Consider the following 62,448-nt stretch of genomic DNA (forward strand, 5'->3'; position numbering starts at 1 on the left):
AGGTCGGACACAGGCGAGAGCGTATCGGGAGATGGAGACGGAGACCAACAAGACCTCCCTCATCCTTGACCCTATCTCAAAGAATTTTTCAAAATAGTTAAAAAGTTTAGCTTTCAGTTCATATAGTGGCATCTGGCTGTTTTTATAAAGGTTACTTTTTACTTTTATACTTTAAGTAGTTTTTGGAGCACATACTTTTTCACTTTTACTTCAATAAAGAGGTCAAGTCGATACTTCAACTTTTACCAGAGTGTTTTTAAACTGCAGTATCTATACTTCTACTTAAGTAACAAATGTGTGAACGTTTGACACTACTGATTTTAACATACACATAAAGTCAAAGACTGCTGATTTGGCAGTTGTCCAAAATACAAACAGGGACATCTTCCTAAAGAGACATCTTCTGACTTAATAAAGAAGAGTGCATTTTGGCATATTGGTGGAAAGTTAAGTGGAAGGGAAAATGTGATAGGCAGATAGAGCGTAAAACCAAATTGAAACTTTTTCTTATAATAGACCACACATGAAGTATAGTTCATAGTCCAAAGTTCTCTTATTTAGATGAAACTAAATTCTGCATTTAGCTTAGTAATCAAGGCCATAGGTTCTGGAGTGAAGAGACACAGAATGATTGTTGTTTAATATCACTTTTTCACAAGTACCCTGTTTGTAGATTTCCATCAGAATTTTTCCACAGTGTTTAATCCAAAGCAAAGTTGGTGTTCTGGTATTTTTCAGGTCACTTCATATCCTTCACTGCCAAAAAGTATAGAAATGCAAAATTCACTACCAATCACTGCTGTAAATGCTGTGATTTGCTTGACTAGTCATCTAACCGGCCTGACCTAATCATACCAAGAATCTATGTGGTAATTAGGCCAACAATTTTGAAAAATAGGTCGCTAAAGCAAGCTGGGCTCCTTCAAACATCAGTATAGCCACAGGCTAATCACCTCCATGTCAAGAGGCCACTGACCAAGAGCACCCAAGGACAGAAGGTTGTTTGATTTATTTAACGCAGTTCTTTTCTATTGGTCTTATTTAATAATGAAACTTTCTTTTTTTATTGCAAAGACTGTAAGATAATTTAAAGGGGTAATAACAGTGGATTGTATGAATTTAACTATACTTAGTGAAATAAATTACATACAGCTGCAGTGACACAGCCAGGCATAAACTTAATATCCTGTAGCACAAACAAATACAGTGCGCAAACTTGAGCTTCACAGTAGGAGGTCCACAACTCACCATTTCGCAGAGCAATTAATGTCTTAAAAAAAAAAAAAACATATGCTGAGGCTGGAGGTGAAAAACATCAGCAGCATCCTCCTCGTCCTGAAGTTCCACGCCCCCTTTTCCAAATGACTCAGGTGCAGCAGGAGAGCAGAGGAAAGCCCCCGTTTGCGTAATTTTCACACTCGCCTGCTGATTTACTGCTTCTGTTTCATGTAAGACAGCCGCACATTTACAACATACGCAGACACACACACACACCTGTGCAAACGGCATCACTTGACTGTCAATCCCTCATTGATCTTTCCATTATGCTTTGAACAGGGGAGAAGCCCATATATGTATTTATATATATGCCTATCGTTAATTGTGGTCTTAAAAAAAATCAAAGCCGCAGGTTCAAAGCTCATCTTGTAAGGGGATCAACAACCAGAGTACCTGTGTGTTTGAACTCCAAACTCACAAAATACCCAGATACTTGACACTTGAAGGTCTTGGGGGTTAAAAAAGAAAGGTACCTGTGATGCTGATTCTTCAGTAAATAAGCTGAGTTTTATAGGCTTATGCATATTGGACTCTGTTATTGAACATTAAACAGAGGAATAATACAGGCATTACATTAGACATTTAGTCATCAAACCAGTTTCGTTTTTGAAACCAATTACCAAATGCACATTTTATGGGTGTACCACATTTATTTAAACATGCTTATAAAATAACAATACTTATAATAGATGGTGGATGCCTGCCTATTTTGATGCTTGATTTTATGCTTGAGGTTTAGCATTTGATAAATGATTATGTTTCTTGTTGTGGGTCATCATTTGTATATATCTTTGAAGGTTTTGTGAATAAATTATATAATTGTATTATTTAGCTCAACAACAATTTATACATGTTTTTACGATACATTACATGTAGTTTCTTGCAAAAGTACTGATGCATCTTTAAACCTTTTGTTAAGCCATAAACATCAAAGCATTTTTGGGGCTTTGTGTGATAAAAGAGAAGTGTCATTGTGAAGAAGGAGTAAAGTTATAGTTTTATGCATATATATTGTATTAAAGCTCTGGTTTAACATAGGTATTGTCCAACAGGTAAACTTATAGCCTTTTGAAGCCTCCCTTTGTTTTCCTTTATTTTTGTCCTGCATGTGGTACAATCTATCTATAAACTATCTATAAACTATAAAAATTCCCACAGCATGATGCTGCCAAATCCATAATTCTGCAATGAGGATGGTTAATTCCGCGTGCCAGTGTTCAGTGTCCCAAATCAATGAACTGTTTTTGCAAATATTATCTGTTAAAGGTTCTGTAAAGGCATTACTTTGCATGTTTGCAAAGTAATTATATTTTCGCAACTAACCACAGCCCTTTCACTCGTTTTCCCGTCCCCCTATGGATGTTGCAAACTTCTTCAGAACAGCAACTGCTTTGCAGAGATGAAACTGCTCATGGGACTCCAATTAACTGTACCCCATTATTAAAATCGTTCAACGTATCTGGCTGGGATCAACTTAAAATTGCTGCAAATCGTTAAACATTGTATTGTTTTTTCTTCTTCTTCTTCACATTGATGGATTGCTATCTGTTGATGAATCACACAATTCCCACAAAATATGTCAAGATTTGTATGTCCTACAGTTCCTGATAAGCCAACATTTAACTTTAGGCAGAAATAGCTCCTGGTTAAAGGATTTCTTTCTAATTTCCCTCCTTATATGTTTGTTAGATCCCATGAAGTGTCTAGTAAAACTACATTTGAAAGGTTACATTTAAATTAAAACTATGTGTCTATGTGGCTGTTTACAAGATCCTATATGTAGAATATATTTTGGCAGTAACACAGACACAGTCATGCTCTCAAATGCATGTGCCCCCACAGCCCCCATAGTCCCTGCAGCCCCTGCTGGCCCCGCCTCTCCTGAGACTCAAATTGATAAATGAGGTTCAGATGCAGACTTGTGCATTGTGTGGTCCTCTCATGTACCTATACCTCTGCTTCTTCCGCTTGACACAAAGATATGTATTGGTTCACATATTCAATACAGCGGAACATGAGTGACTGTATGTCCTCTTGTATGCAACACCATACTGAGGGGGGTCTAAATGTGTGTGGTGTGTGATCCTCTTTCCCCTGATTCATTAGTATTTATGACCAACACAAAAGACCTTTTTTTTTTTAAAGGAGGTTGGATCAATCAGAATCGCCTGGGGCTGATCAGATGTATTGGTTATCGACCTGGCCTCAATGAAGACATCAACTTGACATCCTCATGCTCGCTCACAGGAGAGCAGTTCCCAGGGTCACGTGATTTGTTTTTAATTATAATATCCATGTTTCGTTTTCTATGGATGTGACTGTGTAGAAAAATCAAGCATGAAGCTGTAGAAATAAAGCTGAAGCAGCTGCAGTATGATGAAGAGGAGGAAGAGGACGAGGTGTGTTAAAACCCTATACCCTACCTCCCCCCACCCCCTACACACAAAGAGATCACAGCCTTTAATGGAAAAGCTGTTTAATGGAATAACTGAAAAAAGTAGCCTGGGGGTTATTAATGCAAGTGATCTCTAAACCGCTGTCTGGGGAACTCCTGGGGTCCTCAAAGGCAGAAATTAAAAAGTGAAATGAAAAATTAGACCTACTCTTTATAAAGACATATAACACATATAAAAACTTCTATTACATTACTTTCAGATTTGCAATTATTCTGAAAGAATGTGAAATCGCATATATAGATTTTTTTTTTTCATCTCTTCATGTTACAACCACATACCTAAATGATTTTATTGGTTTAAAATGTGTTGGATCAATGCAAGATGGAGGATAAGATTACTTTTTTTTAAAGACCTTGTCTAATTTTGTTAAAACCGATTATAGACTGAAAAAGTGTGCCATCTATTTGCATCGAGTATTCATCTCTCTGATAATCCTTAGTATCATTCAGTACAAATGTTTGCAACAAAAGGTCATTGAGGTACAGTCCCCTTGTCAATGGTTTATCCTCAGCATAAATCCAGTTGTTCTGTAAAAACAAACAACAAACAGCTTATTTAGAACAACAAACACACCAAGATGGTCTGGGTAAAAGTTGTAGTTCATGATACAACACCCCAATCTTGCAACACTTTAAAGTGCATTGTACAGAGTAAGACACAGAACGTTCGCCTAAAATGACAGATCGGACAAGGAGAGTAGTATCCAAAGGCATGTGCAAAAGGTCCACAAGTGAGGCATAGCTATTGGTCAGTCCAAGTCAGAACACACCATCCTTCTGCTAAGACATGTAGATGGCAGCACTATGCTGTGGGAGTTATTATTTGTCAAAACAATAGAATAGCTGGGGTGAAGTCCTGGTGCAATGGTGGGATCTAAATAGAAGGTAGTGGCCTATTGTGCAGACTGTAGTATGAGACACTGGGTTAGTTCACGTTCCTGCAGAACAACAACTCTAAACATTCAACCAAAGTATTCTAGGCAAAATGTCAAGTACACCTAGTGCCATACTGCAGCCATAAGGCCCCACACACGTGCAGACATGTGTCCACGGATGTCTGTCGACTCCGCTCACTAAGCAAAATTTTTACTACCGTGTGCACAGTGTACGTATCACTACACTGTTGGGTCAGAAAGTTCTATTCAAAAGCAGGACCGAACTGTTTTAAATGTGACACCGGAAATAACTGGCAGGATTGCACTGCTCAGAACAGCCAGATGATGTATCATTTCAGCGAATCCGTCTGCCTCCCTGACAAGACATGGGTCAAGAAACTGCACAAGGATGTAATTTCTTTTGTTTTGTGAAGCTAGAAGGCAAAACCTCCCTGAGACACCATGGCAGTGTGGGAAGTGAAGGCATTAGTCATGAGAAATATAAGAATAGGTACCAGAGGTTGGACCAGGTCACTGTTTGGCAAGTCTCGAGTCTTAATCCTTCAGTACAAAGTCAAGTCTCAAGCAAAGACAGTCAAGTCTGACACTTAAAATTTCATGTTTTTTTGAGTCTTTCTTTTGTTTTATATATATATTCAGCTTTGCTATACATACTTTTAATATACATATGTATATCAAAGTTGAATTGTATGTTACAGTAAATGCTTATATTGACTATATGGCTTTTTTTATGTATTTGTGTAAAAAAAAGTGATGAAACGAGTACATCTGAACATTTCTTAATAAAATTTGTTTTACTAAAGTCGCTATCTCATTGTAGCAGAAGAAAAGAACCACCTACTGTTCATTATACAACTTCAACTGTGGGACAAAGTAGGAAGGTCTTTACTTTCTTTCGCCCTTTGACTTTCTTCTTGATTTGGATATTGCATTTTGCATTTTTGCTTTTTTTTTTGGAGTATCTTGAAGTTAATGTGCCCCAAAGGAATTATTCTTGGGGGTGTATTTGTATTTATTTATTATTTTTAAATCTGGTTAACTTGAACACAGGGAGTCTCCTTCCCCCATGTATAATGGTTTTCATTGGGATCATCAATAAATATCTGAACTAAACACTGTTGAAAAACAGACTGTCATGTGTCATGTGACCCACTGACACAACGTTAATGCTGAATCATTAAGTTAGACTAGAAAGATAAGGCACACATTTCATTCTATTTTAATGTATATGTATATTATTTTTCTTTAATTTGTTTTCTTTAAATTAATCATTTTTAAATTGGACTCTAATTTAGAAAAGAAAATTATTAGAAAAATATATTTTAATTTAGAAATTCAATTATTATTCAAATAAAAAAATTTTTTAAGATTAAAAAAATTAAATCCTTTTTTAATGACTGCGTTAAACATTTTTTTCCCCCATTTGATAATTAAGTAGTAATGCCAAAGATATAAAATAAATGTCAAATAAATTTACAATACTGGAAAGATGATGGCAACCTGTTTGAATCTAATCATAAGGCTATTTTTTTTTTTTATTTGAATAAGAAAAAAAAACTGATAATTGATTTATTTCCATTTTCCAAAATAAACCAATCAGAAGCATTAAAATTACTCAATTGTTTTTACTGAAATAAAAGTAGAGATACCTGTATAATAAAACTATTATACAGGTTATATGTTTATATGCTAAACATATAAGCACAGATTGAACTCTTTCAAAAGTAAAAAAGAAAAAAGTAAAACATTAAATGCTACAATAATTCTACTAAAAAATTCCACTTCAAGAAATAGTACTGTGTTTCTATGTATATCTATCTATAGTTCTATTTAAAGTAAAGTAGTTATTTTTCATTTTTGCCCATTGTGTTGGTAAAGAGAACATTAAATACTGACTTGGTCTAGTTTTGGTCTAAATAAAAAAATCGGGCAGGGCAATATAGATTTAAGTGAACAGTTGACTAGCATACTGTACAGTAAGCAAATTAATACATTTAGCATGCTCATTTTCATAGGATCAAAGTTAGAAATAGCCTTAAATAATGTAGAACTAGAAAACATAATAGTAAAAGATAAAGGTCCTTGATTAAAAATAATTACAAGGTTAAGTACTTATAGCAAAAAAGCTATAGGCTAAGCATCTGTACTTAATAGCTGAAAATCAGTTGCAGTAACCTGGTTTAAACCTGAGGAGGTTGATTGGTTGAGCTATGAATGAGGAGCCGTCATTCCGGTTGATCCAATGTGGAAAACACAGTTTTACGCTCACAACATATATTTAGGATAAACAGCCAGGTTTTATTATAATTCCTGGGAAATTAAGGCAGCACTTATATAGTTTATATAGTTTTTTTAGCAAAAAAATAAAATTGGTTTGAGGTTGAGTGGTCCCTTTAAAATTATATTAAATATTTAAAACCAGTGTTCGTCCGTTGACTGAGCTTGAGCTTTTTTGCAATTGTCACTATCTCTGACATATATCTGTAGGTCTCCAAAGCTGCTTGACACATCCCATTGAGGACTCAAAGCTGTTATTGCTGTGAAACATGATTTCACAAAATATTGACTGTTTCGTAGATCTGCTCATTAGTTCAGATGGGGGTGCATGAACAAACATTTGTGTGTGCACATACACACACACACACATTTCAGCATGCCACTCTGCAGCACTTCTCAGCAGGTGAAAGAAATCTGGCCCAATCACCAGCACCCTCAACTCAGGTAATAAGGAATCCACAAACAGCTTTACTGGTTTTGCAACAGAGCTGAGGAAGGCAAACACAGCCTCCAAAGCTGCATTTCATGGAAAAGGACTTATAAGGACTACCGGTAAGCCATTAACTGGGCTCAATTGATTGCAATTTAACTGTTGTTTCAGATTAGAGAAATGAAATGCAGAATTTATTGAAGTAAAAGTTTGCACTGCTAGTTTTACAGTTTGGTTCCACTAAATGTATGTTAAGATATCTAATGTAAAAACCTATGTCCTAAGAAAAAGAAAAAATATATAATTCTAAAATGTTTGCTTTTGTTTGGTTCAAATTCAACCAGATATGGAATTTAATTTAACACTTGAATTTATGGTTAAAATCGTAAAAGAAATGTATGTTTAAGGTTAAAAATGGAATTAGTCATTAAGATAATTATTAACTTTGAACCAAATGTCTAAAATATATGTTAAAATATTTCATATGTGTTTTGTAGGTTTTTCACCTGTTTTGTTCTGTTTATTGGTTTTCACTCATTGGTGAAAATAAAAAGATTGAGTGAATTCCTGAAGTCTTCAAGTCCTCCTTTTCAAGTTTAGGAAGCCATGAAATCTTAGGACACTTGACATTGACTCAGGAGGTAAAATATAAACACATGCAGCAATCTTTAGATTTCAAAAAAGAAAAAAAAAACTTAAGCTCTACTGTATATTCAAGCACTGCTTTGTTTTGATGAATTACATATCATCCTAATGCATCACAACTAAATTTGTCGATTAGATTATGTAAATGCCACATAATTCAAGGCCTATGGATACATTTTCACCCTAACTCCAGTATTTAAAGGGCTGTGGTCTTCATTTTGTTAGCAATAATGTTAGTACAGCAAACATTTTACTATGGGATGTGAGATCTAGTAATCATGGAACAGATTAACGACTTAAAGCCACACTCAACCTTTGTGTTTATTTCAACCAAGGCATTTTGATATTTTCTGTTTGATCTGTTTTTAGCTAAGCACTGGAGTGATCCGCTGTGCTTCATGTGTGAACAGGTGACAGGCTCCTCTATTAGACTTCTACCCTTTATTCTCCAGCATCAAAGCCTTACGAAAAGCCCCATCAGGTTAACATCAGTGCTGCATGTGGAGACTTAAATGAAGAAGCCATCTTTGATATTTGTTTGATATCTGGTTCCCACTGGCTGCTTTGATTCTCCACTTACCCTTGAAAATTTGACACCACACTGACCCTCAATGAAAAGTGATGATTGACACATGTTGATATGATTGGTCATTCATAATTTTCCCACTATGTAAAGTGAGACATCTTTTATTTTAGTTCCAGGAAGTATTCATAGGCAACTCTTTAACGATGACGAGATGTTATCAGCATACAAATCTTTGCCCTCAGCATTTTGAACTTAATTAAAACCTGCTCACCAGGTGATCTGTAAATGATGTTGACATTTTTCACAAGAAAACCTACATAATTTTCTAAAAATTTACGTTTTGTAAAATGTCCCATACAATACATAAAATACTCTTTAAACAACACCTATAAACAAAGATATACATTTTAACAAAGAAAAAGGTTATAGCAACCTGTAGGCTTAACCCATTTGGAAAAAAAAATATTTCAATAAATATGACTTTCCTTTCATTTCCTTTTCTTTTAGCCTGTCTTTGGTGGATTCATTGGTATGTTTTAAGTTATTTTCATGTTATTAACATTCGGGTACTCTCTGATGGAGTTCATGGTGCAGGTCATTACACTTCAACCTCCATGCTTTACTGTTGATATGATGTTCTATTTCTGGAATGCTTTATTTGTCTTATTTGCTTCAGTCTGGTCCTCATATATATTTAAGAAAGTAATCAAAAAAAATTACACAGCTCTCATGAAAATTAATCCCATGCAGCACCATTCGTTTAAATGGTAACAGGAAGCTGTTGTAGATCCTGTGATGACATTTTAGGGTTTTGAAGACTTCCTTTAGCATCATGCATGCTGCTCTTTGGGGGAACTTGCTTGGACCTGCCTCACCTTGGCATTTTATATATTGTTATCCATTTTTATTTCAGTGCTGGACTATTATCCAGCAGTGGGATGGTTTCTAATTGATTTGAAAAATCATTAGCTGTCTATGTATTTTACTTAAACCCAGATATGGTTTTCCATCTACTTTAGGAGTCACCAACAAGGTGCCTGCTGGCACCATGTAGCCCCCAAGGATCAAATCAGTGAACCCCATGACCCCTTGCAAAAAAATAGAACAATCTACCAGTAAAAAATAATAATTGAATTGAGTTTTTTTCTTATTTTAAAAGTAAATCATCTTACTTCATTGCCAAATTCTCTAACTTAACAGCTTTAATCCGAAGAAAATAGACTTATATTAAGAAACATGTACTTAATTATATTTCAAACTTTGTAGTGTACATACAGAGGCCATTTCAGTGGCCAGGAAACGTTCCACTGGCCCCTGTTGCCCCCTGTCTGGAATTACCAATGAGTAAAGCTTTAAATCTAAAACTGATATAAAAAAGGTAAATATTTTTTTGTAAACTGAATTCTCATGACAGAAATAAACTCATTTTAAACACATAAAAACAATGATCACAGTATATTAGAGTTGCAGGCATGTCTTATTTATAAAAAGTGTAGCTGAAAACACATGCAGTCATATTATATTACTTGAATTGACTTCAGTGTTAACCCAGTTTGTTCTTTTCAGAACCAGTTGAGCCATTCTCAAATGGCTCAACTGGTTAACTTACAGTGCATATGTGTAATTATTCACAGTGGCTCCGATTTATAATTTAATCTTACACAGCCAGACATCAAATAACTTTTTGGGGCAACTTAAGTCTCGGCCTCGCCATCCTCTCGCGATGACACCGCTCGAAACGCGACAGTCTCGAGCTTCCCCTCACAACAGTACTGACGGCAGCAATGGCCGCTTTCCGCAGAGCGGCAGCGCTGGCCGGCAAGCTAAGCCTTTGGTCTGCGGGGAGAAGCGAGCTTCTCGGGGCTGCGACCATGAATGGACGAAGGTCTCTGAGGTGTCTGACAGCCGGGCTGTGTGCCGCAGCGGGAGGTGTCCTGGCTCTGTACTTTTATAACGAAATGTGGAGCGGCAGAAAGAGGCACAGCATCAAAGGCTTACCGCTGCCGTCCATCCCGACCATTGAAGCCAAAGAAAAGGTAAGTGGATACTAAAGGATGGCAACCAGAATACCGTTTGGCTGTTGTGTCGCGAGGGTATACTTCACGGTTCATAAATCCTTCACTGTTGACATAAAATTGTGAAAAAAGAGTGTTTTGAATGTTTCTTTCATGTTTTCTTCTTTATAAGCTTACATAAGTCCTTCCCTCAGCTCCTGCTTTCTGCTTTCCAGCAGTTTCCATCATTTCTCTCTCTCCTTTTTTCCTATTTTTGGGTGGGTGAAATGTGTCACTTGTTTCCTACTCGCCCAGTGGAAACAGTTTGCTCACTGTTTGCTTGCAATGGAAGGAATGGCGCTCTCCGCTCACACTGGTGCTGAAATGACAACACGCTGAGGACTGACTGGCTCACAGACACTGGGCACACTGCGCAGCTGCACACATGATATAAAAAAAAAACTACATAACAGACCTGTTAACTTCATGTTGTTCCAAATCAAGAAGCCAGGAATTTTAGCCAAACGGTCTGAATTATTTACACTTTGTTTTTTGGGGGGAGATTGGAGGAGATTTCCTGATAATATAAAAACAAAAAACTGAGTAACATTCTCAATTTTTATCTGTCAGAATAAATTTATTGGATTCATTGGTGTAACTTTGTGTTGAAAATTGGTGGGGACACTCTAAGGGTGGGGGCTGACGGACTTACAGTTACTCAACCCAAACACTTTGATTAGGTTTTTGTGTTTTCCAAAAATGAGCTCAAACATATGTATTTATTGAATCCTTTCCTATTGTTGAGAACACAAGAGAACTATAATACACTGATACTTATATTTATAGATAGTTAGAGAGATGCCTTTTAGTGCATTACATCTATAGGGCCCAAAAACATTAATGTATAAAGAAATAATGAATAACAGCCGATTATGATGCTAAAATCGATATATCATGCATCCCTAGAAGTACAACTTCAATTCCATCCATCCAGAAAAAAATAGACATGCTGCATTTTAAATATAGCATAGCATAGTTTTTTCTCGTAAACTTTCTGGAAAAACTGAAGATATATTTTATTGCATGTTGCATATCCCAGTAAATCTGTTTCACCTTTAAATCTGCAGCTCTTCCTACTTCTCTCTGTCCTCTGTTTAAAAAAGATTTATGAACCTATTTACTAATATAATGATGCCAGAAACAAAATTTTAAGATATGTAGAAGCTCTGCAGTCTGATTCTATCTGATCAATAATAAGTATGTTAATTTTAACCTGTAACTGGGAGTCATGGTCCTCTGAGAAGCCAAGCTTTTTTAACTTGTAAAGAAGAACAAACTCTGTTCTCTCAAGCTTCTTGCATTGTAATACTAATTTGTATCAACTTGTAATTTGTTGCCATTTTAACTGAAAAGCTCTGGATATCAAACAGATTTTTCAGTGGTATGATCTCTAATTTTTTTAACCAACCGGTCTCCTTACTTTTACTTAAACATTGACGTTGAAGCTGCCGATTAATAATCACTGAGTGCTGCTGAGAGTCTCTCCTCCAACCACATAGCTACTTTGTACGCAGTTAAATGCGACCGCAAATCAGATGTCTCAAAGCAACAGATCTGATGATGTTACTCCGAGAGGCGGGACAAGAGAACAGCGGGAGAGACGAAAAAAATAACACTGACTCGAAATGCTCTGAACACAGATAGCTGCACCCAACTCTGTTACCTTTGGCTAAAGGAAATGAGCGGAAAACGGAAAAAAGCGGAAATTATTGGTGGGGACATGTCCACACCACTCCTTCAGAAAGTTACACCTGTGATTGGATTTATAATCATTCCATGTAAGATTCATTACTGTTTAATGGTGGTGTTGCAGGAATTGCACAAGAACAAAGCTTCCTCTGCTAATTACCGCTTTTTTCTTTATATGGTATTAAGATACATGCATACCTTAAAAAACTCCTCATCTTGACTTGACTTAGACTTGTTATCTGTAATTTCAATTGTATTTACAATTACATCATGTAATCATTTGAAAAAAACAAACAAGGTAGTATATTTTGCAAGGGATCTTCAGTATCCATGTTATTTAGTGTAAAGGATTCACATTGATAAGCATTTCACTTTCTCTAACATTAGGCTATTAATAGTTTATAAAAAATCACTATCTTTTGCTCCATTATTTTGATATTTCTCTGACTCTACCTTCAACATTCTTCAACATGTTCTTGCTGTCAAGCCTATATTAAGACTAATTTATACTTCAAAACTAGGTCGTCTGCATAGGTGTCGCAGTGAGCGCAAAGACGTCCCTGCCCCCTCCGCTGACATTCTGCTGCACCTCTCCCAAATTGTAGGTGACCGCAGACAGTGCCGCAGACAGGAGGCCTCTGATTGGTCAAATCTACATCAGCTTGCCGGCTTGTTTTGTTTTTATGACCACCATTGTGGAAAACGACTCGTGAAGATGGACCAGCTAGAAGAGCGAGTGCGTGAGAACACTGGGACCCTTTTTCCACCTGGATCCGCTCTCTTTTTCGCAGTCATGTCCCCCCGTTGACAGACAAACTTGCCCGCACTTCGTTACCGCCTTGGCCGTATCTAGACCCACTGCTAGTTCATGATTGTACCTCTTGCGTTGTGGGGTGGAATAACATAGCGCAGACCACGCTTCGAAATTGAGCATAAATCAAAAATGTCTGTGTCAAGCTCACTGCGACACACTGTAGCGGGGAGTATAACCAGCCCCTTTAGACCAAGAACTTCTTCAAACCACAACTCATTACCAGACTGGTGGCATCTGTTTTCCAAAAGTCCCTTGCCCTGACAGGCTCAGAGGCAGGGTACTGAACTTGGACTAACATAATTGTAATTTTGTAAACACAGAGTGTATGCAGAACATAATTTAGTTTAAAAAGCTTTCCGACAGTATTTATTTTTTTTTTAAGCAGCAGCTTAGCAGTGAAAAAGAACAATTAAGTACATTTGATGCAGTGATCAAATGTAAACGTGTGGGAGAGACATTGTGAAAGAAAACGCATTGATGTGGAAGGTTCAGAGCAGTGCAAAATAAATAAAAATATATGGTATGTATTAGGGGTGTAAATCACATCCATCATGGCGATTCGATTCAGTATCGATTTCCTGACCCAACGATTCGATTATTTTCGATACTCAAGAATACACCACGATTCAATTCGATTAATCGGTTAAATTTTATTTTAATTATTATTATTTTTTTTTTTTACACTAAACAAAGTTTCAAGTTTGAAATAAATCAATGAAAGCTGTAATATCTTTATGCATTTTTTTTTTTTTAGAAACAACAGCAAATAACAGAAGTAGAAAAGTTGCATCAAAAAATACTGCAAAAATACTGCACAGAATCATTGCAATGAGTTCAATTCAATACCTTGGCTCCAGAGTGTCGACGTCCCCGCCCCCTTGAGAGACGCTCCGCCGCTCCTCTCCCAAATTGTAGCTGACCGCAAACAGTGCCGCAGACAGGAGGCCAGCTTGTTTTGTTTTTATGACTGAAATTGCGGAAAACAACTCGTGAAGTATGACCCGCTAGAAGAGCGAGGTGCGCAAGAACGCTGGGACCCTTTTTCCACTTGGATCTCCGCTCTTTTTGGCCCTCATGTCCCTCCGTCGTCGGACTAAACTCGCCCCCACTTCCTCGCTGCCTCTGCCGTATCTAGACCCACAGTGTGTAGCTCAGACCACGCTTCAATATTGAGCATAATTTAAAAATGTCTGTGTCAAGCTTGCTGCAACACACTGCTGTAAGTGTATAACCAGGAAGCGAGGTAGGAGGGCAAAATAGGTTTAGTGCCACCGCAGCATGGGAGGGAGAATTACGCCCAGGAGCAAATGGATAAAAATAGACCGGAGGAAAAAAAACAAACATGAATCGATTATCTTGCGGACGTGTCGATGCATCGGATCTTCGGCTTTTGGATCGATGCATCGATACAAAACGATTATTATTTACACCCCTAGTATGTATGCAAAATACAGTTAAAACATTTGAGTTGAGTCGAGTTTCGAAGATTCACCATGAAGTACTAGTATGATTTTATCAGTGTGATGCATAGTCTTAATTTGTGACTTGATTTAGAGCTTTTGAACAGTTCAACAGTCTGATGGCAGCAGGGAAAAAGCTGTTGCAGAACCTGCTGGTCTGCAGCGGATGCTGTGATCCCCTTTCCAAAAGGCAGCAGAGAGTGCAGTCCATGGTGGGGGTGTGAGGGGTCATGGATGATGTTACGGGCTCGGGACACACAGCGCTGAGATGAAATATCTTTAATGGAGGGAGGAGGAGCCCCAATGATCTTCTCTGCTGTTCTCACCACACTTCTCACCTTCTTCCAGTCTGAGACGCTGCAGCCTCCACACCACACAGTGACACAGCTGGTCAGAATGCTGTCAATGGTGCTTCTGTAGAAGGCGGTTAGGATGGGTGGGGGCAGGTATCCTCCTCCTCCTCCTCAGGTATCAGCTTCAACCATTTGAAGGAATCAGTGTTGAACCAATTCTGAGAATGACTGACTTAAGACTTGAAAGGTTACACACAAGTAACTCTGACTTCAGTTTGTATGCATGTGTTTTGAGAACTCTCTGTTGTACCCCAGATGGATGAAGGTTTAAATTCTCTCTGGCTCAGAAAGCGATTTAAAACATTAATGTCATCTATCAGCCTTTGTCATTTTAAAACTGGTTTATTGTTGTTGGAGCCCTGTCTAAAACACAATTCTGTCACCATCGGGAAATATCCTACTCTGTTCTATTCGATTCGATTCTACTCTATTCTAGATGACACTTCAACATTGTAATTCAATTTCCTTGTACTATGCTATCTTACTGTGTGTTCTGCTCACCAACAGACTTTAAACTGAATCAGAGCAGTTTAACTGTGTTTCTATTCTAAATGAAGCCACTAAAGGATCTACTACCACTATCTTCTATCTGATTTTCCTTGAACATAGACACTACTACTCCTGGATCGCTGTGCTTTCTGTGCCCTGTCTCTTAAACCCCCCCAGTCAGTTGAGGCAGATGGCTGCTCACACTGGGCCAAATTCTGCTGGAGGTTACTTCCTGTTAAAGGGGAGTTCTCTTTTCCGTGTCACCACATGCACACTCAGTGTGAGGGATTGCTGCAATGTTGGAAACTCGATGCAGTAAATGCAACATGCTTGTTCAGGAGTGAGTTAATCAGTGCAGTTGACTGGGTTTCCTTGGATATAATACAAATTTTTTTTCAATTTGAGGTAATAGACTCAACTTGACTGCAATATATCATACCTATCGGGAAAGCCACATTTATCTGCATTATCTTATTTAATAATAACATAATTTATAATACTTTAGAAGATGAAAACAAAAAAGAGCATTGCAGTTGCATAATAAAGGCGAATAAAGAAAAGATGGATTACTGACTTGAATAAAGGAAGTTTCAGTTAATAGTTTAAATACAACACTTAAAAGCCATTCTAAAAATTTGTGTTTCACCTCGATTTAATGGTAATTAAGGTTTCAGCATTGTTTGGGTCAAATTGTAATATATTAAAGGGGTCATAGAATGTAAAACGGAGTTTACATTGTCATAGATGAATAGGGATAGTTCAGTAGGTGAAATGGACGTACAGAGAAGTTCAAACCCCATCAACACCTCCTTTCTCTGCAAATCTCATAATTCTAAACTTCCACCATAAAACAGGCAAATTCAAACTAAGCCCCGAATTGACATAAACTCAGGAATGGTGCCTTATTTGGTTCGGAGCGACCAAACCCGACCTGAAGCACAGGGTCACCGTTGTCCAGGCTACCGTCCACATCCCCCGCTGGCTCCCTGTTTCGACTATGTGCTGCACTCTAGTCGACCAAATCAAACATTTTTTAGGTTTTAGAAGTAGGACAAGTCTGGGAAAACGGGACGTCTGGCCTACCATATCAACAATTTCGATGTTTCAGTGAGTGAGTGCTTGTTGCTATGATGCGTCTTTGCTCAGCAGCTTTGCTCATTGTAAACCAACCAATCAGCGCACAGCTCATCTAAATATTCATGAGCATACCATAAAAGGAAGAAAGACTTGTTTCATTCTAGGGCATTTTCAGCCCAACCAATGTTACACACCCTATTCAGAGACTTTAAGGACCAGCACCAAATACCTTATATAATCATGCTATGGCCCTTTTAATCTTTGATCCTTTCTATACAGTTGGAATGAAGTGACTCTGCTTTTGAACTTTCTTAAGACCACATTAGCTGAGAATTCCTGCTGATGTGATCGCATTAAAAACTTAACAGATTTTTGCTATACACTAATTTGGGAAATCATTTTGTTAATTTTTTTTACATTCAAAGTCTCTGGGGAATGCCGTCAACAGGTCCAGCGGCATGTCCGAGCATCGGGAGCGGCACATCTGGGCATTCTGGTGTCTGAGCTTCTAAGAATCTGAATGTTAGTGTTTAGAAAACTGAACTTTTGTCTTTGGGCACGGAGTATCTACCAAAAGGAAAAGCTGATCTAGTAGTTTTTTGGGGGAGATAGTAACTGCATGCAAGCTGTTATCGTTTCTGCAGAGCTGTCTGCATATAAAAAATAAATAAATATGAAGGAGTGCTACTGAGAGATTTTGCATGAAATTACCACTGTATTGCTGCATAGTCCAACTTAAATGGACCTGGGTTTGAAGCCCCCTTGCAGAAAATTGGAAGCAAAATAGGATTTGACTTGTTATGGGCTTTAAACACGGCAGTTTGGCAAAAGCCATCTAAGGGTACAAAAAATGTGGAAGATGGAACTCTGGTTGCATCAGGCTAAAATGGAACCAGACTGAGCTTGGATCAGTTAACCGTGCCGAGCTTGGTTCCTTATGACAGTTTACATACCACTCTAGCACAGTTCCTCACCTCCTAGTTCGATCTATGGTAACAGCAAACCAACATGGTGGCGCCCGTAACATTCAGGAAGTTTGCAGAGAGTCATGCGAAGAAGGCAGCCTTTGGTGAATTTACTTGATAGAGTTGGCTTTTGGAATGTGAATACGACAAACGATGGTCTAATCAAGGCTTACAGATGCTGGAAACAACAACAGACGTTAAGGCTCATTACACTGCTAAGGCGAATCATCCCTGGAAATCTTGTGGCGTGGTAAGGAAGCTAGTATTTTTATTAATGTCTGAAATTTCCTGTTTACGGAGGCTGACTGTAAAGAGATGATGTGGTCTGCTCATGCGCTATTTGTTGTCTGAGAACAGAGTCTGAACTGAACTGCGCCAAGCCCTACTGATAAACTAGTACCAGTTTTGCACGGTTCAGTTCAGATTGAGTACTATTTACACTCAACAGTTATCTCGGTTACCGTGCTCGGACCTATCTTGGCACGGTTTCAAAAGGGTAGTATAAATAGGGCATATGCTTTTCAGGAAATGACCGCTACAAATGAACATAGCACCGTGAATTGCTTTGCATTTTTCAAACTATTAAGAGCAATCACTTAAACTTAAAGTAGGGAAATCATATTTAAATGTTAAATCATTCTGTCTTAAACATGTATATAAATGTACTCTTTATCAGAGGATATTGTCCAAAATTTTGAAAATTTCTAATAAAAAAAAAAATCCTCTTAAAATCTGAGTTGTTTTTTTTGTTATCTCATGCAGGCCAGTTCGTTGAACGTCAGCTTGTACACCTAAATTCGGCCAATCATATATCAACGGTCATCTGAATCAATTATTCTTTATTACTTTACCATTGAGTTACATCCCAGTGTTCACTGGGATGGACGTCTCTGTCTTCAGCAGGTGTAGAGCTAACAGAACTGGCAGCGTTGTGAGGCAAGGGCTCAAACATGTACAGCTGTAAGCCTTCTACACCAAACCAAGCTTCTGCCGCCCTGGCGTCCTCTACCACAACAACTTCGTCCCCGCTTTCCTCCTCTAAATAAAAAATGTATGACAGAGGAGATTCATCCACGACCTCCAACACAAAACTCTCCTCTTGCATGTTTCCGCTGTTCATAGCGTTCCTTGACAGTGACGTTTCTAAGTCACCAATTTAGTGCTACTTGGTCCCAATGGAATTTACTGTTGGGAATCTACTAGCACTAAGTTGCTAACTGGTTAGCAAGATGCTTCCAAGAAACCGGCCACAATCAAACATGCTTGCGAACCTTTTGCCACAACAATCCCGCCCTCTTTATAAACGACCAGGCCAGGCCCTTTCTATACAATCTGTCTGAGTTTGACCTTTTTTGTAAAGAAGTTGGATCACACTTTTTTTTTTTTCCAAAATCAAACAATTATTCACTACTTTGTGTTGCTTTGTCATAAAATCGCAGTAAAATACAATTTGCTGTAGTGGAAAGGTTTGTTACTTCTGCACTACTTTTACTTCTGTCTAAAAATTGGTTTAGTTTGCCTGGATTACAGGATTTTTAAATTGAACTTAAACAACTGAAGTAACCACAGGTTAGTTTATAGGAAAAACTGAGAACACAGGTTGATTTTTAAGACATACTGAAAACATCATGCAGAGAAAATAAAAAGCTGCAGCTGTGAAGTGAAAACACCCAGATGCCAAAGGGGAAAACACCTGGAGCATCTGTTGGGCAGTTTTAAGATGCAGGCCGAGACATCAGAAACAGCTTTAGTTGTGGATCCATCATAACTACGCCAGAACAGAATGTACCATATGAATTCCACTCGATCCTCCCTACAACTGAATAATTCTGTTTTTTAGAGAACATACAGTGCAGTGTGGGATATAACCCTGGTTGCCTTTGCAAAAATTTTACAACTTTAATCATTAGTGAAATTGAAACCTATGGGAAAAGATCCTCCTAATATTATTTACATTAAATACCCCAAATGTCAGGTATTCATCTCTTACTCAGCTCTTCTAGATCCCCTTGGTAAAAGAAGCATCAAAGCTTTATCAGTGAACATTCATGCTCATTAGCATGTTCACTGAGCTGAGCAGGAAATGGGCCTGCAGCCAAGCAGGTTTAAATTTGGAAACCTTTTTGCTAATTGCACTGTTTCTTGCTGTACAATCTCTTGGTGTACCACTGCAGCTAATCAAGCCGGAGATCCAAGACCTTTCTGAAACCGAGGGAGAGAGAAACTAATCATGCAGAAAGTAGTAGTTTTCTGTTTTCTGTGCCTGTATTCTTTTGTTTAGCTGTGGCAGAAAAGTCAATACTATTTATAATCTCTGAGAGCTAAATTAGGACATGGTGCCAGGAATAAATGGATATGCTCATTATTATAGTTCAGCTGCAATGAAGATGGAGTTTTAGCTAGGATTGTGTTGTCCATGAGATAGAAGAGGGCTTTTGTTAGCACTGGAAGCTTTACAGTCTTTAGAGATTTTAATAACGCTATTTAGCTACAATTTTACATGGAACGATCGTTAAAACCCACCAGTGAAATCCATTTTGCTTATTGCATTACTCCATCACTGCATAAACACAGGAAAATTCCTAAGGATGCTAGTAAAGTTGATTAACCCTTTATAGGGCAAGTTAACGTTTTTGATACTGCTACATCGCTGTACATCTTATTTTGGCATTTGACCAATTAGATGAGCCCTTGAATAATACATTACATACTCTAAATTAAGTTGAAGAAACGGTAAGTCAAGAAAAAAAAGGTAAAAAAGTTAAAAGGTGAAAAAGTCAGTGTTTTTCATGAATTTCTTACAGAAGCACTTCTGTTATTTTTCTTAATATATTCAGGCAATTTGGAGTTTCTTGACATTATTTTTTGCCATAAAATATTCATATTTTTTCAATGTTACAAAGGTAATAAAGTCTTGTCCTGGATTCCAATATAACTATTGGTTTGACATTTTTATTTAAAAAGTATTTCACTGAGTGCCCTATAAAGGGTTAATGCTCAATCCCGAGTTGCAGGTTTACCACCTCTCTTGGGTGATCAAATTGATCAAGTAAAATAAAACTGAAGAGGAGAGCAGTGGGGTTTGTACAGCTGACATATCGAAGCAGTGTTGTATCTGAGGTGCTGCTAGACTCCTTCAAATCCTGTCATTTGTGGAAAAAAGTGCCCTGAAATCTTTACATCCTGGTTATGATCTAAGTAAGAACCTAAGCTGTTGTGCAAACTAAATATTGCAATTTTGCAGCAATTTACCAAACCTTTCCTACATGGGCCCTAAATGTTTGCAAATGTTAAACAAAGAAAACTCGACGGCAATAAATGATACGGACACACTGCAAAAAAAAAGATGTACACAAAGCTACTACAAACTGTAAAACTATACTTAAACGTACAGATGTACTTAAAGTATTTTAAGTTTAGCCTTTTATTTAACTGTGTAACAAACGCATTTTTGTATACGTTTTTAAACCTGTCTTTCCGCTTGTTTAATTTAGACACATAAACTGCACTCACAATCTGCTTCAGGTTTGATTAATCACACAGAGTGGGATCTATTTATGCCATAGCAAGCGTGTATTACAGCATATATGCAGCACTAAAACATCCCAAGTTTTAGTTTTTCCTTTTATTCTTCATAACATCAGAGTAAATATTTAAAAGTTAATCAGAATAAAAGTCCTTCTGTACAGCCTCAGTCTTTCTTCACTGCACTCTCAGTGATGTAACCAACTCTCTCTGCAGATGAGTCCACATAATGAACGGGTTTGTGCTAGGATGAGGGGATACGCTTTCCTTCAGGTCTTTGTGACATTTAGTAGTTCAGATGGAATAACAGCCACATCCTTTTATCTCCATCCACTGCTCTGCTGCTTTAAACATAAAATCCTAAATGATCTCACACAGGAGAGGGAAATGATGATGCTGGCTCCTAACCTTCCATCTCTAACTCTTGTCTTTATCTCTTACCATTCCTCACTGACCTGGCTGCAGCTCTCTCTTCACTGACTTGTACACACTTGTCCAAAGCAAGCAAACTCAATACCAATTTTGGTGATACTGTGACGGAGGTATTTTGTAACCAGTACTAATAATGATAGTTTCATTATTAACATTACAGTTATTTACTGTATAATGCTATGAATGCAAACAAAAATTTTATTTGTTGTAATTACTTGCACACTGATCAAACTACACTTGTAAATCTGATCCTATCGGTATGATCTGTGTAAAGTTTCTGTTTTCTGGTTTGCAGACCCGTCCATTTGACTTTGAGGATGGAGATGTTTACATGTCGTCCCACGAGCATCGCTTCCGGATGTTCAGCTCTGTGGAATACGAAGGACAACTTTACATGACTCCACAGAACTTTATCGAATCTGTGACCATGAGTGAACCTAGAAGTACGTATTGAAAAGTTCAACGTTGAATATTTTCCCAAAATGGAGTTTAGAATTTGTGTTTTTAGGTTTTTTTTGTGTCACGTATTTTTTGTCTTTTTTGGGAGGGGTGGATTTCATTTCAACAAACTTATAATAGGCAGACTCAATTCAATCACCCATGTAATCCTTGTTGTAAAAAAGCTTTTATTTTTCTGCTCAGAAGTTTTTTTTGTTTTTTTTTTACTTATCACTGGGTTTTATTTATAAAGTTGAGTAATTCTTCTTCTAAACATTAATCCCAATGTTGCCTTTGATATGAATTCTGTAACCAGCTTTGGCTTGTTTTGGGATAACTGTCCTGCTGTGTCCGACGTTCTGATACATGATCTAAATTTCAGAGTAGAGGAAATCCATAAGGTTATTTAAGAACAACCCAGGAACTACTGAGGTTCAAACCAGTTAGAAATGACCAGAACAGCAGTCTTACTATTCACAGTCGGACAACTTTGTCTACATGGACAATTCAAGTACCTCATAATAATAATAAATAAATAAATAAACAGACAAGGCGACGATTGAATCGTTTAGCCTCTGCCCATTTTGTGCAATGCACCAATACCAGATGCTGTAAAAAACACAATATTGTGATCCTTTGGTACAGTTCTTCTAGTTTAAAAAGCCTCATCTTTATGTTTTCAAACATACTTCTTGTCACTAAGGGTAAATAGATTTACAGGGTTTCCACAGGTCATTAAAAACCATTAAAAGTCATTCAATTATTATTATTATTATTATTTTTTTTTTTATTAAGGCCTTAATTGGCATTAAAATTCTGATTTCATGTAACCATCAGATAAATTCATCCCTCAATCATCTGAGTTATTTGCCTTAATTTGAATTATAGTCTAACTTATTGAAGTTTGCTGAAGTGAAATGACTTGTTTGAAGATTTAAATCTCCATTATTGTTTATTTGTTTCTATCGGCATCTGGCTTTGTCCGAGGCTTTTATTTTGCCATGTGTTGAGGCTGTCTGAGATTTAAGGTTTATGGCATCGTTGCAGAATCTGTCGGCCTGCTGCTAGTTGTAACAGATCAGGTCTGGGCAGCCAGCCTCAAAGCAGATGGTTTTACAGCTTTTGTTTAGTCTGAGGTTAATGTTAGTCAGACTTACATTCCATTTGCTCTCATGTTCTCTCTCACTTAACTGGTAAATATCGAAATTAGTGGGATAAGCTTTAGTTTTCCTCTTCTAGAAATGTGATTGCACACTGATGCTATCATAGGCTGTTTCTTTTTTTTTTCAGTGGTCGTATGATTTGAATAGCGTGCAGACTGTGCACCTGTATGTGTGTGTTTACATCTCCCCCTGGCTCGCTGTCATGCGATACAGCCGCTCGTAGCCCGTCGGCAGCCGCCATCCTCCTCTGCCTTCTTTGAAGTTGAATTAGATGAACTTTGTTGTATAAAACAGAACAAAAGTAGTATGTGCTTTTACAGGGACATTCCACACACTACAAAGAGAGGCGAGGGCCACTTCAGACAGTACAAATGGGTCTGCTATGATGAGTGTATATACGGCGTGTGTGTCTGTAGATGTGTGTGTTGTGACTGTACCCTGCACATTAGGACCCTTTTCTAGATCATACAGATGCTATCTGACCAAGCCCACCCAAGCTCTCTTCTCGTCTTTCTCTTTCTCCTCTTTGTCTTGTTCTCTGGCAGACAAGAGGCCATGGAGGTCCCTGACCAAACAGGTGGGAAACACGCTCTATATCCCTCCTTCTTCTGCTTCTCCTCACACACAGTCAATTTTTGCATGCTTGTTTTTCCCTCTTAGCATGCTCTTTAAGTACCTGCATAAAACAAAAAAGCTGCAGAGTTGCAAAGGACCTTTGTAATCTGTGAACACAGTTTTTAAAGTACTCTCTTATTTTACAGTAGTGGCTTTACTTTTCTTCTTTCTTGCATCATCATTGTGGCTCTTTTCTGTTTTCATTTTCATAACTTTGGAAAATAGAAAAGAAAATCAATAGTCCTTTAATATAGAAAGATCTCAATTTGGGGCATGATCTTCAACAATGAAATTATCTTTCATTGTTGAAGATCATGCCCCAAATTGAGATCTGAAATTGAGGGCTGAATTGTATGGGCAAAAAAAGTTGTGAAATAAACACGTATGTTGCAGGTAATCTACAAAGATACTGCCATGGTTGATATGTGCAAAACCAGTTTGGTTTCACCCCATTTGAATAAAAACTGTGATACTGATAAAGGGAAGCACACTTTAAAGTACATGTGTTTAAATTAACATAAGTAATCAGAATAAACAGATGTGTCATGAAACATGGCAGTATTCTGGTCGGATCCAGCAGGATTGGAATTAAGTCAGAATCATAGTGATAGTGGTGGTTTATGCCGATCGACAATCTGATCGATTTCCATGTGGCTGAATGACAGGATCGCGAGATTCTGTGCACCACGTTAAGGTGACATATTTCTGCCTTTAGTGACATGTTTTCATGATATATAATATTTTTTTTGCCCATTTAAACATATCTAATGACTTTATTGTTGCCACAATGACTGCAGAAACTGTTGCATGTTTATTTCAAACATGCTAAATATATATATAAAAATGCAGCCGTCAGTTTAATTACATTTAGTTTAAAAAAATGCTTGATTGAATATGATTTCATAAATTGCTTAGTGGTCAGTATTTAAATTTGCATGATCCCCCCACCCCTCATACATTTGCATGGTTTGGCCAGTAGAAAATGATCTGCATAAAAAGTTTGCATCCTCTGCTCCTTCTTAAAAAAAAAACAATTTGCACCTTGTTTAGAGATCAGCTTTGCATTTTCATGTCCTTTTATACACATAAATCTTTTAAAGATGAGGCCCCTTACCACACTATAATGCTCTTGAACCATAGTTTTCCTGCAAGAACAGAATTACCTGTAAAATGTTTCCCAGTGCATGGGACCTTACCTTTCCAACTGTTTAGCTATTTCTTCTTTAAGTTCACAAATTAGTTTGCCAGCCTATGTCTTTACTGTGTCTTGTGTCATCATGGTTTCATTTTTTGTGTGTGTTTATATAAGGAGATGGAGAAAATTTTGTCAGATACTCCTCCTGTATGGAGAGGATCCTCCAAACTGTTCCGTAATCTGAGAGAAAGAGGTCAGTGGAGACACACACTCGCACCATTAGACACAAACAATTTATCACTTCTCTATATATGTTGCCTTCTTTATTGCAACAAGAAGAGCCTCTTATTGTCATCTATTATCAACTTCTTTCTAATTAAAAAACATATTAATATATGTTTACACCACAATGTGCCTTCAAAATCAGATACTAAGAGCAAATAATAAACACTTAAATATTTGTATCAACAATATTTATATCAACAAATAACTTGCAGATAGTTGTTTTGCTATTTACACATATTTCCTTTGGATTTGGAGGATATTGTAAAATAATCCTGACACTTTCTGAACTGGCAAAATATTAATGTATGAATCCCATTTCCAGTACCTTTAAAAAGCGTAAGTATTTGTGAAAACAAGTATATAAAAATAAAAGTCAGTCTTTCTAAATTTTGAAGCCAAAATGTGTTATTTTTAATTAATGTTTTCTTGATAAAGTGAGGGCATTGTTTGTGTTTGCCATCTTGCAAGAGTTTGAATTTTATATTTCTGATTTATTGCTTCCTGAAAAAAACAAATTACTGTTTCAGTGTGACATTTTAGAGCCTGTCTTGTTGGGCTCATAAAATAAATATAAAAAGATCATGAATTGTAATGGTTGCATATTTTAAAACAATGTTGGTTGAAATCTGTTGCTTGAAAAAAATCAATCTGAAAAGCTCTGGAGAAAATTTGGGGGTAATCTGAGGAATCTTCTGGTCTTCTGCTAAATTTTGTGCACAATGCCTTCCTTTCAGTATCTGCTTAAATCGATGCTTGCTAGTTTTTGTTGCACTGTAGGTGTCACTAATCCAGGTTGTTGCCATGCTGTTCCTCAGGGCTAAACAGCCTGCTGAAATAATCCACCCCCTTTTCTTTCCTCTCCTCTGGTGAAAGATGAGAAATAAGCTTGCCCTAATTAAGCATTTGCTACAGAAGCACATAACAGAGAAATTGCACAGTCAGGGACTGATTCCCTATAGTGATAATTACACTGAAACACACACATGCACTTGGGGAGAGGCTAAATATAGCACGTGTGATTCACTCCCTCTCTAATGATACCAAAATTATGCTCAGGTTGTATCTCATGTTAGGGTTTGGCTTGGTCTACAGGGACACATGTGTAGGAGGACTTCTATCGTTCCCTTTTCGTTTGGAAGTGTAGAAACAAAACAGAAAACAGCAAGTGGGTAAGAAGTTCATGAAATGATCATAGCAATGAATAAGAGGAAGTAGAGAAGCTAAGGAATGCTGGGAAATATAAAAAAATAGGAGTAAAGTAATGATGAATATTGTATCTGGTGCACTTTATTTATATAAAAAATGATCTCACACAAAAAGGATTTAACTTTAATTACCTTTAAAACTTTAGTCTCTGCTTTTAGTGTATTGCGTTTATGATGGTCAGAAGACACTCATTTCGAAACCACAGTGTACCCTAAAATTATGAAACTGACTTTTGTGATCACCACTTGTTATTTCAGTGAGATTATTGACAATATATAAAAGTTGAAGATAATGAAATTCAATGTTGTGAGCGGTCTGATATTTCAGGTTGATTGGCTGAGGGTAAATTGAGAAGGCGGGGATAACAGTATATAGGTGGACTGCTGGCTGTAGTAAGGGGTCTGATGGGAAAGCTGCCATTTTGATCTAAGTATAACTACGTTCTGATGAAGGAGACCTAATAAATCACCTTTTGTTTTTGCTCCAACCAACTTTGCTGAATTTTTCCTTCCATACCACACCTCTCAGCACAACAAGAGGAACAATCAAGGGAGGTCAGGGATTAAATAAAGTTAGGATACGTTCACACTACAGGCCTTAATGCTCGATTCCGATTTTTTTTTGTGAAATCCGATTTTTTTGCGTTGCCGTCCACATTTCCAAATATATGTGACTTGTATGTGATCTCCTGTTTAAACTGCATTCATCCAGCTTATGTGTCCTGCATGCTCAGTAGAGGACGCAATGACATAAGCCAGCATGCTCTGTATTTACAGAAGTAAACATGGATATACAGGACTGTCTCAGAAAATTAGAATATTGTGATAAAGTTCTTTATTTTATGTAATGCAATTAAAAGTCATGAAATGTCAACCATTCTGGATTCATTACAAATAAACTGAAATATCGCAAGCCTTTTATTGTTTTAATATAGTTGTTTATGGCGTACAGCTGAAGAAACCCGAATATCCTATCTCAAAATATTAGAATACTGTGAAAAAGTATACTAGTAGGCTATTCAACTAATCACTTGAATCGTCTAATTAACTCGAAACACCTGCAAGGGTTTCCTGAGCCTTGAAAAACACTCAGCTTTGTTCAGTAAACTAAATCACAAGTATGGGGAAGACTGCTGATCTGACTGCTGTCCAGAAGACCATCATTGACACCCTCCATCAGGAGGGTAAGACACAAAAAGAAATTTCTCAAAGAGCAGGCTGTTCACAGAGTGCAGTTTCAAAGCACATTCACAAAAAGTGTGTTGGAAGGGGGAAATGTGGCAGGAAACGCTGCACAACCAAGAGAGGTGACCGCAGCCTTAACAGCATTGTAAAGAAGAGCCGCTTCCAGAATTTGGGGGAGCTTCAAAGACAGTGGACTGAAGCTGGAGTCCAGGTATCAAAAGCCACTGTTCACAGACGTGTCCGGGAAATGGGCTACAATAGCCGTATTCCCATGGTCAAGCCACTTCTGAACTCAAGACAACGGAAGAAGCGTCTGACTTGGGCTATGGAAAAGAAGCACTGGACAGTTGGAGAGTGGTCCAAAGTCCTCTTTTCAGACGAAAGCAAGTTTTGTATGTCATTTGGTAGTCAAGGCGCCAGAGTCTGGAGAAAGGCTGGAGAGGCGCAAAATCCAAGTTGCTTGAAATCCAGTGTGAAGTTCCCACAGTCAGCGATGGTTTGGGGAGCCATGTCAGCTGCTGGTGTTGGTCCACTGTGTTTCATCAAGTCCAGAGTAAATGCAGCTGTTTACCAAGAGATTTTAGAGCACTACATGCTTCCATCTGCTGAAAAGCTCTATGGAGATGATGATTTCATTTTCCAGCATGATCTGGCACCTGCCCACAGTGCCAAAACCACCAGTAACTGGTGTACTGACCATGGCATTACTGTCCTTGATTGGCCTGCCAATTCCCCTGACCTGAACCCCATAGAGAATTTGTGGGGTATTGTGAAGAAGAAGCTGAAAGACACCAGACCCAACAATGCAAATGAGCTAAAGGCCGCTATTGAAGCATCCTGGGCATAACACCTCAGCAATGCCACAGGCTGATTGCCTCCATGCCACGCCGCATTGATGCAGTAATCTGTGCAAAAGGATTCCCAACCAAGTACTGAGTGCATTAATGGACATTTTCAAATGTTTGATTTTGTTTTGCTGTTATATTTTTTTTTTACTTGGTCTGAGGAAATATTCTAATATTTTGAGATAGGATTTTTGAGTTTTCTTCAGCTGTACGCCATAATCAGCTACATTAAAACAATAAAAGGCTTGCGATATTTCAGTTGATTTGTAATGAATCCAGAATGTATGACATTTCATGATTTTTAATTGCATTACAGAAAATAAAGAACTTTATCACAATATTCTAATTTTCTGAGACAGTCCTGTAGTGCTGGAGCACATCTAGTGATCTTTCCTAACCTTAAAACCTCAATCTTTTTACGATGGTTAAACATAAATACTGCTCTCCGCATCATCGTCCGCCATCGTGTTTGTTTGTTTTTTTTTTGCCGCTTCTGTGTAGCAAGAAGCAGAATAGTGACCTATGTTGGTTACTAATGGCGTTCAGGTCGGATGAATGCACCGTGGCGTTCAGACACAAGTAATATTTAGTCTGTATTCTAAAAAACTCAAAGACTATAGGACACCTTTCAAACTACAGCAACATGGCTGTAAACCTTAAGCATATGATAAGCAAATGCAAAAAAAACGTCCTTAAGGGACACTGAAACACTACACCAAAACATGTAAAAGAAGGTTACCACATTCGATCAGTTTAAAAAAAAAAAAAAAAAAAACTTTAGCTTAGCTGCAAGATGCTGTGCTCAATTTCCAGGGCTAAATACCTGTTTAAAACTTATTCAACTCACAGGAGGATCAACCTAAACATATAGCTAGAGCTGTAATAGAAAGGTTTATCTCAAGGAATATTCATGCTTAAGAAGGGCTCAGTAGTAGGACTTGAAAACAAGAACACGGCTATTCTGTTTTTTCTGGGTTTAAGCTATAGAGCAAATAAGACTGACAAACAATTTTATTCTCTTGATTAACAAAGACGGTAGGAATATAATATAAACCTAAAAATGCTTTAATTTGTTAATTGCAACCAAACCAAATTCTAAAAACCCTGCATCATTTACCTTTTACTTCAATACTCTACACTACTTTCTGTCTCTACTTTACCAAATCCCAATAAAATACTTCAAAGATAGTAAAAAATCACAAATAGTTCACTTTAGCATGGCACCATAGCAGAAAGGAAGTACATTACCAAATGAATTGTTGGATATCTTCAGTGCTAATAGCTGTATATTGTAATTTCTTAAATGTTATACTTAATTTTTTTAAGCTATGTTGAAATGCTATGAAACATTGAACTAATGTGTTTAAATAGAACAGGATGAATATGTAGCTTTGTGAATGGGATGCGGGCTGTGATAACTGTTACTGAACTTGCTTATTTACTCAGTCATTTATTACGTCATCTGGCGTCTCTCTTATGCCGCCATTGTATTTGAATTTTTATTGTGACTTTTCTTTCCTTTTTGTATTTCTGAGAGTTTAGTTTTTGCCCCTCACAGGAGAAATACGGCGCTCTCACTTCTTATGGTTATGATTGGTCTGTTACCTTGAGCCCGCCCCTTTATTTATTGCCCGTTGCCAGATCAGTTCAAGCTGGATTGAGCTAGTGAGTTGATAACCAGCTTCATGGTACCACTGAATGTGACTGGATCAATGGGAGTAATCCCACTACATTGAGCTTGCTTTGTGGTACGGGCCTCTGGTTTGTTTACATATAGCTCTGCTCCTGTCATCATTATTACTCATTGTTCCCTCCTGGGATGCCCCCCCCCCCCCCCCCCCCCCACCACCTTCTCATCAGTACTAATGCTTACCAGCTGCTCACCTGCCAATTTAACTAGCCCTCAAACCAGTAACTGTTGCAGGATTATCTAAATCCTTAGCCTTAACTCGGGCATACACTGCATGATTTTTTTCAGTCATAAGAATTGTTTTGGATCTGGCTGTGGTGCAAGTGTACCAGAAGATTTTGAGTATATTAAATAACTACAACTGGGAGTTATAGTTAATAAATAGGTCATTCAAATCGAGGGTAAAACCAATTAATGATTATTAGCTTAATCATTATACCTGTAATGTTATGATGATATATATTATCATTATAACTCACCAGGGTTTATAGACTTTCACATAAATTTTGGACCCCTGGAATGGCTGTTAGAATTCAAGTTTAGTAATTTGGCTATCAGCAGAGTTATTCATCACCAACTAAAGAAATTGTCTTTTTTCATTTATATGTCAATCAAAGAAGGATAGCTCTGACCTGAGTAATAAATCAATCAGTCAATCGATTTTCTTTATTGTTATATTTCATATTGACATATTTCACACTTTATTCTTGACAGGATACAGTTTGAGATATAAAAAAAAACCTCACCACAAGAAAAGCACATCTAATATTGAGACATTTCAGCAGAGCGTCACATCAAAGGATGGAGCCACATTAAAATTCAATCAGACATTTTGAGCATCAGATGTGTAAATATGATGAAATGCGTTAAATTTGTCTATGAAAGCTGTCCACAGGCCATTATCCTTCCGCAATAACATCCAGGGGAGGTTTGATAATGGGGAGGCTGAATCCAAAATAACACTTATTGATTTGAGAGCAGGCTGCACAGGAATTTTCCATCAGCCTTCGAGTCTTTTCTTGCTGGCCACACATGGCGAAACCAATATTCTGAATTTGTTGGGCTTTTCTGACTTGAAGTAACCACCACAGCCAACAGTGTTCAATCGCACCCAGCATACAGCTCGTTCACAGCCTTCTTGAGTGCTGCCAGCAGCCTGATCAATGCCCATATTTCCGCTGACATCTTCTGTAATTGTCTTCCAAATTGAAACAGGAGAAATCCAAGTATTGTAAATCCGAAAAACCATAAATACATCATCGATATCCTCCACTAACAACATTGTAAAACACACCATCCTCCAAGCCTTCCAGGAGTCAATGGTGTATCCCACGAAATATGTCCCAGTAGGACAGGAAGGGTCCCGTTTTCCCCGTCTTCAAGTGGACAAAATTTTATAAATTTCATTGAGACACCAGCTGACGAGATCTAAATTTGGGTGATATGAAGAGAGGGCCCAGAAAAGAAAAGACACAGCAAAGCAGGGACAGAGCAGGGAGTTGCAGAGCAGCAGAAAAATGAGATTTAAAATTCCACCTGACATGTGTGACTCTGCGTAATGCAACAGCAGGTATTCATTTTTAGCCACACCCCTAAAGGCCAGCAGCATTGGAAACTAGAGGCTAAGACCTTTCTAAAGAGTGGCTGGAGGAAATTCTGCAACATTTCAGGTAATGTAACCGGTATGCGTTATAAAATAACTGATAAATCTCAGGAGCAAAAGCTTTTTCTTATGCAGAAGGTCTCCAATAATGTAAATCAGCATATTTCTCTCTCCAGATTCCCTTTTATGACTGGAAAAACGCATTTTTGCACTTTTGGCAATGTGCCAAAATCACATTTCCCCTTACCATATTGCCAATTCAGTCCAACTTTGCTTGAGTTATAGTCAAGCTGTGGATCTATAAACTCTGATGGTTCATCCAGAGTTTATAGATCCAGGGTTTCATGTTATTTTGCAGTTTTTTGTTGTGTTTTTTTTTTTTTTTTTTTTTTTCAAAATTTGGCAAAGCTAAATATTTTAGATATTTTCTTTGTTTATTCTTTTATAAATCAGACATGGTGACATTTAAAATAGTGGTTCCACCTGGAAAATATTCCTCCATGCCTTTCTGTCATACAAATACAAATTTGTATTTTCAATATGTAGTTTGGGAGCTATACCGTCCTCAATTCACATATGTAATTTTAGGCAGAATTTGCTCCTAAGACCCTCAGGGCTGAATGGTTTAAGATTTAGAACAGCTAGTCTAAATCATTCACTGCACAAAATAACCACAAAAGACCACGGATTAAAATACAATGGTACTTTATTAGCTGATAATCAGACAGTATTATTGTCACAACTGACTGTGTAATGACTACTAATGACTACTAAAAATAAGCACAAGTAAATAAAAACAAAGAAAATGGGTAAAAGGAGCTATGATATAAACTAAATAGTTCGGATATAAGACATGTATCACGATGTACACCTGTTTAGTACAAATAGAAAAAAAATTTCCAATATTATGTACTATAATTTGGCCGAACTCTAACCCTGAACTATCAGCTATCTTGATGAAATATAGCATCTCAGGTTGGTGGTTGGTAGGGCTGATCTTTTTTTTAAAGGTAATGTAAAAATAGGGTTATATTTGCAATTTAAATGTGGCTGATTTTTCACCTTGCCTTCATTTCAAATGGATAAAAAACAAAAAATAAAATCTAATCAATGATTATCATTATCATTTTTCAGCTGTATCCCACATTCCATGTGTCTAGTCTTGTGCTGCTCACCTAATTCTGTTGAAGTTTCTTGCTTTTAAATGGGAGTTCTGTTTTCCACTATTGTACGGATGGACGCTTCGATATTTGCTCAAACATAAATAACACAACTGACACTATATGCTCATTTACAGGGAGAGTCTTTGACTTAATACATACAGTTTGGTCTACTTGAATAGAAAGCCGGATGAATAGTAAACTAAACTTTACTGTTTTATAGCTGGGATCAACTGGAATTTATAAACTTGATTTTGTATTTTTCTTACTATTTAGTTTGAATTCATTTTTGTTTGTTTTTTCTCTAAAACGCATTGGGACTACGACTACATGATATAAATAAACATGAGTATTTTTTATATTGATTATTTGCATCCATCACAATTCCTCAAGTTTTATTTTTAGTCATATTTGTGGTATTGCCTTCCTTCACTTTTATCTAGTGGTTCACTGACCCTTTCATTCATTAGTATACCTCTGAAAGCATGGGAGCATAAACATACAGACTGTATGCAGAAACCCGAGTAGCTCCGGAGTGTATTTTGTTTTGTTTCAGAGCTGGAGGTGCACCAGTTAAAGTGAGTCCAGTTCCAAACCAGCTGCTCTACACAAAGCAGTCAGGATTGAGCTAAACACAAGACCCACTCTGACTCCAACCGGTGTCATGTTCACCATCACACGCACTAATGAATACATGCACAGCGGTGGGAGTCAGTTGAGCGAGTCACCCTGAACTATCTAAGCGATCAGAGAGAAAGTGAGAGAGAAAAAAAAAGAGCATAGTGCGCAGTTAGAGATTGTAAATGTGTCTGAGGAAGGAAAAAAATATCTCCCTAAAACTTGTTTCACATGCTTATCCAAACACACATATACATAAACACAAACGTGTCTTCCTCTGGACACTTTAGTCAACACTGTGTGGGGCCAAATGACTGTTGGTGGCTGAGATGGAAGAAGACACATTTTAAGATTGTATCGTTGTAGCCCAGAGGAGTATGTTTGTGTCAGTGTGTACGGCTGCGTGTGACACAAGCAACTTCTATAAACATAGTGCAAAAATGCCTTAAATGTGACTTCTAACTCTGTCTTGATCTCATTACTAGGAATCATCTCCTACACAGAGTACCTGTTCCTGCTCTGCATACTGACAAGTGAGTCATTTTCATGAAGGTTCGTCGTCTTTGTTTCTTTTTATTTCTGAAGCCAGTAGTTGGTTCAGTTCAGTTCTGCTAATACGCTAACTTTCCATCTATCCACCTTCTCCCGCTTATTCGGTTAGGGTTGTTGTGGGGCTGGTCCACATCTGCGTTCTATGTGCGAGTCAGTCAGGGTACACCCTGGACAGGTCACCAGTCTGTGGCAGGGCAAGGAAAGACAGTATTGTTTTTAAAACAATTGAATAAAAAAAAAAAATCAGCGGAAGAAGAAAGTCTTACTGCAAAAATAGCAGCAATATTTGTTGCTTCCAGTTTGCACATTATGTGTTTGTTACAAATTAAACAAGGCACTGTTACGGTGCATTTACGTCAAATACTTTCCTAAACCTTAGGATGTCTGGTTTAAGCAGAACATACACTGTGCAAAATTTTGATTCATTGCACGCAGCTACTGCTCAAACTGTACGACAAAACCGCAGGGTTGAAAAGTTCACAGATCACGATGTATGTTCTCACACTGTGCGGCCCAACGCTCTGATGCGATCTTATGACGGCCGACTGAATTTCAAGCAGGATTTATTTTTATTAGGGCTGCAACTAAAGATTATTTTAAAAATCAATGAATCGGCCGATTATTTTTTCGATTAATCGATGAATCAGACAAAAAATATTTTTTTATTTTAACCTCTTTATTCCAAAATAAACATTGTAGACAGAACAAACAAGCACACAAGTACAGGTTGCTCATTAACTGTACTGGTGCGATATGAAAAATAAATGTTTGTGTTAAAACTACGCAAGCTTACATGAGAAATGTAGCTGTACATCCACAAAATATAGGGTACTTTGTTTCATAAAGTGCAAAAAAAGACAGGCATTTTTGTTTTTAAAAGCCCCTAAGGGGTTCAAACAATAGGTCCCCCCATTTCAACAAATGAGTTTTTTTTTAGACTAGAAGAGTTACAGCTGGACGTTGAGGATCAACCAATCAGAGAAGCTGATCCAGGAGCTGTTTGGTAGACAGCATAAAACTATGAAAAATGACTACCGGTATATATAAAGGGTTATTCTCCACGGGTCTTAACGAAAAAACCAGAAGAACATATTTTTTTATGCAGAGAGGAAAGTGGGAGTTCTGTGATCATTATAAGTACACCAAAGTATTTTCTCACTGAACTGTGCCGATACAGTGCATTACACCTTTGTTGACTGAAAACGTCGATACCTGCTTGCGAGAAATATTCAATTTCATACTCTGAAATCTACTATCAAGTTGTATTCCTTATTTTTGTCTTTCATCAGTTTTGCCAAGGTTCTTTAGTTTCCTAACACAACCACAGAATATTTACTCAGCTCTATGAATGTCTCAAAATCAGTATTAAACTTTAATCTAATAAAGTCAGATCAATATTACTGGCCAGGCTCTCCCGTTTATGGTGAGAGAAAGGTTTTAGTTACAATTTTACAATATGTAAATGGTTGGATTACAAGAGAGAACTAATGTCAAATATATCAGTAAAGCCTAGATATAAGGCTGTAATTGGTGTTTTCTAAAAATCTCAGTACTCTGGCTAGTGGGCTGTGCCCCCAAACAGTGCAGCCTATTCAGTCATAGGCGATTCATTCCTCCCAGCCAATCCAACCTATGGATTTAAAAACACTAGTTTTATGATTCTAAAATGTACCTTTTTATCTTATTGATTTTATATCTAACAACACAAACCTAAAAATATCTTTCTATTAACTTTCAGCCTCTGCAAATGGCAACGGGAAATCTCTGACAGCCTGGTGCCTTCAGGGAACTTTCACTAATGACTCCCAGCACTATCTGTCGTTCTGCAGTGCAGTATGAACAGAACATTTAAATAGAATCATAGTCCTGATGAATTGATGACATTTTAAGGTTTACTTTCTCTCTTAAAAACATGTTGAATCCCCTCTCTACTGCAAGGGAATAGAGCAGAGCAGCTCAATGTCAGGAGCGTCGAGCATCCAGAGCTTCTTATTTCAAAATGTAAAAGCGTTCAAAGTTGAGGCATTTTGATGCTTAAAATGTGTTTTGTTAAAACGTACCATGAGAACAGTTGTTTTAATTTTTTTTTTTTTAAGAGGCGTCACCCCCCTTTTTTATGTGTGTAAATTTGAGTTTAATTCTTTGTCTGTGTAGTTTTAAAACCAGATGCTTAAAAACCCAATCCAGCTGTAGAGAAAAAGCCCTGTTGGACTTTAGACAATGAGCCAAGATTAGATTTTAGCAAAAGTTTTTGGACAACTATGAAACAAATTTTTTCATAATGAACAGAATAAAGATTTTTCAAATCACAAACTGCTTTTTAAAAAGTATGTATTCAATTTTAAATTATGCTCTCCAGTTTTGACAAGTCCTGATCTTGAAGGTCTTAGAACTTTGTATTTTCACGGTGGCCCTAATTACAGTAAAGTATTAAGTGTTTTGTTCCCTATAAATTTTTCATTGATTTAACAGTCTTTTAAGGAATTTAAGTTTAGCGTGGAATCATCCTTTGTACGTTTGATTAGCTAAAGCATTTCCAATGCTGTCATGACTTGATAAAACAAAAAGATAGTCCTTGAACTTAGTCCCTATTTGCCTTTAAGCCAATGAAACTGAACCTTAAGTTAACATTGTATAAAAGAATAAAAGATCCAGTTATTCTAAAAGACTATGGTACTTCTGTGAGAAACTTAATTAATTGAAATGACACAGTGTTTTGTTTTCTGGCTTTAAAACTACCTTCACTAAACACATACATGCTCTCACACTGTGTGTGTTTTCCTATCTGTTCTCCAGAACCACATGCTGGCTTTAAGATTGCTTTCAATATGTTTGATGCAGACGGCAACCAGATGGTGGACAAGAGGGAGTTCCTGGTGGTGAGTTCCTAGTACAAAGAACATGTACAATCTGTGTTATTTTTGCTATTAAATATCTTGTTAGCCAATGTTTGAAAATTATCTTTGAATAATATTTAATAACAAGTCAAAACTTGGATCAGTTTATGAAGTGAACATTTAGGTTTTGTAATTCTAGTTGATTATTGCTCTAACTTATAAGTGGCAGCAAAATATGACGGATATTTAAAGTTAAAATAGGAAACCATACAAAATATTGTACACAAATTTGTTTATACAATAAAATGTGGTAAATGTGAAACACACTTTATGCATGTTAACCTTTTCATTTAAATAATCTATATCATGCAGATGTGCCTTTTTTAATTCAACCTCTTGTTCTTTATTTTTAAAGCACTTGAAAAAGGCTGATTAGAAGTGCACCTTATTGAACAGCTAAGCAGAGTGATTGTAGCATTTCTGGAAGGGCTTCATGCGTGTTATTTTCCCAGCAGGATGCCAGTTTTTAAACTGAAAACGCTGCAGGCAGCGAGGGATTGGAGTGAGTGAGGAGGTGGGTGGGAGTGGGGTGGTACTACAGCAGCAGGGGGTGGTAATGGTTTAAAATCCTGTGGGAGCAGCCAGGTGCTGTTTCCCACATTGAAACTTGTAGCAATAGATCATGATTTCTGTTATTTCCAAGCATGAATAGTCATAGGAAGAAAATGATTTCTTTTTACATCACCTGAAAATGAAAGAAGAGAATGGCGATGTGGAAATAAATTGCCATCACAGTATCTTTTATATCAGTAGATATCGTCATATATCATGATGTGAGACAAATCCTATTTTTGTATAACTTTAATGTTCTCTGGTAATAATAAGTGAGAGCAAAAGGTTGATTTTGATTCAAAGATTTATTTTTAATAGTTGAAATGTCATCAAATGTTTATGCCCAAGGAGTTGGTAACTAGGGTGCTGCATTAATTAATATAATTCTTAGTTTAGTCTTGCATCTTATTAAAAATAGATGCTTCTCTTGGGGTGCACATGCCTTGCAAACGCAAAAGTTCACAGAAAATTCAAAGTACTACACAGTACTACAAATACAAAAACGAGACTAGCAAACCCAAAAATTAGGCTAACACACAAACATAAAAACACATGCAAAGGGAAGATGCTGGAAGGTTAAAAGCTGCAAACTAACAAGCAGTTATACTTTTATATATTTTTTCCTCTTCTGTGTTTGTGGTATGTTTTAAATTTGCAATGATCTTATGCACAAACGTTTGCACCCCTCCACTACTGTACTTCTGTCACTGTGAAGGATAATGCTAGGGTTTTAACTGCTCTTCCTGATCTGGTATAAACCAGTCATGTTTGTCTGATGCTTAAAATTTCAACAGAAATTGGGTGCTGCAACAATATAAGGATACAGAACATAAACACAGCTTGGCGTTCATGTGATAAAGTAAGCCGACATTGAGATTGTGTAGCAGCCTTGGTCTCATTCATTGTCATCATTTGAAATGAGTGGACTGAGAGTAAAGCTGAGGACCAAGAAACCAAACGACTGAAATGAGCTTGATCTTTTCTGTACAAAAAAGTTTGAATATCCTGATTAAAAAAAGCCAGAAGACTTTTGATGTCTATAAAAAAAAGCATCTCTATACTTTGCTAAGGGCGATAATTCCAAATATTTATAGAGTTTTATGTGTCTGTTTCAGCCTATGGTGTAAATAAAAAAAAGTACTCAAACAACTGCTCTTGAAATTGAAATTGAAGTCGTTTCTTAATCATACTAGTACGTAAAGTTCAGACTGGAAAAGTAAAAGTTTTCACCTGATTATGCTAATTAAAAAGCTTCCTCCTATTACAGCTCCAGGAAATCTTCCGTAAGAAAAATGAGAAGAAAGGAAGGAGAGGCGATGCTGAAAAGTCAGCTCAGTTGGTAAGAACACTGTCAGACATGTATATAAGAGGGTGGCACACAAACACCTTTCCAGCCTTTACAGACATTGGCTGCTCCTTACATCTAGTTAGTGAATTGGAGATTTCAAAATCTCTAAACAGAATTGATGAAGTTTGCTGTAAAAGTTGCAAGTCAAAATATGTTTTATAGGACTTTCTAATAAGTTGGAACATCTGTTAGTACAAACAGCCTATGTCAATTTTCAGCCTCACTGTAAATTAAATGTGTTAAAGCGTATAAAGAACATGATCTTACTAGTTCATGATCTATAGAAATGAAAACAAACTAGACCGTCATGTGTATATACTGCAGAGTGCATGCTATGTCATTAAGCTAATTGTGTGGTATCACCTCTGCTATTATTGTCTATTGTCTGCTTAATATATTTGATATGTTTTCAAACTGTGTCTTACCCACCTCTGTACAGATGGAAGCTCAGAAACAACCAGCAACCCTGCATTACAACACAGCCTGCATTTATATGCATTTCCATATCAAGGACCACTTACCTGCAGTTGTAGGCTATTTAATATCACTCCAAATGTTATTCACATTGGATCACATTGTAAAAGAATTTTTTTGATTGACATAACTGTTGATCACTGGTTGCATGTAAAGCGTTTACAGCAATCTACAGTGTTGGTTTAACGTGCCTCAATAACTTCTTCAAAACCACTTGATTACTCAAAACTAAAGAGGCAGAGTTTAGATGGTGCTAACCTCAGCAGGGATTGATCCTGGATAACTAAGGGAGTCTGTTTATGCTGTGAGCTATCAGGGTAGGACAATACAGGGAAGACCTAGAGAAAACAAAAAAACAGCCATTTCAAATTTATCATTTAAATCATGCAGTTTAAAATCCAATTTAAAAGGAGTTTGTAATTGAATATTTTATATTTGAATGATTAAATTATTATATATTTAATTTTTTTATTATTCAATGATTAAATACTGGGATTTGAAAATATTTTTTTTCAAAATCAATTTCTAAATTGAGATTTAAATAACATTATTCATAAATCTGATTATAAATGTATTTCCTAATCACACATTTTAAAAGGTAATTCCTTAATCCATTTCCTTTTTCAACTAGCATTTTCAAATCAAAGCACTTGCTTGTCTTTGTCGTCCGCTCTATTCAGCTGGCTTTTGAAACATACGGCGAGAAGGTGGGGGCCAGGTGGTGAGGGTTACAGGGGCGAGAAATGCAAAAGTAACATAAGAGTTACTTTTACTAGTAACTAGTTAGTTTTATTGTGGAGTAACTCAGTTAGTAACTCGGGTACCTTTTGGAAGAAGTAACTAGTAACCATAACTAATTACTTTTTCAAAGTAACATGCCCAACACTGCCTATACGTAGGATTGTCTAAGCAAACAGTAAAAATTTAAAGAATTGATTCAACAAAATCTCTCTTAGTTTTTGTAAATTATTAAGTTATGCTTCGTGTTTCATCCTAGAATCTATTTACCTTGTTTCTTAAAATTTTGTTTGCACAGAATTAGTTTTTTTGACATACCATTGGACATAAATAAAGTGTTAAACCCATTTTCTTCTATAGCAATGAGAGCACCATGTGTAGAATATACAGGGTTCCTACAGCGTAAGGCAAGTTAAATTCAAGACTTTTTAAGACTTTTTAATGGAGGTGTTGCAGATACAAGGGTGGAACTAAACCGAGAAATACCGGCTGTTTCTCGGTAACTCTATTTCGACGCTTTGTGTTTTGTGCTTCGCATGTGCGACTCCACTGCCTTAATGCCCATCGTTCCGAGCTTGAATGACTTCTTGCACAAAATACACTGAGCCTCATGTATGTTCCCTGGTTTTAGCCATGGAGAAAACTCTTGGCTGAATAGCCAATTTTAGTTATATTTACACTTGCTCATATTTTCCATACAAAAAGTAAATGGTGCATCTCCCAAATGTCCCGGCCACAACAACGCTTTTATTGGTTCCACTATCGGGATGGAACCAATAATGGCGAGCCGTTATTTTTTTAATATAAAAAAAATAAAAATTGTCAATTTTAACGTTTTATTTAGATTACAAAATAAATCGTAATAAAAATAATCCTATTTATGTTTTAAAAATTAAGACCTATGAAAGACTGATTTAAGACATTTTAATACCAATTAAGGCCTTAGTTTTATTTTAAGAATTCAATGCCTTTTAAGACTTTTTAAGGACCCGCGGGAACCCTGATATACATTAGTTTATGCAAAACCTTAATTTCAATATCTTTGAAGCAGAAATATGGCTTATATCTGTGGTCAATGCATTGAATTTTTTATTGTTTCACCTATAGTTCAATCCTGCTGAGGCTTATTATCACAAAAAACAGCGATGACAGTTATGTTTCACTTCAAAGAGATGAAAAGAAAAACATTTCGTTTGTCTTACATACATCACGTCACACAGATGATCAGAGTCAAGCAGTGCTTACTGTTGTAATGCAAGGTATGTTTTCAGAAATTGTAATCTCAGCTGTGTAGTAAATGACACATCCTCCTTCCTTGCATGTACTAACATGTATTTTCCCTCTTTTCCTCCTCCTTCGTCTTTCTGACTGCATGCTCTGTCCTCTTCTGTCTCTCGCTCATGTCTCTCTCTGTGTGTTAGACTATGCAGCTGTATGGATATCAGGTTGCCCCCATGAGCAGCGTATGTATCCCCAGTTATAATTTCTTAGTTTCCTTTGGTTCTATTTTGACATGTAAAGAAATATAGATGTTAATGAGGGAACAGAGCACAACAACATGTTTTTTTAGGTTAGGTGAGATAAAAATTCCAACTCGAAACTTGGTTTTAGTATTGAAAAAAAAGGAGTATTCCTACAATACAGTCCTCCATTTAGATTAGAAATATTGCTTTTATAAAATGGCACTGAATAAAAAGTTTAAAGCTTAACTTATAGAGGTTTTCTTTTGTTTTAGTAAGGTGTGTAGTGAGAGCAGCACACCACAACAATCTTTAGGGAAACAGCAGCTGTAAAATACAAACAACTTTATGAATAACAATATTCATCAGTATCTGTATTGACTCCAATGTTGAGAGGGGAAATATCATTTCATTTTGCAATAAAAAAAACCCAGAAAAGTAGCTATGTTTACATGGTGATAAGGAATTGGAATAACATTTGTAATCTGAGTAAGGGCGGTGGTTTATGCCAATTGAAAATGTGATCTATGTGAGTGTAAACGTTTGTCAAGATGAAGTTATTCCGAGTGCTTTTATGTCCCCCACATCAATGTGACTCATTTCCACTTTGAGAGGCTACGCCTTCTGGATAAATGCTGACACAATATTCCGATTAGCATTTTATTCTGATGACTTATGATTATTTAAACAATCCAATTATTATTTGTTTTTTTTACACATTTCATTTCCATCCTAAGGTTTTGTGCAGGTTAACATAAGTAGTGACAAATCAGACATCTTTTCGAGTAGAACATGATATAGAAAAACTAGAATTTCAGTTAGAAAAACAACTTAGGCTCTTTTGGTTAAATTGCTTGAACTGTTTAGCATCTCTTTATCCAGGTCTTTAGTAAAGTAGATGGTTATGCTGGGATCTTACTGCTGTTTGAATCATTTTAACAGCCCCTTAGGTCCTGTGCAGCTAATTCTAACAGCATCCGACATTTCTATACCTGGAAAAAACACAGCTAGATCTAATTTATCTGCGTGGTCTAATTAATCATAGAGGTGAAACTGAACGAGCCGTTTTTTATATAGTAGAATCACATTACTCCTCCCCTACAAACTTTTATGGTTCTCAAGGCGAACAGGTCATCTTCATTTTAAAGACGATTTAAATGAACAGAAAAAGATGCTTAAGTAATTTGGGGTGAACAGGGTGCATAAAAAGGGTGCTATGGACAATTTGGAAATTCTCTGGGCGTATCTGGGCATGCATCGTGTTATTCATTTAACTATTGTCAGTTTAGGATTATATGACCACTGGGCTTGCCATTAATTCAACATTTGCTCTCCAACACCACTAAATAACCAATCTGGAAACCATTCTGCAGTCCTTTGATTAAAGACAGGCTGGCAGGTTTCTAAGCTAAAGCATTTTTAATAGCTCTAGCGAAATCTTTATTAAGTATTTTCATTTACAGAATTTCTGCCACAACTTTAAAAAAAGTCTATCCTGGATGAGAATGGCGATTATCTTTTATATCTCCATGTGTTTCAAGTGCACTGATAGTGATTTTGATTATTTGTTCTTAGGATTTGTTGTAAATAATAGTTTGGGAATGAGATAAAGGTTTGTTAATACCAAATAAAACTGTTTGGAGAAATATATAAGGCTTATGATTTAGAATCAGTCAAATAGATAAATAACAGTTGGCATTAGGTCATTTATCTTAGGTTTAAAATACGTCACTCATGGCCGAAATATGAATTGATTTGGCCCAGTTCATCTGATCCTACGATTCCAGGAAAATCCCCAATCCTGAGGTCTTTAGTGGCTTGGTAAAAGAATATATGCAATTGGAGGTTGGGTGTCCATCTGTCAGGCCAGCTGATTGATTTCACCCTCTAACCGTGGAGGCAGTGGGATGAATAGACACAAGAATAACAGAAACAGAGTAATACATTTAAGAGGTCAGGTGAAATGAACTCTTACTACAAGTGGGATGTGGTTTAAAAAGGCATGATGCTCTAAAGCTCCAAACACAATCAGCCTTTTTTTCATTTGAGAGCATGTTTAGGTGCTATCTGGTCTGTGTGTGTTTGGGGGAGGTTCGTTATTACAAAGAGAACAGCTGATTTCATTATTGGTGAAGGCCTCTCAGACTGCTGTTTGCATTGTCTGTGCACATCAGCAGTATTTCTAATGTATAATGATACATCAAGAGTGTGGCCTTTTTATTAATTTGCAAATAAATACACACAAAGGGTTTATAATTTAAGCCCTTAATAGTTGACTGAAAATAGGTGGTAAATTAAATTAAGCGTATTGAAAGATGATGCTTCGACAACTTAGAGCAAATCACCTTTATTAGTAACCAATGTTTACTTCTGGCAGCCTCACATCTGTCTGAACAGTTTTCCTTTAACTTTTTCTTTCCACTAGTCTATCTAGCTCTCTGTTGCACACTAACACACACTTCTAGTGCTGTCACTGTTGTGATGGATAGCTCTATTGTCACATCGAAGTTAAGAGTGGTGCAGGGTCATGTTAAAATGGCTGCAGTGGCTTTCTCCCCAGAGAGAAACGCCGAGGTGGGTGGTCAGAAGCCTTTCGCTGTGCCTGTGTCTATTTAACTAAGAACACACTCTGCTCTTAATGCTGTTATAGTGGAATTTTACTAGAGTAGTCTCTTTGTATAACCTTAAAAAAGTGACTGAGCATGTAGGGTAACAGTTAAATAGAATGATCGCCCTTTAAATTACTTATAAATCATCCCACACTGCTCCTATTAATGCCAGTATTCACTGTAGTCCACCTTAAGAAAGTCGTTTTAGGTTTTAACTCCTTGATGCTAGGTTTGAGTTTTTAAATCTCTTCCTCTCCTTTTGTTTAAGGGATAAAGAACAAGGTGGATTTTTAACCATTTTAATTTTTAATATATGGGGATGGGGATGGAGCTTGTTTATCTAAAAACATTTACAGCAACATTGATTAAGATAGTTTATTATTTTGTTGATTCACTTTTCAAAAAGTTGCTCCACTCTGGTTTATTTTCACACACTAAAATATCTGTAGAAATGACATTTTCAATTCATGCAACATATTCATTTTTGTTTTTAATAATTGAACCACTGAAACTACAGTTTTTGCAATACCCATAAATAATAAAACATGCAGATTTTTTTTGTTCTGTATGGGATTCCATTTGAAAAAATACCATAAATGCAGGGCAACAATAAATGTGATCAATTACTATTTTATTGTTTTTTAGAAGCATATCAAATAGCAGATTTATTTCCATTGAGTATTTACAAAGTGATTCTACATTGCATAGAAACGTATTTGTAGTAAAAAATTATCAAAGAAAAAGCTTTTGAAAAAAATGTAACTTGCAGAGATAGTTTTTTTGTACTGTAATGCATTCTAAAAAGGCAGGTGAGAGCTCAGTAAGGCTGAAAGGACATATATCCCTACAAACAATGTAAAAAAAACTAACATTAAAACTGATTATAAATAACCATGGCAAAAAATTACACAATTTTTATTCACAAAACCATGATACCAAAAAAAAAAAAAGATCAGCAGGGATGTCCTGATTCTTGTCGTGTAATAGTTGAAAACATGAAAAACTGTATTTCAGTTGTCTTAGAACTGATTTCTCATTTATTGCTGTTGCCTGTTTAAAAAGCCTTTACAACAATGTATTTTTTAGAGTTTTTTTCATCTACGGTTTTTGTACATGTGCAAGGGTAAAGCAAAGGTTTTTGTTCTGAGAAAAAGGCATTGCTTTTCATACGTAATCATGGTTTTTGAAATCCATTATAAGTTACTTAAAGTCCTTAAATTAATTAGGAGTTCAGTTAGTTTATCATTTACATTTTTAGTCTTGCCTAATTGTTAGGAATTCATTGTCTTTCTTTTTTTTTTTTTTTTTTTTTTTAAATAACCTCAGTTAATAAAGTTTCCGATATGAGGAATATTTCTCAGACTTTACCAGATGAAAATAAAAATATGAATAAATTTAAATGAATTATGTCAAGGAATATTTACTACCTCTTAATTCCATATTGTGTTAAGTCATATTCTTCTTTAAAATGTAGAATGTATAAAAAATGTTTGAGCATATTGACAGTAAACAGCATAGATATTTCTTGTTTGTGCTGAATTAGGCGTGAACTGATCCTCGCCCTGCTTGAACACTCCTACAGGTGCTAAAAAAAGACAGTCAAGAGTTTGTGGCGCGGAGTTACTGGGACGTTTTGAGGCGAGGCGCCAGTCAAGTCCTCTTTTCTGACCTGGCAGAGGTATACAGACCCAGTTGTCCCTTCATCCCCCCCATATGTCATCCTTCATTTTATCAACCCTTCTTTAATACTCCCATTGTTTAAAAGAAAAAAATCTGCATCAGATTTAACTAGAATACAAAGAAACAATCGTTCCTCCTCAATTTCCAAACCACTGTGTTCCCATCTGGTCCCTTCATTCTGCTTTTCTGTGTTTCTGTGCCGTCTTGTGGCTTCGGTGTCACATAATAGGTAAACCTTTAGACTTTGAATGACAAGTTTGTTCTCTTTAAAAAAAAAAAAAAAAAAAAGTTTAAGAAATATATAAACAATATTTCAGAATCTAGAAATTGATTTTTACCTAAATTATACAAGAAGTAATGTGTAAAGGAATACTGGGGTCTCTTTAAGAATTATCAGCACAATTATAAAGTTTAATTATTCAGTTTGAAGGATTTTATTGAAAGGGGTACGTGATTCAAGGCCGTAAAGAGGTATAAAGTTATTCATACCTCAGCAGGTTAGCGTTTCCATGTATTTTATCAAACATTCTAGTGAATTTAGATAAAGAAAAAGAATCTCAAGATGTTAATGACGCTAAAAATGCTGGAAAACACAAATACTCATCAAAGCAGTTGACCCATAATTGAGGGAAATATATTCCAAAAGAAATCTATTAAAACGGCAAATCCAAATATGCCTGCTAACGGCAATTCTCTAACGCAGTTATTCTCTAATGGAAATTCCCTTTTTCTTTCAGTTGCCCAGCATGTGTATGCACTGATCCTGTTTAAAACTTTCTAATAGAAACTAAAACTGCAAGTGGAATTATAATCTGGAAATCTAATCAGAAGATTCACATTTTTAAAGGTATTGGTAAAGCTGTGTAGAAATATTTCTGAATATAGAAGGAATTACCTTATTTAAAGACTATCTATCCATGCCTAGCTTACTATGATGGCAAGTACCAAACACTCTGCTCTGTGGAATAAATAAAAATACCTAATTAGTAACTAGAAGAATTGTAAGAGGTGTCTCTAAATTTAGTAAAACAATCTAAAAAGTAAAGATGGTGTCTCTAAATTTAGTAAAACAATCTAAAAAGTAAAGATGAATCTGTTAATGAATTGCATTGCCTTTAGGATGTAGTTCACTTTTTAGTTAACAGGACTGATGATAGCAATTGTTTATATTATGTAAATACAAACAAAAGTTCTGCCTAATTGAAAGTATTAGCAGAGAAAGCTTTTATTAAACAGCAATTTTCACATTTAACCTTAATCTTATAGTTTCAGGTTTGAGTTCAACTTCCAAGAATAAAAGGACAGTGCAATGATTTGTAATGATTAATAAGAGCTAGCTCAGTGCTAACAGGTTAGCTGACTAATGACAGACTGAGTGCTGTGGTTAGCAGCGGAAGCTACTGTTGAGCTAATGACAGTGCAGCTCCTCAGGGCCGACCTTGTATTTACATGGAGCAGTCTTTCATCTCCTGGGATGCAGGGGGGACAGGACAGGCGAATCAGACAGAGTCAGGAGCTGATAGCAGTAGCAGAGAAATCCGCTGAATTATTCAAATCATGCAAATCTGTACCGTCTACTTGTTATTATAGCTATCAACCCAGTTGTTGGCCAAATTGAAAGAGGGATTTACATTGAGTAGCATAACTCTACATTTTGGCCCCTAAAATTGATTGATGAGCCATTTTTTTTATTGATACACATGAGAAAGCTTAGCTAAAAACCAGCAGTGATTTTCGGGAACTTTTTTCTTGTTTTTTTTTCTGGTTAATGTTGTCATCTACTTAGATAAATTATTTTAAAAAATCACTAAAAAAAACAATAAGAAAGTCTGCAGGACTAATTATTCTTTGATTAATAATATTTTAAAGGATTTTAAGTTGGTAATACCTTGATATTCAAGGCTAGTTGAACATTTTTGCACTGCACTTTGGAGTCATAGTAAAAACCAACAACAGCCTCTGTCAGTTCTATCTTTTTTATAAAGCTTTGAAAGAAATCTAATCAATTCACCAGAGATTCTAAAATTAAAATAAAACTAAGAACACCTTCAAATGAAAAGGATGCACTTTCTTTTTCCCCATCAAAAAGTTTGAAATGTAAAACAACAAAAGTCAGTCACAACAAAAAGTGTGAATTGAAACAAATCTAGAGGAATCTGATCTGATTCCTGAGGGTAAAGAAAAGCAGAAAGAGATCTAATCAGAGAGTCAAACAAAACAAGGTGAGAGAGGCCAACAGCAGATGACACAGGTCAACAGACAGAACTAATCTCAAGGAACAAAGTGGGTGAGAAGAAAAGCGTTTCGGGAAGTACATTTAGAGGAAAAGAAAGAAACAAGGTTGTATTTAGAGAAAGATGTGTTTACTCAACGGATCAGTCACTATTATACCCATCTGCCTTTGTCTGTAGAAGGAGGAATTGACTGACAGGCAAAGAAGGAGGGAGGATAAGAAAAAGAGCAAAGTGCTTTGGTGTTTGTCAGGTGAAGAAGGCAGTGACAGGTTTTATGAAGAGAAAGGAAATCAGAGTATTTAGAGCAACAGAGGAAAGAGAGAGTACATCGAATTAAGAAAGGTAAGATTAAATAGATCGCAGAGTAAAAAGCATTAAATGAACAGATGTGAGTTGGAAGAGGGGAACATTCTTCTATTTTCATGGCACACAGACAGGACAAAAATAATTTTTTACACACTTTATAGCATAGAAGGTTATGCACAGCCCTTTACTTAAAAAGGAAAAAGATAAAAGCTATTTCAATTCTATTTTTCATTTTAATAAAAAATATTGACATTTCAGCTAGTGATGGTCACTGCCCTCCTTTACACACAGATACAGATCTGCTCTATGAAAGTTTGCAGAAATCATTAAAAGAACATCAGTCAGCCAACACTGACGTTTTTGCTCCGTATGAGAAAATAATAACTCTGGTTGAACCTAATGCTCAACATCATACTGAACATACACTAGCAATGCATGGGGGTGGAAGTATCATACTGTGGGGTTAGTTTTATCTGCAGGCATCAGGAAGAGGTATATACAGGGCAGTCCTGGAGAAGAACACTGCCGCTTCAGTAAAAATCCAGCCAGATTTACATCTTAGTAGTTTTACTGAAAGGTTTTTCAAGTATTTTAATGGCTAAGTCAAATTCCAGTCCTAAATCTGTCTGAGAAGCCATGGAAATCCTTGTAAATTACTATTTATTGCTGCTCTCCATACAGGCTATCTGATCGCGCACTATTCTGCAGCTAAAAATAGGAAAAAAATAAATGCATCAATAGGATTAATTCAATGGGGATAAATGCAAATGTATATCAAACTTTCTAAGGTTTTTATTTGTAAAACAATTTCTAAAACTTCTAAAACTTTTTTTTTTTGCTTTGCAATTATCACATGAAATTCTATTAAAATGCATTATAGTTGTAACCTAACAAAATGTGGAAAGGTTCTATAGATGTTTTCACGGCCAGAAGATGTCACTGACTGATGTGACTAACGACCAGCAATGAGCTCTTCCTCATGAGTCTTACTCACAGGTCGGGAGGGTGAGGAGGAACGTTTAGCGTTTACATCAGTAATTACTGTTTTTTTACACTCGGCGTCCCGATCAAAGGCTCACTAAGCTCGCAAACCAACCACAGGTGGACAAATAGACACATGCATTGGCCAGGTGTTGGCTCGTGCCTTATAGGCGTGGTAACCATTACGTTGTCAGGAGGATGATGAGCTCACACTGCTCCTGACACTCTTCCAGGAAAGATAAGCTTGTTGTGATCAGTCTTAGTCAATGGAAGAAAACATACCTACTAAATGTGTGCAAGAACAAGAGCTTTTTGTGCTGATCAACAAATTTAGACATCTGAGAATAATATTTAATTCCACCCAGGGATCTTGTTCTACGTAACTCATTGAAACAGTTTCTCTCGTCTGCTGCCATTTATCAGTTTTTGTTTCCTATTTAAACCTGTTGTTGCAATAAAGAATAAATTATTAGATGATAAGCTGCTCGAAAGGTAAAGCAGAGCCAAGTTAATAAGAAATCGGTTTGTCAAAGTTAATTTCTTATTTAGATTTTACAGCAGGTTGCCAATAGTTTCCTCTTTTTAAGAGAAAAGCAAAATAGTTGGGAGGGGATTCCAGTTGATAGAGAAGAGAGGCAGAGACGCGCCATCTGGATGCAGTCTAGCAGTCTGCAAAGTCTGTGTGTCATAAAGACTTTGGTAATGTGTCAGTCCAATGATAAAAGAGCATAAGTATGTTTATGCAGTTTGTCAGTAATAACAGGTTAAATAAAAAAACATCCAGTAAAGTGACACAAGAAAAGAAAAACACAATTAAATCACCTGAATTTCATTTGGCGGTAACACAAATACAGTTTTCCATAAGATAAATACAAATAAAGAAATGTAATAAAGTTTTGAAACACAGAACTTGTCACAGAGGAGCAGCAGGTGCAGATTCTTCCCAGGTCCATGAATACATCAGTTTGTCATTTCCTCGATTGTCTGGATTCTGATGAGAGAACATTTGATGTTACCAATAACCTGAGAAACTTAAACAAAATCTATTAGGTGGAAAAAAAGATGAAACGCTTACATAATATGTTTGCTGAAGTGGACACAGCCTTTGGAAACCATCACATTCAATCTAATAAGAAAGTAGTCAGAAGGCATCAGCTTTTCTACTGAAGTCTTTCCACATTTTTTGTATTTAAAGAGTTACAGTCATGTTCTATATTACTTTTTAAATGTACACACCAGCAGCTCACTTTGGTTGCATACAATTCTTTTGAAAATGTTCTCCCCCTGCTGGCGTATGATTTGCTCTTTTGTTTTTTGCTTTGTTTTTGCAGTTTTTTTGATAAAAAAAAATCCCTTCATGTAGATTTATAATAACAACTGAGGTACAAAACTGCACGTGTCTGCAGGTGGTAAAAAAAGGGAATTATAAGCTAAGCCATTTAGCACCTAAATGGGTATTTGTAAAAATAATGAAGAAAAGACCAAGGTCTAGTGTGAAAAAAGTGAAAATCAACTAAACGTGTGCTCCATTTTGTACAGACAAATTAAGTGATTATGCATATTTAAGCAACAACTGAAGATGCAGACCTTCTAATACATCAGAGGGATTTCACTGTTGAAAGTATGAAAAGGTACAGAATGATCTCCAAGGGTTTATATTAACCATGGATCACCTTAAGGATGTCTGTCATCTGCAAGAGAAAATATGGTGCAACAGTGACTTTATCAACCTTTACAAATCCATAGATAAATGAGAAGAAAATGATCTCACAATCTCATTGAAGTATCCACATGCATGTGACATCAGACTGCTGTATACTTCATAAGTCTCTGTTATTGGGCAGGGTGAGAAATGGTAGCCTTTTCTACTGAAGGAAAACATCCAAATCAAGCTACATATTTCCAAAACCCATTTGAAATCTTCTAAAAACTTGTAGGTAAATGTGTCATGGTCCCATCAAACCAAGGTTAATCTATTTGGCCTAAATAAAAAAGGTATGTTTTGTCCAAAGATGAAACTAAACATCACAGAAAGAACAGCATATGCAGAGTGAAGCATGGTGGGGGGAAACTAGGGAACTATAGGGAAATCTGAGCTGTCACATCACCAGTCAATGATAGAAAAATTAAGATAAGGAGGAGAAATTGAATTTAAAACCTTTGCTAAAGAGAGTTGGCACAGAAGAACAAAGTCCTAAAATCCAAAGGTACATCCACTAAGTATTGTTAAACACTGAGGCAAAATTTGTTTTTCACCAAAAACGGTTCTTTTTTTTTCAATGAAGTTTTAAAGGTTAAAGATCGCATTGAATATAAAAGAAAAAATATTTAATTAGCTTAAAAAACCTCTTCCTTTTAAAAAGGTTGTGTAAACTTTTCTCTTCTACTGTACACCTTGGCAGTAATTGTACAATCCCCTTCACTTTGCTTTGGATTCTAAAACTTCTAGCTCTATCAAGAAATCTGAACAAAAATTGTCCTTAATGGTGTCAGTGTACATTATACTTATTTATATAATTAAAACAGTTGACAAAAACAAGCCTTAAAAAAAAAGATCTAAGAGCCTATATCAGTAACGGCCTTTAAAAAACGTTATCTTTGGTAAAAATCTACACATTTTAAATGTTTTTGTTATTTTACATGATTTTCTGTGAGCAATTTAATGTATTTACATTGTAGATTAAGCTGAATGTTATTTTTTGAATCAGAACAATTAGCACTAAGTCAAGCAACCAAAATAGGTGCTTCAAGACACAAAAAGAAAAAAATATATATAATCTTAAGGTTATTTTCTTTTATTAGTTTTACCTGTTTCAGCCTTCAAATGAGGCACATATTTCCATGCGACTAGGTGTGCCCGTTTCCCAGCTGAGTCACTGTTGTAGTATAAGGCAGAGATTATTAACAATGAACAAACAGAACAAAAAGCTGTTTACTTCTTGTCTTGTAAACTTTTGTCATCTTGTTTTGACTTGTCCTTCTTGTCCCATGTTGGACTGTAGGATTTTACTCTTGAGGTAGAACCACGGATGGCATCGTGGTGATATTTATGATAATGGAAATTGCATAAAAGCTCATTTTTATTCCAATGACATGAGATTTTTATCGGATCTGATGTCTGCGTATGTCTCAGCATGGCTGGGTGGGGGCATGGGGGGGCAGCAAGATAGAAGATGGGCTCTCTTTTTCCCCTGATTCTTAAAATCATTGTCACCTTTCTCTAGGGGTTATTCGTGTTACTTAACATAAAAGCATCATGAATGAAATACTCTGTTTTCAAAAGGATAAAGAAAAGCCTATGTAATCTGTTTGAAAGGGATTAAAGAAGAGTTAATCAACAGATTACACAGTACACAAACAGAGGTTACATCTTGAAGCCCCAATGGAGGGGTTTCAAATGACCAGGATCACTTAGGGAACACACTTCAAACACTCGAGGGAGGAAGGAAGACAAAACAGAAAAAAGAAGGTGGTTACAGCAGATGAGTCTCAAAGGTGACAGACCAGACCATCATCAGTTAAGGGAAAAAGGTGGAATCTGCTCTAATGTTTTCCTGCATCTGTGCTTTTGTGGGGTTTGTGCCGTGCTGCTGTGTGGGATGTGGTGTTGTGTTCACACAATCCTGTGAGACTTAAGCAGAGAAATGCATGAAATGTTAATGGCTTCTATGTATATGTGTCTTAAGTGTTTTTTTTTTTTTTTTATTCTTTTCAATTGTTTCATTCAGAGGATTGTTCAACATGTTTTCAATGTCAATCGATTCTCTCTTCCTCTGAACTTCGGCATGACTCTTCTGTTGCCTGAGTTTTGTGTTCTAGTTTTGGCTGCTACCTGTTTCCTTGTTTTATGTTCATTGGTCGTAGTCAGTCTGCACTCCTGCAGTAAACCTCCTTACCAGTCTCGACTGCTCAAACCTTAATATAATGGACCTTTACTTTAAAGTACACTCTGATGACTACTTTTACTGCTTATATAAACAGACAAAACATTTACCTTTTCTTAATTCAGACAGTAATGTACTTGGCTGTTGTTTTTCCTTTTTTTTATACAATGTCTTAGAAACTGTATCTGGGGTGGATTTTATGGGGCAACACAAAGTACTGTAGGGTCAGCCTAATAGAGGTGTTTTGCCCATATGTATCCATCCCCTACATTTACTCCGATAAGATTTAATGCTACCAATGCCTTCAGAAGTCACCTAGACAATAATTAAAACTCTCTGTTGTATTTTAATGTTCAGCTGTTATAAATGGAGCCATTTTGTTAAGACTTCAGAGGTTTGTAGACAACCATAGAGAGAGAAACAGCATCACAGACACTGGTCTGTGATGCTGCTATTATAAGTGCAGTAAAACGTGACGTTCTTCAATGGAAAGTGTCGTATCCAAATGAACACGAACGTGATTAGAAATAAGTAAAGGTATCTAAAGTGTATATACCCTTAATTTGAGTGGCTAAATAAGATGATATGCCAATACAATGACTATTTTCCTCTTAAAATAGGATAATTAGATAATATGCAGTTGAAATAAGACAATGCAATTGTGTTTTCTTATTTTAAGTGTAAATTGTCTTGTTCCAGTGGCAAAATGTAAGAAAAAATTACTTATCTAGATTTCGATTTTTCCCAGTGTTCTTCTCAAAGTGAACATAACGCTCGTTACTTCAAAACTGATCCGTTCAGTTCACTGTTCACTAATAATATGAACGTATTCAGTGAACGCTGTTAATTGAATGTGTTCATGCACAACACTGCCTACATCATTCACATGGTCATTGACCATAACAGGCCAAACAAGGATGATGGTTAATAAAGCAGCATCCGAGAAGCTGATTGTTGCTTTGGAGGAGCTGCAGAAACTCACTGCTCAAGTAGAATATTCTGATAAAAGCTACAAGGAAACACATTTGTTTGCTCAAAGCCATGCAAGAGCAGGGGTATCAAACTGGCATCACTGAGTCTTTAAAACAGCTCTTTTGCAGCTCCATTAATAAAGTTATTATTTTTATCCTTTCAGTTAAATTTTGAAAAAAAAACTACTTTGGGATTATTACATTTCTCTAATTTCTTGCCAAAATATTCAGTAATATTCACAAAAGTTTATAGAAACAAATATTAACTACTCAATCAAGTAAAAAGCCATGACTTTATAAAAACTACACTTCAATACTCTATCATATTTGATAAGATTATGTCTGATCCGCATACTCAAACAAATGGTCAAAAAAAATCTTACATATGCCACATTTGGATAGATGAACACCCATATGGGTAAATTGATTTATGCAAATTGATTCATGCTTAGAAAACAATAGTAGTATCTGGAATAAATATGGCCTAAAACCTGAGTGACTTAGATTAGGTGATACTGCCTGACTTATGCTGATCTAAGCTTCTACTTAATGGCATGATATGCCTTTTTTAGACTGCTAGGGAAAGCTGGAATGATCCCACTGGCCTTGAGGTTTATCAGAGGACGCGGAATAAGTCGGATTAAAACAGAACAAACCTTTTAGCCTACAAGTAAAATAACATATACATGATAGTAAAATAGATAAAATAACAGTGGCTCTTTTCATTAGAAAGAAGAGAGCAGATGCTTCGAGTTAGTGGTCAGACTTAAAACTAGGCCGAGGTTCACCTTTCAGCGTCCCAATAACCCTAAACAGGAAGCGCTCCAGTTTTAGCTGTAGATTGAAGTACATGGATCTATTAGCATGGTCCAATCAAAGTCTAGACCTAAATCCACTAGATTCAGTAGCAATACTAGAAAATCAATGATGCTTCCTATCCAGTCTATCACAATTTGAGGTATTTTTCAAAGAATTGGTTAATGATCTGAAGGATATACATGCCACACTGTTTTGTAATAAATAAATAATTGCATTTAAAACTATTCCACAGTCCCACTCTTCTTTGTACTGAATATAAAATCATAATAAAGCCTGTTTAGGTATCACAGCAAACCCTGAAAAGGGTGAATACCTTTGAAAGATCTATTTTTTTTTTTTCAGTCTAGACTGGTTTGTTTGATATCTCACTGGCTGGTAATGATTTAAACTGATATCTGAGGTGAAGCTATGTTTTTGTTTATTCGGTGCATGTTATGCATACGTGCAGCAAATATCTGGTTCCCGCTGGTTTGCATCAGTGGTGGTGCCTAAGATAGATCTATGATGGTCTCATCCCATCCTCTCCATTTTCTCCAGCCAGAATCCTCCCTGATCCTTCTTTCTCTCTCTTATAGCGCTCGGATGAGAGCATCACAATTGATACAACAATACTGGTCCATTTCTTTGGAAAGAAGGGAAAAGCAGAACTCACCTTTGATGATTTCTATAGGTACCCAATCACTGACCACTTTATAATTATTTTCATTTTTTCAGTCTTTCATGGAGTTTTCCTTTCTGCCTGTCAGGTTTATGGATAACCTCCAGACTGAGGTTTTGGAAATAGAGTTTCTGACCTATTCTAAAGGGATGACTACAATCAGTGAGGAAGACTTTGCTAAAATCCTGCTGCGCTTCACCAACGTGGAGAACATCAGTGCATATATGGAGAACGTCCGCCACTGCATTCCTGATGAGAAGGTGCAAAGCAAACACGCAACTAATCCTGTTCTTTTTCTAGATTTCATTCGACACATTTAATGCTCCTTCTGTACCAGTGCTCCTGCCTTCCAGGCGTTCACAGCCTGTAATTTCCCACTCTGGTGTCTGCCTAGGGCTGTTGATACTCTCAACACTTCAGTGCTCCTTCCCTTCACTTGACCTCACACAGAGACCCACACAAACACACGTTTAATAGCACTTTCAGCCACATGTGATTTTTTTTTTGTCTGTCCGTGTATCTGTCCGTCAAACGAGGCCTGGCTAGCTATACTTTGGCTCATCTTCCTCGTGTCGATTTCCAACCCGACTCTATTTCTGTCCCTCCTCTGTTTCATGCTGTGGAAGAAGCAGGAGGTTTGTTTCTGCCTCATAAAAAACACAACCTGCAGTCACAATCTGTCACTTCATTCCTTTCTAGTTTGTCTCGTTTCTACTGTTGTCTGCATTAGTTCATGTGATTTCTTTCAGTTGGGTTTCTCTGAGTTTATTTATTGTTTAGTTATTTCTGCTCCAGATTTTGGATTTATTACAACACAAAGCATGCGATGCAGCCTTTAAAAACTTTTATTTTTGCTCCCAGGTCTAAGAAATGTATTTCTTTAAGTTCATTTAAAGACTGTTTGCCTCTTTTTCATAATCACTTGTGTTCAAAATAAAAGTAGTGTGATTTAAAAACATCAGAAAATCTCTGGGAACCCTACAAATTAGAAAAATCTAATTTGTTGCCAATAGGGATGCACTGATCAATTTCGAGGCTTAAAATTAGGCATTTGCAGTTCCTGATCAGGCAACTTCGGCTTTGTTTAAGGTCAGAAAAAGAAGTCCTAAAAAGATTGTGTAAATGGGACTGAATCGCTGTAGATTTCTCCTGAGGCCAGCCACTGTGTTCTTTGGTAAGTTGAAACCTCTTGAGCCAATGTGCCTTTTTTTTAAAAAGGAACTTTGCGGGGGTTTCTTGTCGATAGATTGACTTCACATAGGCATCTTCTTTTATGACAATAGCCAAAGGAAACTACATGTCTACTATAATCAGCCTGAAGCTGATACTTGTCTTAGCCTTCAGACTGTTGCATTGATAGTCTGCTTTAGTGGTGCAGCAGATGATTTCAACAACTCCAGCTAGTGTGATAGAAATACGCTTTTCTCCACTTCTGAAAAAGCCCTGTAAACACTATTTAGAACACTGCTGTTATTCTATACATTACATGATTCTTGCAAGCTAAGGTTCAGTCGTATCTAATCAACATCCTTCTTGTTTGCTGAGCCTGTTAGGTTTTTTGTTATTTTACTTCTCCCTTGGTCAAAATCATCAACTCGGCTTGGTACCGATGATGGATTATTATTTTGAACACAACTTTTATTTGTGTCATTCAAGCACTGTTCATCTCTGTCAAGTCTTTGTTTCATAACCTATTTTTAATTTTTGAATGAAAAAAAAAAAGAATGAACAAGTATGAACATGTAAAAAAGGCATTTTGTCATTACGTTTATGTAATTTAACTGTAGAAGAAGTGGGTGCATGTTAAGGAATGCTGTGTGCACAAACAACCCAAGTTGCATCTTCCTGAAAATGTCTACCACAATTAGAACGCTCATCATTCCCCATATTTAAAATAGTTTCCTCAGGATGCTGAAACTCTTAATTTCTTCTAGTTTAATCCTGAATCTGTAAGATTTCTTATTAAGTTCTAATGTTATTATTTTTTTTTTTCAGGGAATCACATTCGACGAGTTCAGATCATTCTTCCAGTTTCTGAACAACCTTGAAGATTTCGCCATTGCCATGCAGATGTACAACTTTGCTTCACGGTCCATCGGACAAGGTTGTAAAATCATGACTAGAGGCCAAAGCTACGATGCTAAATGTTGAAGCTCTTTCTTGTTATCTATTTTTTTAAATCTTCATGCTTTCCCACTAGATGAGTTTGCAAGAGCCGTGTATGTGGCCACAGGGCTCAAGCTGACCCGTCACCTGGTGAACACCATCTTTAAGATCTTTGACGTTGATCATGATGACCAGCTGTCCTACAAGGAGTTCATCGGCATCATGAAGGACAGGCTGCACAGGGGAGCCAGGGTGAGGAGCATACACCTGAAAGGATCTCCTCTGCCATTGAGTGGTTCTATATCCTTATTAAAAGTATGAGGAGTGAGCATCAACAAATGCTGATGCTATATTGCCATCAAGTGGTGTTTTAAAGAACTACAACATATCATGTCCATGCTAACTTGTCTCTTAAGAGGTGAAACTGGATGTTGTTCTGTTTGTTTTCTTGGTTTTACAGTCATGGTTTTTTTATTGTATACTCCCTGTGTTTTGTTTTCTTACTGCAGTGCTTAAATTAAAATTTTCTTGCTTGTCTTGTGGCATCTCAGGGATATAAGTCGGTGGAGCGAGCCTCTTCTTTTAAATCATGTCTGAAGAAGGAGCTGGCAAGCAGATAAGTACCACTTACAACAACAATAAAATATATTAAAGAGAGAAAAACTTTGTTCATTATATTCATTTTTTGTTGTTGTTTTTATGGATATTATCTTATATATATTGTGTAAAAAAGTTGAATAAAAGCAGCCTAACGTGTTTATTAGATCTAGATTTTGGATTTCCTTTGGAATGTTCAAAGAAATGTACAAAACGCGAACCTGTTGAACTGAACTTCTTCTTTCTATGTGTGCACCAGGTGAATGGCAAACACTGCTCCTCGTTCTCCAGCTGTGTTTGGACTGAGGCCCAGAGACAGCTGTACCAGCTATGGAAGAGATATGAGGAGCAGCCTTAGAGGACTTCATAAATGTAACCGAGCCCAGACTTTAATCAGCTTCCTGATTAAGCAGCTGGGCTACAGAGCTTAAGTGCTGCTTCAAACTAGATATTGATCGAAAGCATGACTGCATTGACTGAAGGATTTGCCAGGAAGAAGTGTCAAAATCATCTTCGTCTTTCGTTCCTTTGTTTTTTTCTTATGCCAATCTTCTCACCTGAGTATATATTGACAATAAAGATGTTATGCATTCAAATTTTGTGTTTGGATTATTTTATTTTATTTTTAATTAGAAGTTTACATATTTTTGATTTACACATCTCAGTGATTTTGCAATTTGCTTTTATTGGAAAGTTCCCCATCCATTTGGTTGATTTCTATTCAACTGCCTATTAATGGAAAGAGCACAAGAAAGAGGAAATACTATATAGTGTGTATGTTTAACATAATAAGCATGTGAAATGAAAACAAAAAAAATGTTTGAAATGAACATTTCAAAATTATGCAAATGATTAACACTGAGTAATTAACAGTACCTCTAATCTATTTTTCAATGTAATAACTGTTGTGTTTATTCAATATGACCTTTTTGTCACACCCACACACACATATATTTGTATGCGCATGTGTTTTTGTTACCTTGTGGGGACGATTTCCCAGGAATATGCAAAATTTTGGGGACTTTAGACTCAACTGTATTTATCCCTTGGGATTACTCCTTCAGGGAAATTCTGATTCCGGTAGCTTATATAGAGTACAAAGGGCAGAGTTAAAGCAAGATGCCATTAAAGATAAAAACAAAACAGACATTATCAAAGTGAGTACAAAAAAAGCATTAAAAAAAAAAGCTGTAATGTGTCTAATCTATGTTTCCCTTCGAGATGAAAATATCTGCGAAATAGAGAGCTAAGGCGTGTAATTGCACGGTGAAACTTACAGGTGCTTGTGGGGACCAAGGTCTGGTCCCCATAGGAGGAGGTTCTCTTCTTTGTGTGGGGGTTAGGTTAAGGGACTGGCTTAGGCCATAGAAGTGAGTGGGAATGAATGGAAGGTCCCCACAAGGTTTGCGTAACACATCCTATGTGTCTGTGTGTGTGTGTAGGAGAGAGTGAATGTTTCATTTTTGCAGTGTTAGTCAGCTTTCTTCTTAACTGTCTTATTTCCATCTGCAAATTAACTTAATGGAGCAATAATTCTACCATTGTGTTCTAACAAGCTTCCTTTTGTGTATTTTCTTTAAAGCAACGAAAAAGACTGTTTTTTTTGTTTGTTTGTTTGCTTGTTTTTTTTATAATTTATTCTGATGTTGTTTTGCTGTGTATTGTTTATTTTTTACCCCTTAATAAATGTTTTAAAAAGAAATCGAACTTTATTTACTGGGCATGCGCAGTGAAGCGCTCGAACTGCGGCCGGAGATTTGAAAAGTCCGAACTTTTAATGTGTCAAAAACATTTCAGGAAGTGGGGAAGGGTTTACGGTTCCGGTGAGCAAAAATAACCGCATATAAACCAAAGAGTGGTTTGCTTTTTGCCGGTTGGGGGATGTATCCTTACGGGCAGGGAGGTAGCCTAACGGATAGTGCATAGAGCTCAGAATCCTGAGGTTCTGGGTTCGAGCCACCGGGTTACCCCTCAGGGTCCTTGAGCAAGACCCTTAACTCCCATACTGCTCACCTGGCGTCGGCCTATTGGCTGGCAGTCTTCAAAAAACAAAAAAAGCTAAGAAAAAAAAAAATGCTTGCTTGCAAGCTATTACTTTTCTTATTCTTTTAATATATCTACCATCCTACAAGATCTATAAGTGTTTAGATTTATGCTCCAAATTGTCCTTTATTTCTAGAGAAAGTGATGTGTAAACCTCTCTGTGAATGCATCTGCCAGTAAAGTGTAACGGTCTTATTTTTCTCTTCTTAAAATGAATCCTGCAGAGCAACTGCTCTAACTGCTGCCAAGTTAAATCTGCTAACACGTTAAGGATTTTTAGCACTTGCCCTTCGTGCAAGTGACTTTCACATTTCATTTGCCCAGAAACAATTTTTACTTGCCCAGTATAATGTTTGATAACTATAGTTCCTAATATTCATTTTTGTATATATATATCACTGAAACATGTTTGTTTTTTAAATGTTTTTTGTAATTCAGTATTTTTTAAGTTTACAGGCGTGTATGCGTTAGATAATGAACTCCAGCCTACATTACCGTGTTAACATGCTTTTCAATCCTTCCTGCACATTCTTTTCAAACTAAACTTTGCTTTTAACTGTTGTGTGCTTGGAAAAAATATAAATTGTAATGGTAAAAATCTGAATGTCACAAATGATAATGTCACAAATGAACAACTTTTATTTTAGAGTCACGGTATATACAAGATAATACTATTAATATAATGTGACTTTTCTAGAGAATCATTATACATAGTTATTTTATTCAGGGTTTCCACAGTCTTACATAATTTCAGAATTCCCTGACTTTTAACTGACTCAGGATTAGTTTTCCATGAAAGAATAAATGAAGCAAGACAATAATAATAACATAACAGCTCACCAATTTAACATGTTCAGCTCTATAACATTTAAATGCACCTCTCCAATGTCTAAAAGAAAAAAAATTATGAAAATTTTTTAGTGTATGGCCTGCATCACTGTACAGAAGACTGCCATATGATAGCCATATTTACACTGTGCGCATGGCATACAATTATGCCAATTTTCCTAATCCCTGACAAATAATTTTTAAACCAGGGTTATCTGGGGGGTGGGTGAAATGGGTGGAGGGTAAAATAGCCTTGTTGTTGTTTTTTAGCCTGCCAAGTCGAAAAAAATGTGTCTGATTCGCGCCGGACAAAAATCACGCCATCTGGCGGAAAATCACGTGGCTTTTTGAAATTACGCGAGAATGTGTAAAAAAAACAATAAAACTTGCCCGGCGGGCAAATGCAATGAAATTTGTACTCCCCCGACAATAAAAACTACTTGCCACAAGCGATCGGGCGATGGTTAACATCGAGCCCTGGCTAACAGAGCAATGTTGTTGAAAATTAATTGCAAATGTGTGCGGAGAGTTGTGTGTACGAGTACCTGCAAATGTGTAAAATAACTTCTGTGTAATTGATTTGCAAATGTGTAAAAAAATCCACAAGATTTGCAAATGTGTACTAAGATCTACAAATGTGTTAAAAAAATGCACAAATCTGTATTCAGATCTGCAAATCTGTGTTAAGATTTGCAAATGTGTACAAAGATCTACAAATGTGTAGATCAGTCTGTAAACACGCAGAAGGTTGCAGGTCATTCTTCTATTATTTAAAGTTTCACGCATCTGGAATTATAATCAATATATCTCAACGTTAATTTTGACTAGTCAAAATATATTTGATATCTGAATTAGGAAATAGGCCCCTAGTGTTGTTACTGGGCGATCATAACAGGTGCCTGCAGAAGAGAAGAAGGACCTGCAACCTCTGGGTATCACAATAGTCTCACTGCTGCCACTCTGCAGATTTAATATTGTAAGAAGTAAAATTGCTCATGGATGTTTTTTTTTATTATTATTATTATTACATGATGTTTACTCTCATGTGTCCCAGGAGGATGAAAGTACCATTTTTAGTTTTATTTTCAGATTTAGGGGCCTAAACTCAGTCACTGACTTTCCTAACATCTTATCTGCTCTAGATCAAAATAGACTCAGACTCAGAGTTAGGCTGTTTTCGAATTCATGGGATGCATCTTCCAAGGACGCGGTCCACCTGGCCTGGATCCTTCGAATTCCTTGAAGTTAAGGAGACTGGAAGAGTTTTGGATTTTATCGCAGTACGCTCTGTCACTTAGCAACTATGATAGTTGACACACAAAGCAGGAAAAGAATGAAAACTTTCCAAACCGTTTCTTTTTACGGTAATAAAAAAAAAAAAAAATACTAATTTTAATGTAATAC

General features: G+C 36.6%; 1 protein-coding gene across 13 annotated transcripts; it reads left to right on the forward strand.

Annotated features, from left to right (window-relative positions):
• The first annotated feature begins 10,249 nt into the window (after positions 1–10,249).
• Positions 10,250–58,919, forward strand: micu3a (mitochondrial calcium uptake family, member 3a). Of its 13 annotated transcripts, none has more exons than XM_038290898.1 (17): positions 10,251–10,543; positions 21,661–21,808; positions 23,512–23,543; positions 24,891–24,969; positions 33,793–33,840; positions 36,656–36,738; positions 38,576–38,647; positions 41,290–41,331; positions 45,520–45,615; positions 52,141–52,155; positions 55,388–55,482; positions 55,559–55,730; positions 56,097–56,105; positions 57,466–57,574; positions 57,671–57,828; positions 58,128–58,192; positions 58,430–58,919. In XM_038290898.1, the coding sequence occupies exons 1-17, from the start codon at positions 10,292–10,294 to the stop codon at positions 58,434–58,436; spliced, it is 1,482 nt and encodes a 493-aa protein (XP_038146826.1). In that variant the 5' UTR covers positions 10,251–10,291; the 3' UTR covers positions 58,437–58,919. The 13 variants fall into 13 exon arrangements, with proteins under 13 accessions (XP_038146916.1, XP_038146826.1, XP_038146833.1 ...); XM_038290905.1 differs by having other exon boundaries at positions 56,100–56,105; XM_038290916.1 differs by lacking the exon at positions 56,097–56,105.
• The last annotated feature ends 3,529 nt before the right edge of the window (positions 58,920–62,448 follow it).

The sequence above is a fragment of the Cyprinodon tularosa genome, unplaced genomic scaffold (assembly GCF_016077235.1).
Source record: "Cyprinodon tularosa strain WSP-4 unplaced genomic scaffold, ASM1607723v1 ctg108, whole genome shotgun sequence".
NCBI classification, from domain to species: Eukaryota; Metazoa; Chordata; class Actinopteri; order Cyprinodontiformes; family Cyprinodontidae; genus Cyprinodon; species Cyprinodon tularosa.

What these genes read in the sequence shown, in the direction of transcription:
- micu3a (XM_038290898.1), top strand. Translation starts at nt 10,292, where the DNA reads ATGGCCGCTTTCCGCAGAGCGGCAGCGCTGGCCGGCAAGCTAAGCCTT. An exon ending in GACCATGAGTGAACCTAGAA is followed by an intron (nt 21,809 to 23,511) that starts GTACGTATTGAA and finishes GTTCTCTGGCAG; the next exon opens with ACAAGAGGCCATGGAGGTCC. An exon ending in ACCTTTGATGATTTCTATAG is followed by an intron (nt 55,483 to 55,558) that starts GTACCCAATCAC and finishes TCTGCCTGTCAG; the next exon opens with GTTTATGGATAACCTCCAGA.